The sequence below is a fragment of the Cebidichthys violaceus genome, unplaced genomic scaffold (genome assembly GCF_023349555.1).
Source record: "Cebidichthys violaceus isolate CVI_PGR_0920_01 unplaced genomic scaffold, fCebVio1.0.p SCAF_8, whole genome shotgun sequence".
NCBI lineage: Eukaryota > Metazoa > Chordata > Actinopteri > Perciformes > Stichaeidae > Cebidichthys > Cebidichthys violaceus.
This window is the reverse complement of record NW_027176964.1, coordinates 3,828,444-3,889,148: the sequence shown is the minus strand read 5'-3', so window position 1 is coordinate 3,889,148 and position 60,705 is coordinate 3,828,444. Positions and strand designations below refer to the sequence as shown.

Sequence of the window (60,705 nt, the reverse complement as noted above, 5' to 3'; positions counted from 1 at the left end):
TTATGCTTTTAAAATAAGTTTCAGGCTGGGAAGAGGCCAAAAGTGGATTCTTTGAAAGTAAACATAGTTTCAGAGATTTTCTTCAGAAAAGTGGCTCAGGACAGTTAATTTAACAGTTTCATGATGGTTTCATGAATATCTGCTGTTTTCAGCACTTTGATGCCTAGAGATGCATTTTCACTTTTTATGCTTTTAAAATAAGTTTCAGGCTGGGAAGAGGCCAAAAGTGGATTCTTTGAAAGTAAACATAGTTTCAGAGATTTTCTTCAGAAAAGTGGCTCAGGACAGTTAATTTAACAGTTTCATGATGTTTTCATGAATATCTGCTGTTTTCAGCACTTTACTGCCTAGAGATGCATTTTCACTTTTTATGCTCTTAAAAGAAGTTTCAGGCTGGGAAGAGGCCAAAAGTGGATTCTTTGAAAGTAAAAATAGTTTCAGAGATTTTCTTCAGAAAAGTGGCTCAGGACAGTTAATTTAACAGTTTCATGATGGTTTCATGAATATCTGCTGTTTTCAGCACTTTGATGCCTAGAGATGCATTTTCACTTTTTATGCTTTTAAAATAAGTTTCAGGCTGGGAAGAGGCCAAAAGTGGATTCTTTGAAAGTAAACATAGTTTCAGAGATTTTCTACAGAAAAGTGGCTCAGGACAGTTAAATTAACAGTTTCATGATGGTTTCATGAATATCTGCTGTTTTCAGCACTTTGATGCCTAGAGATGCATTTTCACTTTTTATGCTTTTAAAATAAGTTTCAGGCTGGGAAGAGGCCAAAAGTGGATTCTTTGAAAGTAAACATAGTTTCAGAGATTTTCTTCAGAAAAGTGGCTCAGGACAGTTAAATTAACAGTTTCATGTAATTTTCACGAATATCTGCCGATAGATACATTTTCACTTTTTATGCTCTTTAAAGAAGTTTTAGGCCGGGAAGAGGCCAAAAGTTAATTTCTTAATGTAAACGTAGATTCTCTTCAGAAAAGTGGCTCAGGACAGTTAATTTCAGTTTCATGATAGTTTCATGAATATCTGCTGTTTTCAGCACTTTACTGCCGAGAGATGAATTTTCACTTGTTATGCTCTTAAAAGAAGTTTCAGGCTGGGAAGAGGCCAAAAGTGGATTCTTGAAAGTAAACATAGTTTCAGAGATTTTCTTCAGAAAAGTGGCTCAGGACAGTTAATTTAACAGTTTCATGATGTTTTCATGAATATCTGCTGTTTTCAGCACTTTTCTGCCGAGAGATGCATTTTCACTTGTTATGCTCTTAAAATAAGTTTCAGGCTGGGAAGAGGCCAAAAGTGGATTCTTTGAAAGTAAACATAGTTTCAGAGATTTTCTTCAGAAAAGTGGCTCAGGACAGTTAATTTCAGTTTCATGATGGTTTCATGACTATCTGCTGTTTTCAGCACTTTACTGCCGAGAGATGCATTTTCACTTTTTATGCTCTTAAAAGAAGTTTCAGGCTGGGAAGAGGCCAAAAGTGGATTCTTTGAAAGTAAACATAGTTTCAGAGATTTTCTTCAGAAAAGTGGCTCAGGACAGTTAATTTAACAGTTTCATGATGGTTTCATGAATATCTGCTGTTTTCAGCACTTTGATGCCTAGAGATGCATTTTCACTTTTTATGCTTTTAAAATAAGTTTCAGGCTGGGAAGAGGCCAAAAGTGGATTCTTTGAAAGTAAACATAGTTTCAGAGATTTTCTACAGAAAAGTGGCTCAGGACAGTTAACTTAACAGTTTCATGATGGTTTCATGAATATCTGCTGTTTTCAGCACTTTGATGCCTAGAGATGCATTTTCACTTTTTATGCTTTTAAAATAAGTTTCAGGCTGGGAAGAGGCCAAAAGTGGATTCTTTGAAAGTAAACATAGTTTCAGAGATTTTCTACAGAAAAGTGGCTCAGGACAGTTAAATTAACAGTTTCATGATGGTTTCATGAATATCTGCTGTTTTCAGCACTTTGATGCCTAGAGATGCATTTTCACTTTTTATGCTTTTAAAATAAGTTTCAGGCTGGGAAGAGGCCAAAAGTGGATTCTTTGAAAGTAAACATAGTTTCAGAGATTTTCTTCAGAAAAGTGGCTCAGGACAGTTAAATTAACAGTTTCATGTAATTTTCACGAATATCTGCCGATAGATACATTTTCACTTTTTATGCTCTTTAAAGAAGTTTTAGGCCGGGAAGAGGCCAAAAGTTAATTTCTTAATGTAAACGTAGATTCTCTTCAGAAAAGTGGCTCAGGACAGTTAATTTCAGTTTCATGATAGTTTCATGAATATCTGCTGTTTTCAGCACTTTACTGCCTAGAGATGCATTTTCACTTGTTATGCTCTTAAAAGAAGTTTCAGGCTGGGAAGAGGCCAAAAGTGGATTCTTGAAAGTAAACATAGTTTCAGAGATTTTCTTCAGAAAAGTGGCTCAGGACAGTTAATTTAACAGTTTCATGATGTTTTCATGAATATCTGCTGTTTTCACCACTTTTCTGCCGAGAGATGCATTTTCACTTGTTATGCTCTTAAAATAAGTTTCAGGCTGGGAAGAGGCCAAAAGTGGATTCTTTGAAAGTAAACATAGTTTCAGAGATTTTCTTCAGAAAAGTGGCTCAGGACAGTTAATTTCAGTTTCATGATGGTTTCATGAATATCTGCTGTTTTCAGCACTTTACTGCCGAGAGATGCATTTTCACTTGTTATGCTCTTAAAAGAAGTTTCAGGCTGGGAAGAGGCCAAAAGTGGATTCTTTGAAAGTAAACATAGTTTCAGAGATTTTCTTCAGAAAAGTGGCTCAGGACAGTTAATTTAACAGTTTCATGATGGTTTCATGAATATCTGCTGTTTTCAGCACTTTGATGCCTAGAGATGCTTTTTCACTTTTTATGCTTTTAAAATAAGTTTCAGGCTGGGAAGAGGCCAAAAGTGGATTCTTTGAAAGTAAACATAGTTTCAGAGATTTTCTACAGAAAAGTGGCTCAGGACAGTTAAATTAACAGTTTCATGATGGTTTCATGAATATCTGCTGTTTTCAGCACTTTGATGCCTAGAGATGCATTTTCACTTTTTATGCTTTTAAAATAAGTTTCAGGCTGGGAAGAGGCCAAAAGTGGATTCTTTGAAAGTAAACATAGTTTCAGAGATTTTCTTCAGAAAAGTGGCTCAGGACAGTTAATTTAACAGTTTCATGATGTTTTCATGAATATCTGCTGTTTTCAGCACTTTACTGCCTAGAGATGCATTTTCACTTTTTATGCTCTTAAAAGAAGTTTCAGGCTGGGAAGAGGCCAAAAGTGGATTCTTTGAAAGTAAACATAGTTTCAGAGATTTTCTTCAGAAAAGTGGCTCAGGACAGTTAATTTAACAGTTTCATGATGGTTTCATGAATATCTGCTGTTTTCAGCACTTTGATGCCTAGAGATGCATTTTCAATTTTTATGCTTTTAAAATAAGTTTCAGGCTGGGAAGAGGCCAAAAGTGGATTCTTTGAAAGTAAACATAGTTTCAGAGATTTTCTTCAGAAAAGTGGCTCAGGACAGTTAATTTAACAGTTTCATGATGTTTTCATGAATATCTGCTGTTTTCAGCACTTTACTGCCTAGAGATGCATTTTCACTTTTTATGCTCTTAAAAGAAGTTTCAGGCTGGGAAGAGGCCAAAAGTGGATTCTTTGAAAGTAAACATAGTTTCAGAGATTTTCTTCAGAAAAGTGGCTCAGGACAGTTAATTTAACAGTTTCATGATGGTTTCATGAATATCTGCTGTTTTCAGCACTTTGATGCCTAGAGATGCATTTTCACTTTTTATGCTTTTAAAATAAGTTTCAGGCTGGGAAGAGGCCAAAAGTGGATTCTTTGAAAGTAAACATAGTTTCAGAGATTTTCTACAAAAAAGTGGCTCAGGACAGTTAAATTAACAGTTTCATGATGGTTTCATGAATATCTGCTGTTTTCAGCACTTTGATGCCTAGAGATGCATTTTCGCTTTTTATGCTTTTAAAATAAGTTTCAGGCTGGGAAGAGGCCAAAAGTGGATTCTTTGAAAGTAAACATAGTTTCAGAGATTTTCCTCAGAAAAGTGGCTCAGGACAGTTAAATTAACAGTTTCATGTAATTTTCACGAATATCTGCCGATAGATACATTTTCACTTTTTATGCTCTTTAAAGAAGTTTTAGGCCGGGAAGAGGCCAAAAGTTAATTTCTTAATGTAAACGTAGATTCTCTTCAGAAAAGTGGCTCAGGACAGTTAATTTCAGTTTCATGATAGTTTCATGAATATCTGCTGTTTTCAGCACTTTACTGCCGAGAGATGCATTTTCACTTGTTATGCTCTTAAAAGAAGTTTCAGGCTGGGAAGAGGCCAAAAGTGGATTCTTGAAAGTAAACATAGTTTCAGAGATTTTCTTCAGAAAAGTGGCTCAGGACAGTTAATTTAACAGTTTCATGATGTTTTCATGAATATCTGCTGTTTTCACCACTTTTCTGCCGAGAGATGCATTTTCACTTGTTATGCTCTTAAAATAAGTTTCAGGCTGGGAAGAGGCCAAAAGTGGATTCTTTGAAAGTAAACATAGTTTCAGAGATTTTCTTCAGAAAAGTGGCTCAGGACAGTTAATTTCAGTTTCATGATGGTTTCATGAATATCTGCTGTTTTCAGCACTTTACTGCCGAGAGATGCATTTTCACTTGTTATGCTCTTAAAAGAAGTTTCAGGCTGGGAAGAGGCCAAAAGTGGATTCTTTGAAAGTAAACATAGTTTCAGAGATTTTCTTCAGAAAAGTGGCTCAGGACAGTTAATTTAACAGTTTCATGATGGTTTCATGAATATCTGCTGTTTTCAGCACTTTGATGCCTAGAGATGCATTTTCACTTTTTATGCTTTTAAAATAAGTTTCAGGCTGGGAAGAGGCCAAAAGTGGATTCTTTGAAAGTAAACATAGTTTCAGAGATTTTCTACAGAAAAGTGGCTCAGGACAGTTAAATTAACAGTTTCATGATGGTTTCATGAATATCTGCTGTTTTCAGCACTTTGATGCCTAGAGATGCATTTTCACTTTTTATGCTTTTAAAATAAGTTTCAGGCTGGGAAGAGGCCAAAAGTGGATTCTTTGAAAGTAAACATAGTTTCAGAGATTTTCTTCAGAAAAGTGGCTCAGGACAGTTAATTTAACAGTTTCATGATGGTTTCATGAATATCTGCTGTTTTCAGCACTTTGATGCCTAGAGATGCATTTTCACTTTTTATGCTTTTAAAATAAGTTTCAGGCTGGGAAGAGGTCAAAAGTGGATTCTTTGAAAGTAAACATAGTTTCAGAGATTTTCTTCAGAAAAGTGGCTCAGGACAGTTAATTTAACAGTTTCATGATGTTTTCATGAATATCTGCTGTTTTTAGCACTTTACTGCCGAAAGATGCATTTTCACTTTTTATGCTCTTTAAAGAAGTTTCAGGCCGGGAAGAGGCCAAAAGTTAATTTCTTAATGTAAACGTAGATTCTCTTCAGAAAAGTGGCTCAGGACAGTTAATTTCAGTTTCATGATGTTTTCATGAATATCTGTTGTTTTCACCACTTTTCTGCCGAGAGATGCATTTTCACTTGTTATGCTCTTAAAATAAGTTTCAGGCTGGGAAGAGGCCAAAAGTGGATTCTTGAAAGTAAACATAGTTTCAGAGATTTTCTTCAGAAAAGTGGCTCAGGACAGTTAATTTAACAGTTTCATGATGGTTTCATGAATATCTGCTGTTTTCAGCACTTTGATGCCTAGAGATGCATTTTCACTTTTTATGCTTTTAAAATAAGTTTCAGGCTGGGAAGAGGCCAAAAGTGGATTCTTTGAAAGTAAACATAGTTTCAGAGATTTTCTACAGAAAAGTGGCTCAGGACAGTTAAATTAACAGTTTCATGATGGTTTCATGAATATCTGCTGTTTTCAGCACTTTGATGCCTAGAGATGCATTTTCACTTTTTATGCTTTTAAAATAAGTTTCAGGCTGGGAAGAGGCCAAAAGTGGATTCTTTGAAAGTAAACATAGTTTCAGAGATTTTCTTCAGAAAAGTGGCTCAGGACAGTTAAATTAACAGTTTCATGTAATTTTCACGAATATCTGCCGATAGATAAATTTTCACTTTTTATGCTCTTTAAAGAAGTTTTAGGCCGGGAAGAGGCCAAAAGTTAATTTCTTAATGTAAACGTAGATTCTCTTCAGAAAAGTGGCTCAGGACAGTTAATTTCAGTTTCATGATAGTTTCATGAATATCTGCTGTTTTCAGCACTTTACTGCCGAGAGATGCATTTTCACTTGTTATGCTCTTAAAAGAAGTTTCAGGCTGGGAAGAGGCCAAAAGTGGATTCTTGAAAGTAAACATAGTTTCAGAGATTTTCTTCAGAAAAGTGGCTCAGGACAGTTAATTTAACAGTTTCATGATGTTTTCATGAATATCTGCTGTTTTCACCACTTTTCTGCCGAGAGATGCATTTTCACTTGTTATGCTCTTAAAATAAGTTTCAGGCTGGGAAGAGGCCAAAAGTGGATTCTTTGAAAGTAAACAGTTTCAGAGATTTTCTTCAGAAAAGTGGCTCAGGACAGTTAATTTCAGTTTCATGATGGTTTCATGAATATCTGCTGTTTTCAGCACTTTACTGCCGAGAGATGCATTTTCACTTGTTATGCTCTTAAAGAAGTTTCAGGCTGGGAAGAGGCCAAAAGTGGATTCTTTGAAAGTAAACATAGTTTCAGAGATTTTCTTCAGAAAAGTGGCTCAGGACAGTTAATTTAACAGTTTCATGATGTTTTCATGAATATCTGCTGTTTTCAGCACTTTACTGCCTAGAGATGCATTTTCACTTTTTATGCTCTTAAAAGAAGTTTCAGGCTGGGAAGAGGCCAAAAGTGGATTCTTTGAAAGTAAACATAGTTTCAGAGATTTTCTTCAGAAAAGTGGCTCAGGACAGTTAATTTAACAGTTTCATGATGGTTTCATGAATATCTGCTGTTTTCAGCACTTTGATGCCTAGAGATGCATTTTCACTTTTTATGCTTTTAAAATAAGTTTCAGGCTGGGAAGAGGTCAAAAGTGGATTCTTTGAAAGTAAACATAGTTTCAGAGATTTTCTTCAGAAAAGTGGCTCAGGACAGTTAATTTAACAGTTTCATGATGTTTTCATGAATATCTGCTGTTTTTAGCACTTTACTGCCGAAAGATGCATTTTCACTTTTTATGCTCTTTAAAGAAGTTTCAGGCCGGGAAGAGGCCAAAAGTTAATTTCTTAATGTAAACGTAGATTCTCTTCAGAAAAGTGGCTCAGGACAGTTAATTTCAGTTTCATGATGTTTTCATGAATATCTGTTGTTTTCACCACTTTTCTGCCGAGAGATGCATTTTCACTTGTTATGCTCTTAAAATAAGTTTCAGGCTGGGAAGAGGCCAAAAGTGGATTCTTGAAAGTAAACATAGTTTCAGAGATTTTCTTCAGAAAAGTGGCTCAGGACAGTTAATTTAACAGTTTCATGATGGTTTCATGAATATCTGCTGTTTTCAGCACTTTGATGCCTAGAGATGCATTTTCACTTTTTATGCTTTTAAAATAAGTTTCAGGCTGGGAAGAGGCCAAAAGTGGATTCTTTGAAAGTAAACATAGTTTCAGAGATTTTCTACAGAAAAGTGGCTCAGGACAGTTAAATTAACAGTTTCATGATGGTTTCATGAATATCTGCTGTTTTCAGCACTTTGATGCCTAGAGATGCATTTTCACTTTTTATGCTTTTAAAATAAGTTTCAGGCTGGGAAGAGGCCAAAAGTGGATTCTTTGAAAGTAAACATAGTTTCAGAGATTTTCTTCAGAAAAGTGGCTCAGGACAGTTAAATTAACAGTTTCATGTAATTTTCACGAATATCTGCCGATAGATACATTTTCACTTTTTATGCTCTTTAAAGAAGTTTTAGGCCGGGAAGAGGCCAAAAGTTAATTTCTTAATGTAAACGTAGATTCTCTTCAGAAAAGTGGCTCAGGACAGTTAATTTCAGTTTCATGATAGTTTCATGAATATCTGCTGTTTTCAGCACTTTACTGCCGAGAGATGCATTTTCACTTGTTATGCTCTTAAAAGAAGTTTCAGGCTGGGAAGAGGCCAAAAGTGGATTCTTGAAAGTAAACATAGTTTCAGAGATTTTCTTCAGAAAAGTGGCTCAGGACAGTTAATTTAACAGTTTCATGATGTTTTCATGAATATCTGCTGTTTTCACCACTTTTCTGCCGAGAGATGCATTTTCACTTGTTATGCTCTTAAAATAAGTTTCAGGCTGGGAAGAGGCCAAAAGTGGATTCTTTGAAAGTAAACATAGTTTCAGAGATTTTCTTCAGAAAAGTGGCTCAGGACAGTTAATTTCAGTTTCATGATGGTTTCATGAATATCTGCTGTTTTCAGCACTTTACTGCCGAGAGATGCATTTTCACTTGTTATGCTCTTAAAAGAAGTTTCAGGCTGGGAAGAGGCCAAAAGTGGATTCTTTGAAAGTAAACATAGTTTCAGAGATTTTCTTCAGAAAAGTGGCTCAGGACAGTTAATTTAACAGTTTCATGATGTTTTCATGAATATCTGCTGTTTTCAGCACTTTACTGCCTAGAGATGCATTTTCACTTTTTATGCTCTTAAAAGAAGTTTCAGGCTGGGAAGAGGCCAAAAGTGGATTCTTTGAAAGTAAACATAGTTTCAGAGATTTTCTTCAGAAAAGTGGCTCAGGACAGTTAATTTAACAGTTTCATGATGGTTTCATGAATATCTGCTGTTTTCAGCACTTTGATGCCTAGAGATGCATTTTCACTTTTTATGCTTTTAAAAGAAGTTTCAGGCTGGGAAGAGGCCAAAAGTGGATTCTTTGAAAGTAAACATAGTTTCAGAGATTTTCTTCAGAAAAGTGGCTCAGGACAGTTAATTTAACAGTTTCATGATGGTTTCATGAATATCTGCTGTTTTCAGCACTTTGATGCCTAGAGATGCATTTTCACTTTTTATGCTTTTAAAATAAGTTTCAGGCTGGGAAGAGGCCAAAAGTGGATTCTTTGAAAGTAAACATAGTTTCAGAGATTTTCTACAGAAAAGTGGCTCAGGACAGTTAAATTAACAGTTTCATGATGGTTTCATGAATATCTGCTGTTTTCAGCACTTTGATGCCTAGAGATGCATTTTCACTTTTTATGCTTTTAAAATAAGTTTCAGGCTGGGAAGAGGCCAAAAGTGGATTCTTTGAAAGTAAACATAGTTTCAGAGATTTTCTTCAGAAAAGTGGCTCAGGACAGTTAAATTAACAGTTTCATGTAATTTTCACGAATATCTGCCGATAGATGCATTTTCACTTTTTATGCTCTTTAAAGAAGTTTTAGGCCGGGAAGAGGCCAAAAGTTAATTTCTTAATGTAAACGTAGATTCTCTTCAGAAAAGTGGCTCAGGACAGTTAATTTCAGTTTCATGATAGTTTCATGAATATCTGCTGTTTTCAGCACTTTACTGCCGAGAGATGCATTTTCACTTGTTATGCTCTTAAAAGAAGTTTCAGGCTGGGAAGAGGCCAAAAGTGGATTCTTTGAAAGTAAACATAGTTTCAGAGATTTTCTTCAGAAAAGTGGCTCAGGACAGTTAATTTAACAGTTTCATGATGTTTTCATGAATATCTGCTGTTTTCAGCACTTTACTGCCTAGAGATGCATTTTCACTTTTTATGCTCTTAAAAGAAGTTTCAGGCTGGGAAGAGGCCAAAAGTGGATTCTTTGAAAGTAAACATAGTTTCAGAGATTTTCTTCAGAAAAGTGGCTCAGGACAGTTAATTTAACAGTTTCATGATGTTTTCATGAATATCTGCTGTTTTCAGCACTTTACTGCCTAGAGATGCATTTTCACTTTTTATGCTCTTAAAAGAAGTTTCAGGCTGGGAAGAGGCCAAAAGTGGATTCTTTGAAAGTAAACATAGTTTCAGAGATTTTCTTCAGAAAAGTGGCTCAGGACAGTTAATTTAACAGTTTCATGATGGTTTCATGAATATCTGCTGTTTTCAGCACTTTGATGCCTAGAGATGCATTTTCACTTTTTATGCTTTTAAAATAAGTTTCAGGCTGGGAAGAGGCCAAAAGTGGATTCTTTGAAAGTAAACATAGTTTCAGAGATTTTCTTCAGAAAAGTGGCTCAGGACAGTTAATTTAACAGTTTCATGATGGTTTCATGAATATCTGCTGTTTTCAGCACTTTACTGCCTAGAGATGCATTTTCAATTTTTATGCTCTTAAAAGAAGTTTCAGGCTGGGAAGAGGCCAAAAGTGGATTCTTTGAAAGTAAACATAGTTTCAGAGATTTTCTACACAAAAGTGGCTCAGGACAGTTAATTTAACAGTTTCATGATGGTTTCATGAATATCTGCTGTTTTCAGCACTTTGATGCCTAGAGATGCATTTTCACTTTTTATGCTTTTAAAATAAGTTTCAGGCTGGGAAGAGGCCAAAAGTGGATTCTTTGAAAGTAAACATAGTTTCAGAGATTTTCTACAGAAAAGTGGCTCAGGACAGTTAATTTAACAGTTTCATGATGTTTTCATGAATATCTGCTGTTTTCAGCACTTTACTGCCTAGAGATGCATTTTCACTTTTTATGCTCTTAAAAGAAGTTTCAGGCTGGGAAGAGGCCAAAAGTGGATTCTTTGAAAGTAAACATAGTTTCAGAGATTGTCTTCAGAAAAGTGGCACAGGACAGTTAATTTAACAGTTTCACGATGTTTTCATGAATATCTGCTGTTTTCAGCACTTTACTGCCTAGAGATGCATTTTCACTTTTTATGCTCTTAAAAGAAGTTTCAGGCTGGGAAGAGGCCAAAAGTGGATTCTTTGAAAGTAAACATAGTTTCAGAGATTTTCTACACAAAAGTGGCTCAGGACAGTTAATTTAACAGTTTCATGATGGTTTCATGAATATCTGCTGTTTTCAGCACTTTGATGCCTAGAGATGCATTTTCACTTTTTATGCTTTTAAAATAAGTTTCAGGCTGGGAAGAGGCCAAAAGTGGATTCTTTGAAAGTAAACATAGTTTCAGAGATTTTCTACAGAAAAGTGGCTCAGGACAGTTAATTTAACAGTTTCATGATGTTTTCATGAATATCTGCTGTTTTCAGCACTTTACTGCCTAGAGATGCATTTTCACTTTTTATGCTCTTAAAAGAAGTTTCAGGCTGGGAAGAGGCCAAAAGTGGATTCTTTGAAAGTAAACATAGTTTCAGAGATTTTCTTCAGAAAAGTGGCTCAGGACAGTTAATTTAACAGTTTCATGATGTTTTCATGAATATCTGCTGTTTTCAGCACTTTACTGCCTAGAGATGCATTTTCACTTTTTATGCTCTTAAAAGAAGTTTCAGGCTGGGAAGAGGCCAAAAGTGGATTCTTTGAAAGTAAACATAGTTTCGGAGATTTTCTTCAGAAAAGTGGCTCAGGACAGTTAATTTAACAGTTTCATGATGGTTTCATGAATATCTGCTGTTTTCAGCACTTTGATGCCTAGAGATGCATTTTCACTTTTTATGCTTTTAAAATAAGTTTCAGGCTGGGAAGAGGCCAAAAGTGGATTCTTTGAAAGTAAACATAGTTTCAGAGATTTTCTTCAGAAAAGTGGCTCAGGACAGTTAATTTAACAGTTTCATGATGTTTTCATGAATATCTGCTGTTTTCAGCACTTTACTGCCTAGAGATGCATTTTCACTTTTTATGCTCTTAAAAGAAGTTTCAGGCTGGGAAGAGGCCAAAAGTGGATTCTTTGAAAGTAAACATAGTTTCAGAGATTTTCTTCAGAAAAGTGGCTCAGGACAGTTAATTTAACAGTTTCATGATGGTTTCATGAATATCTGCTGTTTTCAGCACTTTGATGCCTAGAGATGCATTTTCACTTTTTATGCTTTTAAAATAAGTTTCAGGCTGGGAAGAGGCCAAAAGTGGATTCTTTGAAAGTAAACATAGTTTCAGAGATTTTCTACAGAAAAGTGGCTCAGGACAGTTAAATTAACAGTTTCATGATGGTTTCATGAATATCTGCAGTTTTCAGCACTTTGATGGCTAGAGATGCATTTTCACTTTTTATGCTTTTAAAATAAGTTTCAGGCTGGGAAGAGGCCAAAAGTGGATTCTTTGAAAGTAAACATAGTTTCAGAGATTTTCTTCAGAAAAGTGGCTCAGGACAGTTAAATTAACAGTTTCATGTAATTTTCACGAATATCTGCCGATAGATGCATTTTCACTTTTTATGCTCTTTAAAGAAGTTTTACGCCGGGAAGAGGCCAAAAGTTAATTTCTTAATGTAAACGTAGATTCTCTTCAGAAAAGTGGCTCAGGACAGTTAATTTCAGTTTCATGATAGTTTCATGAATATCTGCTGTTTTCAGCACTTTACTGCCGAGAGATGCATTTTCACTTGTTATGCTCTTAAAAGAAGTTTCAGGCTGGGAAGAGGCCAAAAGTGGATTCTTGAAAGTAAACATAGTTTCAGAGATTTTCTTCAGAAAAGTGGCTCAGGACAGTTAATTTAACAGTTTCATGATGGTTTCATGAATATCTGCTGTTTTCAGCACTTTGATGCCTAGAGATGCATTTTCACTTTTTATGCTTTTAAAATAAGTTTCAGGCTGGGAAGAGGCCAAAAGTGGATTCTTTGAAAGTAAACATAGTTTCAGAGATTTTCTTCAGAAAAGTGGCTCAGGACAGTTAATTTAACAGTTTCATGATGTTTTCATGAATATCTGCTGTTTTCAGCACTTTACTGCCGAGAGATGCATTTTCACTTTTTATGCTCTTAAAAGAAGTTTCAGGCTGGGAAGAGGCCAAAAGTGGATTCTTTGAAAGTAAACATAGTTTCAGAGATTTTCTTCAGAAAAGTGGCTCAGGACAGTTAATTTAACAGTTTCATGATGGTTTCATGAATATCTGCTGTTTTCAGCACTTTGATGCCTAGAGATGCATTTTCACTTTTTATGCTTTTAAAATAAGTTTCAGGCTGGGAAGAGGCCAAAAGTGGATTCTTTGAAAGTAAACATAGTTTCAGAGATTTTCTTCAGAAAAGTGGCTCAGGACAGTTAATTTAACAGTTTCATGATGTTTTCATGAATATCTGCTGTTTTCAGCACTTTACTGCCTAGAGATGCATTTTCACTTTTTATGCTCTTAAAAGAAGTTTCAGGCTGGGAAGAGGCCAAAAGTGGATTCTTTGAAAGTAAACATAGTTTCAGAGATTTTCTTCAGAAAAGTGGCTCAGGACAGTTAATTTAACAGTTTCATGATGGTTTCATGAATATCTGCTGTTTTCAGCACTTTGATGCCTAGAGATGCATTTTCACTTTTTATGCTTTTAAAATAAGTTTCAGGCTGGGAAGAGGCCAAAAGTGGATTCTTTGAAAGTAAACATAGTTTCAGAGATTTTCTTCAGAAAAGTGGCTCAGGACAGTTAATTTAACAGTTTCATGATGTTTTCATGAATATCTGCTGTTTTCAGCACTTTACTGCCTAGAGATGCATTTTCACTTTTTATGCTCTTAAAAGAAGTTTCAGGCTGGGAAGAGGCCAAAAGTGGATTCTTTGAAAGTAAACATAGTTTCAGAGATTTTCTTCAGAAAAGTGGCTCAGGACAGTTAATTTAACAGTTTCATGATGGTTTCATGAATATCTGCTGTTTTCAGCACTTTGATGCCTAGAGATGCATTTTCACTTTTTATGCTTTTAAAATAAGTTTCAGGCTGGGAAGAGGCCAAAAGTGGATTCTTTGAAAGTAAACATAGTTTCAGAGATTTTCTACAGAAAAGTGGCTCAGGACAGTTAAATTAACAGTTTCATGATGGTTTCATGAATATCTGCTGTTTTCAGCACTTTGATGCCTAGAGATGCATTTTCACTTTTTATGCTTTTAAAATAAGTTTCAGGCTGGGAAGAGGCCAAAAGTGGATTCTTTGAAAGTAAACATAGTTTCAGAGATTTTCTTCAGAAAAGTGGCTCAGGACAGTTAAATTAACAGTTTCATGTAATTTTCACGAATATCTGCCGATAGATGCATTTTCACTTTTTATGCTCTTTAAAGAAGTTTTACGCCGGGAAGAGGCCAAAAGTTAATTTCTTAATGTAAACGTAGATTCTCTTCAGAAAAGTGGCTCAGGACAGTTAATTTCAGTTTCATGATAGTTTCATGAATATCTGCTGTTTTCAGCACTTTGATGCCTAGAGATGCATTTTCACTTTTTATGCTCTTAAAAGAAGTTTCAGGCTGGGAAGAGGCCAAAAGTGGATTCTTTGAAAGTAAACATAGTTTCAGAGATTTTCTTCAGAAAAGTGGCTCAGGACAGTTAATTTAACAGTTTCATGATGGTTTCATGAATATCTGCTGTTTTCAGCACTTTGATGCCTAGAGATGCATTTTCACTTTTTATGCTTTTAAAATAAGTTTCAGGCTGGGAAGAGGCCAAAAGTGGATTCTTTGAAAGTAAACATAGTTTCAGAGATTTTCTTCAGAAAAGTGGCTCAGGACAGTTAATTTAACAGTTTCACGATGTTTTCATGAATATCTGCTGTTTTCAGCACTTTACTGCCTAGAGATGCATTTTCACTTTTTATGCTCTTAAAAGAAGTTTCAGGCTGGGAAGAGGCCAAAAGTGGATTCTTTGAAAGTAAACATAGTTTCAGAGATTTTCTACACAAAAGTGGCTCAGGACAGTTAATTTAACAGTTTCATGATGGTTTCATGAATATCTGCTGTTTTCAGCACTTTGATGCCTAGAGATGCATTTTCACTTTTTATGCTTTTAAAATAAGTTTCAGGCTGGGAAGAGGCCAAAAGTGGATTCTTTGAAAGTAAACATAGTTTCAGAGATTTTCTACAGAAAAGTGGCTCAGGACAGTTAATTTAACAGTTTCATGATGTTTTCATGAATATCTGCTGTTTTCAGCACTTTACTGCCTAGAGATGCATTTTCACTTTTTATGCTCTTAAAAAGAAGTTTCAGGCTGGAAGAGGCCAAAAGTGGATTCTTTGAAAGTAAACATAGTTTCAGAGATTTTCTTCAGAAAAGTGGCTCAGGACAGTTAATTTAACAGTTTCATGATGGTTTCATGAATATCTGCTGTTTTCAGCACTTTGATGCCTAGAGATGCATTTTCACTTTTTATGCTTTTAAAATAAGTTTCAGGCTGGGAAGAGGCCAAAAAGTGGATTCTTTGAAAGTAAACATAGTTTCAGAGATTATCTACAGAAAAGTGGCTCAGGACAGTTAAATTAACAGTTTCATGATGGTTTCATGAATATCTGCTGTTTTCAGCACTTTGATGCCTAGAGATGCATTTTCACTTTTTATGCTTTTAAAATAAGTTTCAGGCTGGGAAGAGGCCAAAAGTGGATTCTTTGAAAGTAAACATAGTTTCAGAGATTTTCTTCAGGAAAAGTGGCTCAGGACAGTTAAATTAACAGTTTCATGTAATTTTCACGAATATCTGCCGATAGATGCATTTTCACTTTTTATGCTCTTTAAAGAAGTTTTAGGCCGGGAAGAGGCCAAAAGTTAATTTCTTAATGTAAACGTAGATCTCTTCAGAAAAGTGGCTCAGGACAGTTAATTTCAGTTTCATGATAGTTTCATGAATATCTGCTGTTTTTCAGCACTTTACTGCCTAGAGATGCATTTTCACTTGTTATGCTCTTAAAAGAAGTTTCAGGCTGGGAAGAGGCCAAAAGTGGATTCTTTGAAAGTAAACATAGTTTCAGAGATTTTCTTCAGAAAAGTGGCTCAGGACAGTTAATTTAACAGTTTCATGATGTTTTCATGAATATCTGGCTGTTTTCAGCACTTTACTGCCTAGAGATGCATTTTCACTTTTTATGCTCTTAAAAGAAGTTTCAGGCTGGAAGAGGCCAAAAGTGGATTCTTTGAAAGTAAACATAGTTTCAGAGATTTTCTTCAGAAAAGTGGCTCAGGACAGTTAATTTAACAGTTTCATGATGGTTTCATGAATATCTGCTGTTTTCAGCACTTTGATGCCTAGAGATGCATTTTCACTTTTTATGCTTTTAAAATAAGTTTCAGGCTGGGAAGAGGCCAAAAGTGGATTCTTTGAAAGTAAACATAGTTTCAGAGATTTTCTTCAGAAAAGTGGCTCAGGACAGTTAATTTAACAGTTTCATGATGTTTTCATGAATATCTGCTGTTTTCAGCACTTTACTGCCTAGAGATGCATTTTCACTTTTTATGCTCTTAAAAGAAGTTTCAGGCTGGGAAGAGGCCAACAGTGGATTCTTTGAAAGTAAACATAGTTTCAGAGATTTTCTTCAGAAAAGTGGCTCAGGACAGTTAATTTAACAGTTTCATGATGGTTTCATGAATATCTGCTGTTTTCAGCACTTTGATGCCTAGAGATGCATTTTCACTTTTTATGCTTTTAAAATAAGTTTCAGGCTGGGAAAGGCCAAAAGTGGATTCTTTGAAAGTAAACATAGTTTCAGAGATTTTCTACAGAAAAGTGGCTCAGGACAGTTAATGTACCAGTTTCATGATGTCTTCATGAATATCTGCTGTTTTCAGCACTTTACTGCCTAGAGATGCATTTTCACTTTTTATGCTTTTAAAATAAGTTTCAGGCTGGGAAGAGGCCAAAAGTGGATTTTTTGAAAGTAAACATAGTTTCAGAGATTTTCTACAGAAAAGTGGCTCAGGACAGTTAATTTAACAGTTTCACGATGGTTTCATGAATATCTGCTGTTTTCAGCACTTTGATGCCTAGAGATGCATTTTCACTTTTTATGCTTTTAAAATAAGTTTCAGGCTGGGAAGAGGCCAAAAGTGGATTCTTTGAAAGTAAACATAGTTTCAGATTTTTTCTTCAGAAAAGTGGCTCAGGACAGTTAATTTAACAGTTTCACGATGTTTTCATGAATATCTGCTGTTTTCAGCACTTTACTGCCTAGAGATGCATTTTCACTTTTTATGCTCTTAAAAGAAGTTTCAGGCTGGGAAGAGGCCAAAAGTGGATTCTTTGAAAGTAAACATAGTTTCAGAGATTTTCTACACAAAAGTGGCTCAGGACAGTTAATTTAACAGTTTCATGATGGTTTCATGAATATCTGCTGTTTTCAGCACTTTGATGCCTAGAGATGCATTTTCACTTTTTATGCTTTTAAAATAAGTTTCAGGCTGGGAAGAGGCCAAAAGTGGATTCTTTGAAAGTAAACATAGTTTCAGAGATTTTCTACAGAAAAGTGGCTCAGGACAGTTAACTTAACAGTTTCATGATGTTTTCATGAATATCTGCTGTTTTCAGCACTTAACTGCCTAGAGATGCATTTTCACTTTTTATGCTCTTAAAAGAAGTTTCAGGCTGGGAAGAGGCCAAAAGTGGATTCTTTGAAAGTAAACATAGTTTCAGAGATTTTCTACAGAAAAGTGGCTCAGGACAGTTAATTTAACAGTTTCATGATGTTTTCATGAATATCTGCTGTTTTCAGCACTTTACTGCCTAGAGATGCATTTTCACTTTTTATGCTCTTAAAAGAAGTTTCAGGCTGGGAAGAGGCCAAAAGTGGATTCTTTGAAAGTAAACATAGTTTCAGAGATTTTCTTCAGAAAAGTGGCTCAGGACAGTTAATTTAACAGTTTCACGATGTTTTCATGAATATCTGCTGTTTTCAGCACTTTACTGCCTAGAGATGCATTTTCAATTTTTATGCTCTTAAAAGAAGTTTCAGGCTGGGAAGAGGCCAAAAGTGGATTCTTTGAAAGTAAACATAGTTTCAGAGATTTTCTACACAAAAGTGGCTCAGGACAGTTAATTTAACAGTTTCATGATGGTTTCATGAATATCTGCTGTTTTCAGCACTTTGATGCCTAGAGATGCATTTTCACTTTTTATGCTTTTAAAATAAGTTTCAGGCTGGGAAGAGGCCAAAAGTGGATTCTTTGAAAGTAAACATAGTTTCAGAGATTTTCTTCAGAAAAGTGGCTCAGGACAGTTAAATTAACAGTTTCATGTAATTTTCACGAATATCTGCCGAAAGATGCATTTTCACTTTTTATGCTCTTAAAAGAAGTTTCAGGCCGGGAAGAGGCCAAAAGTAAATTTTTGAAAGTAAACGTATATTCAAAGATTTTCTTCAGAAAAGTGGCTCAGGACAGTTGATTTCACAGTTTCATTTAATTTTCAAGAATATCTGCCGAAAGATGCATTTTCACTTTTTATGCTCTTAAAAGAAGTTTCATGCCGGGAAGAAGCCAAAAGTTAATTTTTTAATGTAAACGTAGATTCAAAGATTTTCTTCAGAAAAGTGGCTCAGGACAGTTAATTTAACAGTTTCATGATGTTTTCATGAATATCTGCTGTTTTCAGCACTTTACTGCCGAGAGATGCATTTTCACTTGTTATGCTCTTAAAAGAAGTTTCAGGCTGGGAAGAGGCCAAAAGTGGATTCTTTGAAAGTAAACATAGTTTCAGAGATTTTCTTCAGAAAAGTGGCTCAGGACAGTTAATTTAACAGTTTCATGATGGTTTCATGAATATCTGCTGTTTTCAGCACTTTGATGCCTAGAGATGCATTTTCACTTTTTATGCTTTTAAAATAAGTTTCAGGCTGGGAAGAGGCCAAAAGTGGATTCTTTGAAAGTAAACATAGTTTCAGAGATTTTCTTCAGAAAAGTGGCTCAGGACAGTTAATTTAACAGTTTCATGATGTTTTCATGAATATCTGCTGTTTTCAGCACTTTACTGCCTAGAGATGCATTTTCACTTTTTATGCTCTTAAAAGAAGTTTCAGGCTGGGAAGAGGCCAAAAGTGGATTCTTTGAAAGTAAACATAGCTTCAGAGATTTTCTTCAAAAAAGTGGCTCAGGACAGTTAAATTAACAGTTTCATGATGGTTTCATGAATATCTGCTGTTTTCAGCACTTTGATGCCTAGAGATGCATTTTCACTTTTTATGCTTTTAAAATAAGTTTCAGGCTGGGAAGAGGCCAAAAGTGGATTCTTTGAAAGTAAACATAGTTTCAGAGATTTTCTTCAGAAAAGTGTCTCAGGACAGTTAATTTAACAGTTTCATGATGTTTTCATGAATATCTGCTGTTTTCAGCACTTTAATGCCTAGAGATGCATTTTCACTTTTTATGCTCTTAAAATAAGTTTCAGGCTGGGAAGAGGCCAAAAGTGGATTCTTTGAAAGTAAACATAGTTTCAGAGATTTTATTTAGAAAAGTGGCTCAGGACAGTTAATTTAACAGTTTCATGATGTTTTCATGAATATCTGCTGTTTTCAGCACTTTACTGCCTAGAGATGCATTTTCACTTCTTATGCTTTTAAAATAAGTTTCAGGCTGGGAAGAGGCCAAAAGTGGATTCTTTGAAAGTAAACATAGTTTCAGAGATTTTCTTCAGAAAAGAGGCTCATGACAGTTAATTTCAGTTTCATGATGGTTTCATGAATATCTGCTGTTTTCAGCACTTTAATGCCCAGAGATGCATTTTCACTTTTTATGCTCTTAAAAGAAGTTTTAGGCCGGGAAAAGGCCAAAAGTAAATTTTTGAAAGTAAACGGAGATTCAAAGATTTTCTTCAGAAAAGTGGCTCAGGACAGTTAATTTAACAGTTTCATGATGTTTTCATGAATATCTGCTGTTTTCAGCACTTTACTGCCGAGAGATGCATTTTCACTTTTTATGCTCTTAACAGAAGTTTCAGGTTGGGAAGAGGCCAAAAGTGGATTCTTTGAAAGTAAACGTATATTCAAAGATTTTCTTCAGAAAAGTGGCTCAGGACAGTTGATTTCACAGTTTCATTTAATTTTCACGAATATCTGCCGAAAGATGCATTTTCACTTTTTATGCTCTTAAAAGAAGTTTCATGCCGGGAAGAAGCCAAAAGTTAATTTTTTAATGTAAACGTAGATTCAAAGATTTTCTTCAGAAAAGTGGCTCAGGACAGTTAATTTAACAGTTTCATGATGTTTTCATGAATATCTGCTGTTTTCAGCACTTTACTGCCGAGAGATGCATTTTCACTTGTTATGCTCTTAAAAGAAGTTTCAGGCTGGGAAGAGGCCAAAAGTGGATTCTTTGAAAGTAAACATAGTTTCAGAGATTTTCTTCAGAAAAGTGGCTCAGGACAGTTAATTTAACAGTTTCATGATGGTTTCAATAATATCTGCTGCTTTCAGCACTTTACTGCCGAGAGATGCATTTTCACTTTTTATGCTCTTAAAAGAAGTTTCAGGCTGGGAAGAGGCCAAAAGTGGATTCTTTGAAAGTAAACATAGTTTCAGAGATTTTCTTCAGAAAACTGCCTCGGGACAGTTGATTTCACAGTTTCATGTAATTGTCAAGAATATCTGCCGAAAGATGCATTTTCACTTTTTATGCTCAAAAAAACAGTTTCAGGCTGGAAAGAGGCCAAAAGTGGATTCTTTGAAAGTAAACATAGTTTCAGAGATTTTCTTCAGAAAAGTGCCTCGGGACAGTTGATTTCACAGTTTCATGTAATTTTCAAGAATATCTGCCGAAAGATGCATTTTCACTTTTTATGCTCTTAAAAGAAGTTTCAGGCTGGGAAGAGGCCAAAAGTGGATTCTTTGAAAGTAAACATAGTTTCAGAGATTTTCTTCAGAAAAGTGCCTCGGGACAGTTGATTTCACAGTTTCATGTAATTTTCAAGAATATCTGCCGAAAGATGCATTTTCACTTTTTATGCTCAAAAAAACAGTTTCAGGCTGGAAAGAGGCCAAAAGTGGATTCTTTGAAAGTAAACATAGTTTCAGAGATTTTCTTCAGAAAAGTGTCTCAGGACAGTTAAATTAACAGTTTCATGAAGTTTTCATGAATATCTGCCTAAAGATGCATTTCTTTTTTTTATGTTCTTAAAATAAGTTTCAGGCCGGGAAGAGGCCAAAAGTTAATTGTTGAAAGTAAACGTAGATTCAAAGATTTTCTTCAGAAAAGTGGCTCAGTACAGTTAATTTAACAGTTTCATGATGTTTTCATGAATATCTGCTGTTTTCAGCACTTTACTGCCTAGAGATGCATTTTCACTTTTTATGCTCTTTAGAGCATAAAAATTCAAAATGCATCTTTTGGCAGAAATTCATGAAAATTACATGAAACTGTGAAATCAACTGTCCTGAGGCACTTTGATGAAGAAAATCTTTGAATCCACGTTTACTTTCACAAAATCCACTTTTGGCCTCTTCCCAGCCTGAAATTTCTTTTAATGTAAATACAAACTTAAGCCATCAGTATAATTTGAAAGATGCTATATAATATCAACCACTAAAAATCACAGAAACTCTGTTTGGGTAGATTAATTATTTACCAAGAAATCCAATTTGATTTTAGACCATGGTGGTGCTATCCCATCAAAAATCACTTGTTCCGTTATTCATGGCCAAATTTCCAACAAACATCATTGAAGTTTGTTATGTTGTTTTTGAAATATCCTGGTAACAAACAGGACTAAATAGCCTCCATGTACTTTACATGTGTTAACTACAGTCTCCATAAATGTGTGTATCTTTATTGCATGTCAAACAAAACAACTTTTATTCAGATCATTTAAGTAACTTGTACTCAAGTAGCATATCCAATGCTACAATTACTTGTAACAGAGTTTTTCCAGTGTGATATTAGTGCTTTTTCTTACATGATCTGAATATGAAAAGTCAAGTTTGTTCATTGTTCATTAAAAGTTGTGTAATGAAATTCAGAAGCTGTATATTAACTGCAGTGTATTGACCATTTTAAATGACTATATACCATGAAACTTGTGCTTTGACAAGCTTTGACACATGCATTTGAGGACAAATACTGAGGCCATAACCAGCAGTTATAATTTTTCTCTCATAAAGTTATTGCATACCTTAATTTTGCTTTTCATGTGTGCAGTGTCTCTGCGTTGCCTACACTGAATCAATCAAATGTCATTTATCAAGGAAGCTGCAATAATCATGATTAGTACTACTTGATAATAGACAAGAGTCTGAAATAAAGTTTTTAGATGGGAAGGAGCTGATTGGCTTGCCTGAAATCCATGTTACCAATGACAATGGGCAGCAGACACAGGTAAAAACTATGTAATTTGTTAAAAGTTAAGCATTAAAATAGGTTATATATGTTATTACTATTGTTATTAAGTATTGTAATACAGACCTTTGTTGTGAGCAGAAATGTGCACCTTGTTGCAGACTGCAGTATTTGATTTAAGTGTGGGTTGGCACTAGAACTGGGCATGTGTGATAGTGACTTTGATGCGGTGGAAAGTCATGATGTTGAAGCACTCTATACATAGTCGAGAGGATAATCCTGCAAAATTATTTATATTTATTTATTGATTTTATTTCATGTAGAATAGTTAAAAGCGTAGACAGTAAATAAACTTGAAGGATTTTACATTGAATAGCTTAGTGACGTTATTGTCATGAAAACAGACCCAGCTATAAAGTCAAAGTTCAAGGTAAATCAATTCTTTCTACAGTCAGTCTCATCACAAGTCTCAACACTTTAGCCTGAAACATTCACCCAAATAGGTTAAAAAGCCTTTATTTAAATAAATAAATTGATAATATAACAAATCATTACATACATATAATTCAGTGTTTGTGTGGCAGTTTGTTCACGCTCAATTGTGGGAAAGTGGCAGAAATATGACTTTATCACAGAACATTGTGTTCATTATTTAGAATATTTGTTTATTTATATAATTTAGCTCTCCTCAAATTGATCGCTGGAGCAAACGTTTAAAAACGCGCTACTTTTACTTTAAAGGGGAGCTGTCTCTGTTTCCGACTCTCGACTTTCTTTACTCAATTTTCATTATTAAAGTTGGATAATGGAACAAGCTGATGTCTTGGTGCACATGTTCATTCAATGCGACAATAACACAGACAAAGCGTTAACCGCGTTTAAGCAGCATCGGCTATCGAACAACACACTCACAGGTAGCAGAATACATTTACATGAACAAAAGTAGACCAATAAGATGAGGTAATACCCCTAAATTGACATTGTTCATTATACAACGTGAACAATGGAACATGAATTATACTTTGTGCACGGACCGTTGTGTCATGTTATATATAGTGTTGTATATAGCAGTGGCGGGCCGTGCATTTTATAGCTGGGCCTTCTGTGCTGTCCTTCTACAGTTGAACCACCTCCTAATAACATCATTATGACGCCACAGCTACGGTTATTTGTTTCTAGGGGTGTAACAATACACGTATTCGTATTAAACCGTTCGGTACTAGGCGTATGAACCGAACAATACGTTTGAATAATACTAGTGCATTTGGAAAATGCAGATGCTTAAATTGTGGGAAATATAATGTTTTCGGTGGACTTTGCTCAAACTGGCAACATGCTGTCTGACACGCCCACCCCGGGAACAAAACATTGTACCCTGGTGAGGCGCGCTAAACTAGCTTAGCAGGAAAACCACCACGCTACAAACTCTCCCCGCAGCTGTTCCCAACTGATTCAAACAGGGCTAAAGCAATCGCCACACAATCCCCATTTCTCCAGACCATACTTCTTGCTTTGTAAAAGAAAACAAAACCCCAACAGAGAATCCAATGTCCGACCCTAACCCCGCGCATGAGGGGATGCTTCGTCATTAACGGACAATGCATATAGTCAAAATCAATGTAATTAACACAATGACAAGAACAAACTCACAAGAACCAGTCACATATATGACAACAAAGCATGACAAATCAATCCAGCAACACTGCGGCGCTAAAACACATATTCCACCACACACTAAAGAGCAGGAGCCATTCAAAAATTATTCACATCAGAGGGAACAATATTAACCATATCATAAAAACGACACGATAGAAAATCTAACAGTAGTAACGCAACTGCAGATGTAAAAACACAAAAGCAGTTCACTTACCATAGATGCTGTTCTCTTAAAGACAAAGTCCATCCTCCTTTCTTTGATTAGAAAGAGTTTATTACAGCGGTTGTACAGTACATCGGTTCAGTTCAGTTCCTGCCAGAGGTCCTCCTGTGAACGTGTTCGTTGAGTTTTAGATCCACTCAGGTCTCAGCAAAAGTTTTCAAAAGCACCGTAGCTTGTACGTGTCCTGTCGTGCTATGGTGTGGTTTTGCTGCCTTGGTTAGCCACCTCAGGTTAGCGTAGCGTAGCTCCAAACAGCTCCAAACACCAAGACGCTCAGTTGCAAATGAAACGCATTCCCAGCCATAACATGGGCAATGCTTCTCCGACGCTGTCAGCCAGAAATACCGTTCGTACAAATCCTTTTCCATGCTGGATCAGGGCTGCTAGCTGTGGGGTTGGCCGACCCTTTGAGATGTCCATTTTACGACTAATACTAAGCTAGCTAGCTAGCGTTCAGCTTCACAACAGTAGCCCACTGACCAATCACCCCGCACATTAATGCTGATGTAGTTTTAAGCTACCTAGAAGGCTCTGACATGTCAAAGAATACGCCCAACATATCAAACTAAAAATCAGATTGGTTGAACACTATGACAATCAACAATATCGTCTCCATTTACTTTAATCTGCAAAGGCTATCCAGCAGGCCTGGGGCCTCTCTGCTTACATAGGGGCTAAATCTGATTGGATAAAAGCTCTGGTAGCAGTGCTGCTGGCTGGAAGCAGAACAATAGAGGCAGAAGACAGTAGCTGTGCAATGAGAAAATAAGCTAATGGGAAAAAATGTATCATGCATGCAGTGTATTTATGAAAAATGATTAAATCATAAAATAGCTATAACTTTGTGATTCTGTTTAGGCCAGCAGAGAAGGCTTTGCTGGCCCTGATGGCCCACCACTGATATATAGTGTTGTATAAAGTTATTTTTTGTGTTATGTATAGTTTTGTTTTGTGTCATCTTATAGATAGTGTTATGTTATATTATAGTGTTATGCTATTTATAGTATTGTTATGTTGTATAGTATGTTGTGTCCTGTAGTGTGCTGTGTGTTATATACAGTGTTGCTTTCTGTTATATTATTTAGAGTGTTGTGTTATGTCATATATAGTGTTATGTTATTATAGCACTCACTCAGTACTTTGAGGATGACAGGTCTCTTATCTGTTCAATATTCACCACTACCTCCACTTCTACAATAGTGCCCCCGAGCAGGGCACTAAACCTTCATCTGCGTCCAGCGGAGTTGCTCAGGGTTTCTACAGTGAACCTGGATACATGAAGGTGAAACGTCTTCTCCTGATTTCTGCTTCGTCTGAAACAATGCATTTTTCTCAAAACCTCCTTATTCCAAAACTGTAATGAGATAGCCCAGCCTTGTAATTGGTTAAATTACTAGTCATTAGTTCCATCATATGCTAATTAGCTCATATGTAAATTCCGGGGCCAGATGAATCCCAGTGCCCGTCTCTGTGTAATTAGTCTGTAATTCCTCTGCATCCTGTGGAACACAGGGAAGTTGGCAGGCCAAAAGTGTCTGATGCAACAGAGGGAGGGACTGGGGACTAATTAGAAATATCTCACATGAAGCATTTCTACATTAATTACAACCTTTTCTGTGTCCCAATACTTTTGTCATTCCTTCTCCCCACAACTGGGCTGCGTCAGAGGAGGACATCACAAACCAACAAGGAGCCTGACTGCAGCTTAATCAAAGATGTGGCTCCTTATTTGCATTTCTAATTGGAATTAATTAGGATCACACAAATAGTGTGTGTGTGTGTGTGTGTGTGTGTGTGTGTGTGTGTGTGTGTGTGTGTGTGTGTGTGTGTGTGTGTGTGTGTTCTCTGTACTCAGAGATGTTCTTGCTTATGTGGATTTCTTCATTCAGCTGATGTTGTCATCAACGGTGGACGGGCAGCAGGACATCTGGAGTGAATCAGCTGCTTTTAACAGCAACAATATGTTAAACTCTGTTATGCATAACAATAGCTCCCTGTCTGAACATCTCAGGCTGCAGCATCATTTAAACCATTTGTTGGTTATTGTCTTTCTTTCATTGTTAAACTCTTTGAAACTGTTAAGAAAGGTGTTGTTTAAAGTAGTTATTATCTTTATTACTCTCTGGGCCTGGTGCGCCTTACAAAATGTTATGGTAACCACTTTCTAACTAATTATAGAAAGGTTTGTAAGCTATCACAAACACTTCACTAATGGACATAAAATAAAATAAATAATTAGCCTATGCGTCACTAATGGTTAATACATGATTTACTAATGCTTAATAAATCACTTACTAGCACTGTATGGGTGAGCCATAAGCTGTTCATTAAAGCAGCTTTTGGGGTGCCAGATTGTGAAAAATATTTGTATTCACTACTACTACTACTACTAGTACTACTACTACTATTGACATGTAGAGGTGGGTGATAAATAATAAGAATGTGCAGTGTTCCATCACAAACATCTAGAACAGCTTCAAATTGTGTGGAGCTTTACTGGAGGGATCAACAGCCCTCTCACAAAAAGATATCCCCTCATTGGTGGTTTGATGATGGAGAGTGAAGGCCATAACAATAATTCAACATGTTCAGCCTCATTTAGTGAGCCCTGCAACCTGTATGGAAGACTCCAAGACAAACATTTGGTCAGACAGGAGGGGGGATTGAACCACCGACCCTCTCATTGAAAGGCGGCCCTGCTCTCCACTTAGCCACGGTCACCCCTTGCCATCTACTCATTACAGAAAGAGATGTTAATGTGGCTGGTATACTATATTTCTCACAATCATGTAATATTCATCTAAAACACTCACTGCATGTTTGCATTATTGTACAGCTGCACTGTTTGAAAAGTTCCTGTTTACGCTGCCAACATGCTTTAAAGCTTTTTAGATTTAGATATTCAGATATTTAATGTTTTTAGAATATAGACCATCCTCACAGTTCTGTCTGTTTAGAGCAAAACATTTTAGAAGACATCCTGTGGAACCAGACCGGGTTGTTCTGCAAAATGCTGTTATTTAACTATTTGTACTATTTTATATAGCAAATGTATTTTACTAGTCATGTTTAGTGCAGAAGGCATAACCCTGATGGTGTCATAGTGATGTCATCAGAGTCATCTCAAACCTATAAGACATCCTACATTACAAACAATGTGGCAGGGTCGGTCCAATGAAAAGATTGGAGTCAAGTTGCATTATGGGAAGATTACGATCCAGTATTGTTTTATTCTAAAAGCTCAGCTTCTGCTGCTTATATTCTGAGTCTCCCCTGGGAGTTTCCCCGGCTTTTATGAACATGCGTCACTGAATGACTGGAGCAGCCCTTTGAAGACCTGTTCACCGAACACAGGATCCCGTTGCTCTCTCTAAAGACTGAGGGAGAATATGTTTAGCTCCAGTAATGAATCCAACTAGATGTCAATGAGACACTCAGGTCCAACTGTGCAATGGAGGACGGTGGCTTTTAGGTTTAGACAATTAAATGGTGTCACTTTTCAGTTAGTGAAAAATAAATAAATGTTCACTGCACTATGAAAGGATTCCTGGAAGGGTTTGTCAAAAGAACTAATCACTCAAAAGCCTCAAACAGTGTGTCAACCTTACTGAAAAGTTGCAGAGCTTTGGTTCGGCTTTGACACCCACGGAATGAATCTCATGTTCGAGTAAATACTCGTTCGAGGAGCGCTGGCAGCTCCACATCGAATATGTAGCACATGACCTTGGCTCAGGCTGTGTCTAATTCAGTCTGCTATAGTTTTGAGGGCAGCACTGCAGGCGACGCTGCAAACCCCCCCCTCCCACCCTGCACCAACCACACATGACCCCAGGCTATCTGTCTGACAGCCAGCAATTAGAACTTCACCAGTAACTACCCCAGACCCTCATTACCAGTTAATTAAATCAAATCTATTAGGAATTATCTGCTTAAACCTGGGAGGAATACCTTCAAGAAAGCTTTCAAACCCTCAAAAGTAGGAACAAGCAGAGACAGCGCTTTTGTTCTGAAACGTGACCTTTTCTTTAAGCTTGAATCTGGGAGATGATTGTTTGACCTACGAGCATCGATTGATCTGTTCATGGTCAATTCTTGAGGTTTCTTACTTGAGGCGTATTTCACAGGTGGAAGACACAGACTAAAAAACCTAAAAATAACATTTTGGAGACATTATTTTTTTTGCTCACAAACAAAACCAAAGACATTTTTCACAAACAATGTACAGTTTTTATTCCAAAAAAGCAGTGTGTACGAGCTGAAGCCTTTACACATTCTATTTCAACAACAGTAAAAGGGTTAAAATCCTCCATAATTTAAACATTCATTTCAGAAAAATAACATCCATTTATTTATTCTCAAACAGGCAATAAAAAGCTACAAAATGACCGGAGATCTATGCACAGAAATAAAAACATAGAAAAGTCAGTGTGGCTGGACTGTACACAGATGGCTTCCTGATGGGCTCCTCCTCCTCCTCTTCATGTCATCATTGCTTCACCATCAAGTGAATTTATACGTGTGACTGTCAAGGAAACTCACTTTTATATAGGTCCCAGCACATATCACTGCTGGCACAGTACCAATACAACTAAAGGGCCTAAAGGGCATGTTTAATCAACACGTTGGGATGTCCGATATTCAGTCTACCCTCATTCATTTAAATGAGGTGAATTAAATATTAGCACCTGTCTGTACAACATATTAGAAGTCAACAGCAACCTCCAGAATGAGCATAAAGTTGAATCATCACTTCTCTAAACCTCTCAGACATGGAACCTTCAGGAAGGAAGGAGCAGAGCTGTTGGATGGGAATGTTTCGAACATTACTGACTGTTTTCAGATTGTTCCTGCCACACGGTTATGCATGTTTGTTTAAGTGATCATCACAGTGGGCATTATGTGGTTTTTATTGTTGCGGTCTAGAGTCTGCACTACATTATCACTCACATATTAACAAGACTGTCAGAATAAAAATAAAGACTGTGTTGAAGGTTTACAGTTGATTTTAGTCCCATAGTGAAATGAAAACACGTTCATCAGTGTAACTAGCATGCTCCCACGGACAGCAGTAATGTAAAGTAAAGTGGCTACATCCACACTACTATTTGAAAACGCATATGTTTTGCTACGTTTACACTGGGCGTCCACACTACGCCGGCGTTTTCGAGCACCAAAAACGGAGGACTTTAGAAACGCTCCCGAAGACGGATACGTTTGGAAACTCCGGGTAGCGTATTCGTCTGGACGGACGTAAACGCATAAGTTTGGAAACGATGACGTACACACCGCGATCGACTACCAGGTTAATTTAACATGGACAACTGATTACAGACGTTGCTGACCTTGTTGTCTTTACTAGCAGCTGTTGTCCAGTTAAAGTCTGCATGTCTGCAGAGGAAACAGCTGTTATTGAAGCGATCAGTGAGCGGCGTGAGAGAGGGAGAGAGAGAGAGAGACCCGCAGTGCTGTAACTAACGTTAAGTCTGAAAAATAAAACTTATAAAACTTTCCACGGACTGTATCTGTTTGAGTTCATAGGAAGGAAGATTTTAGAGAAGATCTTAAGCATCAAACACGTACTTAAGATCATTAAAGACTACTTTATTACTCTGGTTGCTTAGTTACAAAATATGACAATCTACGTCCTATTTACATTGGTGCATGCCCAGTGTACATGAAGAGTCACGTGATATTCGTTTTCAGGCGTGTAGTCTGGACGGAGATCATTTTGAAAACAATGGCTGAAACACTGTGTGGACGGAGATCGTTTTCGTTTGAAAACTCGGTTTCTAAACGAAAACGGAGTAGTATGGATGTAGCCTAACTCTCTGCCTTTCCATTCTGACTCACATTGGAGGAGGGGGCACGCAATGTTGCTCTTTTTAAAAGGAACCTAAGTCAGTTTTACATTCGCTGGACGATTAGAGACTGTTTGTTTTGTTTCGCATCCTGGAAGAGGAAGCGGACAATTTGCCTGCAGAATTGAAGAAAACGGATTCTTCAGAGAAAGAGGACACTTCTCTTTCCAACCAAGTCGACTTTGTGCCAGCCGTAAGGAAGAAACATTCGCTTACTGAGCCGAAGAAATTAGTTTCATTGAGTTTCATTGAGCCTGAGAACTGAGGAGCTCAGAAGGACCACACCGTCGACCACGAAGTCATCTCACCGTAAGGCTCGTCTGGGCTTAGTTAGGTCATTGTGTTTATTATCTTGTTTGTGTTTTGTTTAAGTTACATTTTATAACGTGGTGTTGTGTATGCATCATAATCGCAGAGATTAACGGCCGAGATCGTTACTGTTGTTAATTTTGTGTAGAAATGACTGTGTATACTGTGTTCGGTAGCTTGTTGTTTCATCTGTTCAAAGGTCAGAACCACGGTTGGGCGAGTCAAAGATCGTCAGCCGCGTTTCTGTGATGAGATAGCAATCTCCGTATATTACGGCGGTGGTCAGGATCTGTTTTCTAGGATTTATTTTGTTTTGCTTTCTCTCTTCTTTTACTAACCCACACACATATAGCATTAAGCTACATGTAGCTCCGGGTTGAGCTAACTGCTTCAGACACGTGTAGATAACGAGACCTCTATATTCGCCATTTTGTGGTCTCGGGAGGTCACGTGCAAACTCCTTTTTGATAGTTCGTTCTAATGTGTAGTCCCACGTGACGTAGCCACGTTTTAGATTACATCATACGTTGTCTGAACTGTTCTCTTGCCTCTACCCCCACCCCCATCCACTCTTTCTCTCTCATTACAGATTGTTGATTTTAGATAGCGTGCTCATAGATGTATATTATTTGTTGTTAGTCTTAGATATTAGTTGACTATATCATTATTATTGGAACTTAATAAACTCTGTTATACTTTAAAGAGCAGCTGTCTGTGATTACTTTGTGCATGTGTATTGTGATAATAGCTGGATATGTGGTCTGTTGCTCGTACTCAACACCTTCACTTTTCACTCTGAATGTAGAATAGTACCTTGACTATTGACATTGTGAGTGAATACTAATTATGAGACTTAGTTTATAGTTTGGTTATTGGTCCCTGTTCTCAGGTGGTGCCCCGTTATTATTCATAATTGTTAATAATCTTACTGACATTAATAATTCTATTAATGTCAATGATTTAGTTTTTCATATTTGCTGATAACTCAAACACGCTCTTTTGCTTCCCAACATATTACACACACACACACACACACACACACACACACACACACACACACACACACACACACACATATATATGTATATATATGTATATATATGTACATATATGTATATATGTCGTATCCTTATATTATTATTTAGTGTGTAAAAAACAACAGCATACATACAACTCTGTACTACTGTTTGATCAGTAGGTACTACAGTCGGTAGTGGAAGCTGTGTAAAATGAAGGCTAGAAGAACTATGGCTCCACTAACTGTATCTCTATCTGCTATCACGCCAAAGGAGCAGTTATTGTCCTGAAAGAAGCCTTTTGTCCTGACCTGTCATTGCTGTAAAGGATATGAGTCATAGTCGAGTTTCTGGGTGAGAACTCCTGTCAGGATGAACTCAGCGTTGTGGACATCTGGACAACAGAGACAGAATGAGAAACACATCAGTACATATTCTAATAGAACATCAGGTTTACAGACACAGTTCTCTACACTGCTCTTTGTAAAAATGTCCCAATGTGTACAAACACATTTTCACACATTAACAACTGAAATGCTGCACTGTAGGCTTTTGTAAAGAAGCACTTATGCAACACTGACTTGCATACTGTAAAGAAACACAGTAGAGTACAGTGACGAAACACAGTAGAGTACACATTAGAGTACAGTAAAGAAACAGTAGTGTACAAAGTAGAGTACAGTAAAGAAACAGTGTACACAGTAGAGTACAGTAAAGAAACAGTTGAGTACAGTCAAGAAATGCAGTAGAGTACGCATTAGAGTACAGTAAAGAAACACAGTAGAGTACAGTAGAAGATGTTGATAGACTCCAGTGCTGATTCTTAGTATAGGACACATCTAATATCAAGTGATTTGTGTGTGTGTGTCTTACCAATGTTTTTCAAGAAGTATTCTCTACAAAGGTGGAGGTCGTTGTCACAGGAAATTAAGATGATCTCTGGAAGATTCTGCAACAGAAATCCAACATGTAGTTAATACATTTATTTACAAAGTACTAAGTATTTAATAAAATAAGTTTTAGGCTTTTAAATTTCTTTATTAGTACTAATGCTTAGTACTGTATTAGTTCTATTGCAAAACCTGACATAAAAATAAATGATCATCATTGCTTAAAAGGTGCATCGTGTATGAGGCCAGAATTTAGTTTAAAACGGAAAAAAATGAACTGCATGTGAAGAAGTTACAGTGCAGAAGTTTGCTTTGATTAAACATTTTTGGGGGGGCATTAGTCATTTCAATGATGTATTATTGCTTAGCTAATGCCAGTGTTAGGAAGTCAAAAGAGTCATAATTCCATCTCTAATATCTATTTATATAGATATCTATTGAACACAGCATATTGTAACTGAATGGAACCTCCATACATTCACTGTTAGCTGCTTTATAAGCAGGACTGTTCTAGGGAGAGACTTCGTGATGTCGGCAGAAGATCACGTCACTGTGATTAATCTGAGCAGCATTCATTACAATGAATTTACCTGTCTGAATAAGTTAGCTGTTCTAAATGTTGCTATGCTGTCAGCTATTTGGCCAAGAAGGACTGTTAACGTTAACTAGCTCTCCTTTTGCCAATTTCAACAGACTTAATGTTCACAATGTAGCATCATCGTGATCAATTTTTTTAAGAGTTTACTTGCCCCAGGCCAGTGCCCTGCTATGTTTTGTGTTGCAGAGATATCTACTGAATTGAGCATGCTAACCAGCTAGCCCTGGCCCATCCTGTCTTGTAATACCACTTGTTCCACGAGAGGTGATGGTGAGTCACTGTAATGTCCAGTCTGCTCTCAGTCCAACATGAGAGGAAAAAGAAGCAGAGCTGTCCAGAGAGCTTGTCAAACACATTGAAGGGTTTGTTTATTTGATTAAATCCAAACGTAAGTCTCCCGTTGCCAGGAGACTAACATACTTCACAGGGAGGAGGGTGGGCTGTGGCTCCAAGAAACAGACTTCCGGTTAGCTGTAACAATTAGCATTCAGTCAGCCCAACCCCAGTGTTGGGAGTCACAGCAGGCTGCTGGAGCGCTGGGTCTAACCTGTGTAACGGAAGCAACAGAAAGTCTGCTGACCCCTGGGATCAGACCCCCGGTGCTGGGGTTTGCTCTGGCTAAAATTGTGTTGTTACAGCTGCTAACTGAAGGTCTGTCTCCCTGAACAACCCGTTGTTCTCCCTGCAAAGTAGTCTCCCGGTGACAGGGAGGGAAAAAAAGAAAATACGAGTCGTTTTCTCGTTTTTGCCACTTTGGCTTTAACCCAATAACAAACTATCAGACGGACCCGGTTGGTGGCACAAACACATAGATATCTAATGTAAACTACAGGCAGTTTGGCTGATTTCACGTATTCTTGCCCTGCTGTTAGTTAGTAGTTGGCTTTTTATTTTATAACTGATGACTGTAAATTTAGATTGTATTGACACCTCTAGAGGTGAAATACAATCTAGGGACTTTGGATAAATTTGGTATTTTAGGGGCCGTTAAAACCGTTTCACTGTAATTTTACCAACCTAAATGTGTTGCATATTAAAACCCTTTCAAAGAAGAATGAGTTTTTTTGAGGACATAAAAGGACAGACTGTGGACGGGTGCATTTTAAAGTATTGCAGGTATTTTGAAGGACCTTGTTCTGTGTATGCTCCATGATCTTTCTGTAGGAGGGCTGTTTGGCCAGCAGTTTCCCTCCAGCACTCTCCAGGATGGGCTTCATGGTGCTGAGGCTGGGGCAGATCCCCGGGGTTAGATAGAAGTACTTCCCCTACATCATCCATCACATGAAACAGACATAATACATTCATCAGAACCAATCCAAGTTCACATATTTTCACCACTGTGTTAGGTCTTTCCAGTACTTCAACCAGCGAGAACAATCTCAATGAAAAACACATTTTGCCCAAATCATTCTGTCCATCAGGTAAAAGCTCCAGTCCAACTGGTTTCAGAGGGAACTTGTGTGGGTGTGAAGCTTGTCGTCTAACCTTGAAGAGCGGTGCACTGTGTGCTCTCTTTAGTGACTCCTCCAAACTGAAGCCAAACAACACCTCTGCCTCTGCATCCCTCAGAGTGGAGCTCTGCTCATCTGCAACACACAAAAACACACGCACACAAAAACACACACACACACATTAGGCTAGGTCACTGCTGTGTGGGACACATTTTTACTCTTTCTATTAGGAAAAAGGGACACACACACACACACACACACACACACACACACACACACACAAACCAACACGTACCCACAAACTTCTGGCTCCTCCAGCTCTCCTCCAGCCACTCTGGGCTGACGATGTGTTTGACCACAGACATGGCAGTAAGGAACTTGATGGTGCGAGTCACCTTACTAGCCACCAGGTGAGTGACTTTCTGACTGTTGTCTGCTACTTCTCCACCTAAAGCGTGTAACCTCTGCAGGGGAGGAGATGAGGACAGACATCAAACACTGAGAACATGGAGCAGCAGGAGACAGTGGAGAAGCTTATGTTAAGAAGAAACAGATTGTTTACTCATGTTTAGAAACAGAAAGCTAGTGACCTCATTAAAGTACTTGATGGTGACAGAGTGAGTGTAACAATAGAATCCTGTCTGATGGTTGATCACTGTCCTGTTAACATTGCTTTGAGAAGTTTAATACTGATCTGGATAAAAGTGACAAAAAGACATATAAAGAAACATGTGGTGTTTGAGTGAGTGATGAGCTGACTTTACCTTTGTGTACTGCTGTACTTGTGTGGGCTCAAAGCCTGTAAACATGACACGGGGAGTGGACTCCGGAGGAAGCTTCTTATTGGGGGACTGGATCTCCTCCAGTCTGCACACACAATTGTACTTTTACCCACAAAATCACCATAAGACGGCGATGTGGATCTAACTCTGTTGGTTAATAGTGACAAACAGCCTGTACACAGATCTGCTGTACTGACCTGGCCTTCTTGTTTGCAGGCTGGTTGGTGGAGTCAGTTATCTTCTGCTTCTGGAGCAGCTGGAGGCTCTAAACACCACACAATAATAACAGGTGAGCCAACACAGCACAAACACAAGCAGTGCAGCAACTATCATTCACTGTTTGGGTCTGTACTGACAGAACTAGTGGTGTATCATATATCAAATATCATATATCTATCATAACTGGTCCGCCACACCACAGAGCTCCGGGATGAAGTGACGATGTAAACTGGCCTTTTTGTGAGACATAACGAAGCATCTCACTGCGCTAAACCTCCAGCTTCAGGGACGGGGACGTGTGAACACAGACGTGTATGATGCAGTAAGAGCTTTCCAAGCCAAGCTGCGCTTGTGGGAGACTCAGATGCAGCAAGGAAACTTGGATCACTTTCCGTGTTGACAAACCACGTCTCCACCACTGTGTTCCCGACTGCGCATTTTTCTGAAAAACTGTGCGCACTTGGCACGAAGTTCACTCTGCGATTTGCCTCAGAAATTTAAATTTAAACTGCTCAGCAATCCGTTTGCAGTTGACGTCGAAAGAGCACCTGCACACATCCAAATGGAGCTGATAGACACACTGAAGGCAAAGTAGGCCTACACGCTGCTCAAATGCTCTGCATGTTTGAGCATACCTGTGTGAGCAGCTTTTCTCTGTGATGAAGATGAACAAAAACCCACACAGGAGTCGTCTCACTGATGCACATCATCACTCCACAGTGTTTCCACAGCACAGAACCTAACCCCAGATATTAATGAACTGGCAGCCAAAAAAAGCCAAACATCTGGCTCTGGTCCATATGCATAAAAGAATGTAGCCTATTTATTTTTGCACTTTCACCAATATCCCTTCTATCCTGTTTATTAAATGATGACCCTATTTGACCCTCAACGTAGTCCCAATTTTTAATTTTGACCTCCGATAACTTCGGTAGAGAATATCCGTACGGATCGCCCCTCACGGTTCGGCACACATGTGAACCGCAGATTAATTACACAGTTTAACATTAACCACCGACAGTGTGAAATCATCGTCCGGATATTCAGTAAAATATGCAATCAGGACATCATTTATGGTTTTCTAGTCGCTGACCTCTGATAATGTTACAATATAAACAACCAATCCGTGTTTAAATTGACAGGAGGAGAACAAAGGTTCCATTCGCCATTAATAACAACAAAGGGATCTGTATCTGCTGATATGGATCATCAATGATCGGCAATTAGTATCTGTTGCAAAAAAACGTGTTTAGGGATCTCTAAAAGCTATGTTTGTTCCCTTTATATTTTGTGCTGATCCGATCCGAACAGTGAGTTTTAGGAGCCGTTGCACCACTAGACAGAACTCAAGTAGAAGCTACATGTGAAACCCTAAAAAGCATTCCATGAAATCTTTATATATATACAGATGCTGTCTGGAATGGGGTGCTAGACTGTCTTCAGTGAAACACAGAGAAGAGGAGAGGAAAACGCAGCAAAAACTCTTAAAACGAGTGCCATAAATTAGGTAAATAATATCTTAATCATCTATCAGGAGGCCAGGAGGGCCGTTAGTAACAGTACGGGACACACTGTCTTTACGTTGGTACAGGAACTACTTTAACAACTTAAACAGAATGAGCTGAATGGCATTAATCTCCTGAAACAGTGAGTTAACAAACTCACCGCCAAAGCTTCAGAAGATACTTTGATCGGCGTTCTCCAAGCAGCTACAGAGAAAAATATAAGTCAATACAGGACAGTTTCATACCAAACACACCTAGACACACACCTAGACACACACACACACACACGGCATAAAACATTTGGCAATTACTAAGACTAATCTTCAAATGTTCTTCAGATACAATATCAAGCTTGAGGCCTTTTCATTACTCAATATTCAACATAAAATAACAGTTTTGATTACGGCAAATTAAACTGTACATACGCAGCAGGTTCTGGACCAGCTGTGGGTTAGGCACCAGAGGTTCAGGGTGTGTGTAGATGGAGTATCTGCTGTGCTGAATCTGTCGCAGTGCTTCGAAGTTCCCCAGCAGTATATCACACAGCCACTGGGCATTCACACATGGGATCTTCCACTCCTTGGCCTTCTCATATTTAAGCCCACTGGGTCTGAAGAGAGATCAAGAGGACCATATCAGCACTCGAGCTGGTCCTGCACAGGCCAACATGGCTGGGTGGCAGAAAACACTCAGAGCTGATGGTACAAATACTAATATTTATCACTCATCAATGTGAGGCCTCGCTGAATAAGACTTCCTATTCTCCAGCACTCGTGTTAGTCAGTACATCACATTGCATGGAGTATCCCAGAGAACTGAATTTGATCACACCCAGGTGTCGATCTTCTGCTACAAGAGCTACAAATATGATCATCCACCCCCCCCAAATCTTACTCTTTACAGATGAGGACAGTGTTGCTGCGACACAGATATCCGGTGTATCTGGCACCAGCCAGGTAGGCCATTAACTTCAGGTCATCCCTGTCAGCATCCACAAAGCCTGTCACCGATATGATCTATGAGCGACAGAGAAAGGGTTCGAGTTCAGAGATGACAGGCACACGTCAGAAACAAGATTAAGACACCGAACATTGTGATTGAGTGCTGGGCTTCTCTGAGGCTGTGCCTTGTCACTGATCTTGTTGGACAGTAGGGGTGGGAATCTATAGGGACCTCACCATTCAATTCTGATAGATATTTTTTCATAATTTACTACAATTATCAATTATCTAATATTAAATTATACTTTAATATTAACAACAAATAGAAGAGATGTGTCAATTGGATGGTTACATTTCCATGCACTACAAAGAGAACCAACAAGAAAATAAATAAAATGGGGCCTGTGGCAGCATCCTCGTAGTAAAAACACAGAATTCAGCATGTTCTGAGACATTTGGCATAACATGCTGCTCTTATTCACTAATAAATAATATAGAATTATCTTCAAACAAATCCCCTTTTAAAGGCAATGAGCAGTCAGCGCTTTTACAAAAATAACACTTTCTGAAACATGTGGTAAAACTATACATACAGTGATAAAGTGCGCAGTTACAATCACATAAGATTCTGTAGTGCGTTACTGCCATCAAACCAGATTTCCTCATTGACTCCATGACTAGCTTTGGTTCAGTTGTAGAGTCTCTCTGTGTCCGTAAAAATGTCGAAATGAATGTTGTATCTTGGTTCCAACGTGTGCAACATAGCGTGAAAGCTCTGCTTCGTAGTAAGGGGACGCAAATCTACTTTGTGATTCACTTCTGTTTGGCGGAAGAAGAAGAAGCAAAATGCTTCCATACGTTCAGATCGTCAGATTGTATCCACATTAGGCTGCTCAAGCTCACCAAAACACCACTAGTATTTAGCTTAGAACGTAAACAAGATGCACATGTATTAAAGCTGTTGTGTTCAGGGGCAGCGGTAAGGAACCCCGGAGTCACAGAATTGTTACAGGCGACCATAACGTTGAGAATTGAGTTTTAAATTTCTGATTATTGAGTTTTCTGCATCGAGTCATAATCGTTCAAGAGATGCAATGCATCTAAGAATAAAAAATGTTCCCCTCCACTATTGGACAGAATCTCAAAGTGTGAGACTGGAGTGTGTCCAGTTTGGAGACGTCTGCTCTTTGCTAGTGATGTAGTTTTGCTGGCTCTATCAGCCTGGGAGATCCAGCCTACACTGAGGTAGGGCTCCATCACTGGCTAAAAACATGGAGTTTAAGTATCCTGGATTCTTTCTCAGGAGAAAATCTTATTAAGAATTATGTTCCTTTCCGATATCACAGTAAAATTGAAGTGGTTCAGGTTTCTGGTTAGTTACCTCCCTGTGAAGGCATTCCTGGAAATTTTACCAGGTTAAATAAGATGAGAAGTGGGAGATCTCCTTTGTATCGAATGAAAAGTAGATTTTCACAGTCAGTGCCTTTATCGAGTTGACCAACAGAGTTCAGGCTGGTAACAAAGATGACTGAGTGAACCAAAGTAGATCTTTGTTGGAGTTGGACTTACGTGTTGAGAGCAGGGTTTGGCTCCAGGAGGAAAGGCGAAAGGTAGATGTAATGTCCGATGAGGAGGAACCATCCTCCTCCTCTTCAGTATAGTGTTGAGCCAGTGGGCTGTTACACAGCGCTTCCCCTCTCTGAGTGCCTGGCAGAGAAAACACCACAAACACCAACAACAATGACAAAGATGGGATTGTTTTTGGCAAAATTATTCAAACATTCACGCTCCTGCAGATTCCTGCTCTACAACATCAGGAGGTTTCATCCCTTCCTCACTGACGAGACAGCGCAGGTTCTCATCCAGGCTCTTGTCATCTCCCGCCTGGACTACTGCAACTCTCTACTCGCCGGAGCCCCGGCGTCGGCCATCAGACCTCTGGAGCTTGTCCAGAAAGCCGCAGCTCGCCTGGTGTTCAATTGCCCCAAGTTCTCCCACACAACTTCCTTTCTCCGTTCTCTATACTGGCTCCCTGTAAGAGCTCACATCCAGTTTAAGACTCTGGTGCTAGCCTACAGGGCAGTGAAAGGAACAGCTCCTTCCTATCTCCAGGCCATGGTCAAGCTCTACACCCCCGCCCGACCACTTCGCTCTGCTGCTTCGGGGCGATTGGTTGCCCCGTCACTCAGAGGTCCTGGCGGCCGATCGACCCGGTCACGGCTGTTTTCTGTCCTGGCCCCACAGTGGTGGAATGAACTTCCCACTGATGTCAGGACAGCAGAGTCGCTGCCCATCTTTCGGCGCAGGCTGAAAACCCACCTCTTCAGGAAGTGCTACCCTGAGCCTTCCACTTAGCACTTATTGTATTAATACTAGCTTGTTGCACTTATTGTATTGGTATTACTTTTTTGAACTGTTTTTCTTTGTTTCTGCACTGTACTTTGGCTCTGAGTTATGCTCTGCTTCATGCTCTTAGATGCTTGTTTGGAAAAGGAAATGTACTTATGACTTCTGGTGACTAGTAGTTCTTTTGATTACCAATGTTGAATGCACTTATTGTAAGTCGCTTTGGATAAAAGTGTCTGCTAAATGACTGTAATGTAACATTCCAGCTGCGAGTAGAGAATCATCCATTCCCTTAAGATATAATTCAACTTTCAGATACTCAGTCCCTTCTCCTGTCAGCATGTTTAGTTTGTCACCTCTTTATCTTCTATATTGTCTCCTTCTCTTATGATGCCTGACACACTGGTTCCATGTGAAGCTGCACCCTATCCCTTCTACTCTCGTCTCTGTACATAAACAGCTGTACCTCCAGTCATCAATCTATCAAGCTTCCAACACCACCCTCATTGGACTCATCTCTTGGGGGGTGAGTCCGTCTACAGGTGGGAGATTAACCATCTTGTGACCTGCAGCCGATTTAGATCTCAACGCTCTAAAGACAGTGGAGATGGTTGTGGATTATATTATATACAATTTTAATTGAAGATTTATTTTTTATATTTATGATTCTTCACTTTTTGCAGTACTGTTTTTCTTTTTTAAACTTGGTGCTAACCTTGTTTCTAATTCTGATTTCTGAGAGTTTGCAGTGTTAAAATGTTTTGTAGTGGTGACTACTTGGAAAATTGTGTATGTTCTGAAAGCACACATTCTTACCTGTACATACATGTTGCTGACTTGACTCTCACACAGCAGGTGTGTGCAGCGGCTGGTCAGGGTTGGGTCAACAGCACCTCCACACGCCTGGATGACCTGAGGGAGGGGTTTAGGAAACATAACCTAATTCACAACATCTTCTACCGTTTCTTCTCCACCTTTGCTGCGCTGCATTATTTCTGTGTCTTTTTCTAACACGTGTTTATCTACGTCCCAATGACTGACATGTGTTTCATCATTAATGGAACCACTCATAACATAAGCTACTGGTCATTTCTCCCAAACAGTTCTACAGGGAGACAACTTCTTTGTTTGACTGAGTGATTGTCTCACCCTCTTCCATGTGGCCAGGAGTTGTTTGTCAGCCATCTGCTCTGGGTAGTCAGCAATAGCAAACACACAGCCGAGCAGGAAGCCGTCCTGTGGAACTGAGAATTAGAAGAGAAAGAAGATACACAAGTGAATCTGCAGGTTCAATTAAACCCTCACAACACCTTTTTTTATGGATTTGCACTTGGAGCTGAATTTTTAACCAGTTTTAGTACCCAACATAGAGAGAATTGTAACACAATCTTCTCAAGTTCATATTATCAAATGGAGGTCTATGACAGAGGAGAGACTCCACACTTAAAGATTTATCTTGCACTCTTAATTTTGGCCCCATGTGAAATGCGGTCTGTAAACAAAATTGAAGAGCCTTTCCAAAGATTTTTATATATATATATATATATATATATATATATATATATATATATATATATATATATATAGATATATATATATATATATATATATATATATATATATATATATATAGATATATATATATATATATATATATAGAGAGAGCGAGAGAGAGAGAGAGAGAGAGAGAGAGAGAGAGAGAGAGAGAGAGAGAGAGAGAGAGAGAGACACACACACACACAGATAGAGTAGTGGTGTAACGGATCACGGATCAATCCGTGATCGGTTCGGATCACCCCTTACGGTTCGGCACACATGTGAACCGCAGATTAATTGATTAAATATTTTTTATTTTTAACAGTTTAATCATCATAGTGTGTAATAGAGTTTTACTGCTGCTGTTCCCTTTCAAGTAACAAGTCCCCAAATATCAATGCAAAGTTGCAGTGAACAGATAAAGCAGTAGTGTGTTCACGTGAACGGAGCAGGTTAAAAGCATTTAACAGTGAAAGTCATGGCGAGTGGAGGAACTTGATAAGCCCCCGGCGTCATTTAAGTCGCAAGTTTGGAAGCATTTTGGCTTCCCCGTAACTTATAATGACGGGATAAGGGTGGTGGACAAAACCACAATCTTCATTGCAGTTTAAATAAACTTTAAACATCTTTATAATCAAATTTCCATTCATGACAGAAACATCAGTTCACCAATGCCGGGCAGCATCCGACGCATGGGTCCGTTAATACAGCCGACGTCATGATTACATCATGGTGTTAGCTGGCGGCAAATACCAATCAACTCAAGTTACACATTGAAAATGTCATCTCACTGACTTGTTGATCATCACATACATTTTGTGTGACAGTAACTGAAAGCACAACTGTGATTCTAGGCTCTAGCGAGCTACAATATCGCCAAAGCGTTTCGAGATGGGATAGAAAATGTTGCTAATAGTTCTGCTAACCGCAGAAGTCACTGCAGAGGGCACCACAGAAGGCTAAACTATTGTAGAAATGAAGAGATGGCCTGCTTTGGGCTTCTTTTCTTTAACCATTGTAGCATCAAAGCATGGTGGAATAAATAGTGAATGGCAGGCTACCTAGCTAGCTTGCTAATTCGGCCATGCTTTCTTTCACTGGTTACAGAAAATATATTAAAGCTGTCATTGTGCTTTCCTGCATTGTGTCAGGAGTGTGTGGATGAAGCACTAAGTTGGGGTAAATTTTACTCATGTAGGGGCTGACTACTTAGCTAGCTACCTTGCTAATTCCCATGCTAATGTTACACTGGTTACTGAAAACAGCAGGCTGGTGTCCAGCAGCAGCGCTGGGTCCCTCTGCTCACTAACGTCTTCAGAGAATTATTCCGCATCCACCTATGCTCTGCCCGCAAAAATCTGTCAACATGTTTGCCAACAGAAAATGGGAGAGTGTGTCAGTCTCAAATCTTGACACTTGAGTTCCACATCTAGACAGGCAAGTCCTAAATCCAAAACATTGAGTCTGGAATTCTACAGAGCTTTTGTGTTTTTCCACAAATCTAATGCCAAATCCAAATGTAAATACCAATGGAGTAATAGTGTGTGTGTGTGTGTGTGTGTGTGTGTGTGTGTGTGTGTGTGTGTGTGTGTATACACACACACACACACACACACACACACTATTACTCCATTGGTATTTACGGTCTGGACCATAATCACCCTCCACTCCAACTGTGGGCGTACTCACTTTCTTGTCCTGGCTCGTGTCCAAACAGCTGTGAGACATGAGGAGGCTGCTGGAGCTGAGGCTGCAGTGTTGTCTGCTGCTGCTGATGCTGCTGCTGCTGCTGCAGGGCCTGCTGGTTCTGATGCTGCAAAACCTGCTGCTGCTGATTCTGCAGGTGCTGCTGCTGCTGCATCTGCTGCATGTGTTGCTGCTGCTGTAGGAAATGCTGCTGCTGCTGCTGTTGTAGATGCTGTTGGTGCAACTGCTGTTGATTCTGCTGTTGCTGCTGTTGCTGTAACATCTGCATGCGTTGCTGCTGTTGGAACTGCTGGAGCTGTTGTTGCAGTGCCTGTTGCTGCTGCAGCTGCTGTAAACCAGGTCGCAAAAGCTGCTGGGGCCGTAGCTGCTGCTGCTGCTGGGGGAAGGCATGTTGTTGTTGCTGCTGCTGCTGCTGCTGCTGCTGCGAAAACATCTGCTGTTGGTGCATTTGCTGCTGTTGCTGCAGAAACTGTTGTTGCTGTTGGGGCAACTGTGCAAACCCTTGTTGTTGTGCGACCTGCGACTGTTGTTGTTGTTGTTGTTGGTGATGTAGCTGCATCATCTGATGCTGCTGCTGCTGGAGGTGCATCATGGGATGCTGCGGTTGCTGTGGTAACTGTTGATGTTGTTGCTGTGCAGCCTGGTGTGACTGTTGCTGTTGCAATAACTGTTGCTGCTGCTCTGCTGTGAGGGGCTGGCCAGCCAGTTTGGACTGATTGAACAGAAGAGGGTTGGTACTGTTCGGGGTTGGAGCATGGCTCTGATTGGTCTGCTGCTCCAATGGCTTTGTCTGATTTGCTGTCAGATTCTGGATGATCTGCAACAGAGGAGGACAAAGATAAAGAAGTGAACACGTAGAGCAGGCACTGATGTACATGATATCAGTGTTTCAACTTGGTGTCATCACTAGTCCATATTCAGTAATACTTGAATAATATTAGTCAAGAAATGTGGCCCTGCTCTTCCTCAGGTCGTATCCTCGGTGACAGCAGGTAGGGAGAACTCAGTCAGAGCACTAGGGATGCCCCCCGATACCCGGTTCTAAACGGGAACCGATAAGACAGTAGTAAATATCCAGAGTATTGATAAGGTCCGGAGTTAATGCTTCTGCTATAGGTACTTTCTAAGTTACAAAGTGAGAGCTATGCGGAAAAAAGCAGCGTTGCAAACCTCCTCTCTCTGTCTCTTTGTGCTTTACTCTGACACACACACCGACTCCGGTCCAATACAGCATGAGACTCACAGAGAGAAGGATAAAATGCAAGGTGTGGCTACATTTTACTCAAGTACATGCTGAGAACTCTCGTCACAAATGCAATTAAACACTCACAAGTAAGGGAGGTAACACCAGCAGTTTATCACAACATCTGGCCAACAAGCAGAACATAAATGTGAAGAAAAGCTCAGTTTTCTACTGTTTGTGAAGCAGCCGTCCACCCTCGACCACTGGTAACGTTAGTGATGCCATACAGAGTTTGATTATAAGAACATGCTAATAAATGAAAGCTAATTGCTTCTAAAATTGTTTAGCTGTGATTGGATTTTAAGGATTTGGGAACTTCTTGTAGATTGTCGGGCTGAGGCCGCAGCCATGATCCAGCCATCCCATCCCCACCACTGCCGGTCCCAGCCCAAGTCCCTTCACACTAGCAGCTACAGGGAAGATGACACATTAGAGGGTGAATGAGTGTCATAGGACTGTTACCCAGTTTATTGTTAAAGGCCTGCACCCCTTCTCAACAGTGGAGTCAAAGGGATTTAGGTAACAACTAATAGGTCAGTGTATATGGAGTTGTTTAATACATAGTTATTAATAGGGGGAGCAGCTGTGTTGTAATAAGTTAGTGTTATAACTTATAACACTTAGTTAAGACAGACTAGCAGCTTCAAAATAACATAAGTTATTTTGAATAATAGTTTGACAATAACAATAGTGAGTGATTTAAATATGTCTACAGTTGCCGTTGAAGAAAAACAATTTGTTTACATATGAATAATAAAGCAATGTTGATTATTTTTTAATTGTCTTTTTTTCCCTCACAAAATAATCAAAAGGAAGACTATCGATAAGGAACCGAATCGATATCGATAAGAGTATTAGTATCTGTAATCAGAGCACTGCTGTTCTAAATTTGTAGGGAGAACCATTGGGTTTCTTACATGTGCTACGTTGGCAGGTCGATTGGTTGGCGGCATGTCAGAGTTGTTGGTGATGTTGCGGAGGGTTCGAGCAGCCGGGCTCCACCCAGGGATGCCCTCTGGAACGGATGCACCTAAAAATCAGAAGAAGGTGAAACCTTCATTAACAGGAGGGGGCAGACGCCGACACAAACACTTAAAGGAATCATGGTGTTCATGTGTTTCTTTTAATGACAGCAGTCAATATGTGCATCCGGAAAGTATTCACAGCGCTTCACTTTTTCCACATTTTGTTTTGTTACAGCCTTATTCCAAAATGGATTAAATTCATTTTTTCCCTCAAAATTTTACACACAATACCCCACAATGATAAAGTGAAAAAAGTTTGTTTGAAATTTTTGCAAATTTATTAAAAATAAAAAACGAAAAAAATCACATGTACAAAAAAAAATACCGTGATATACGTGAAACCGGTATAATCTTACAAAATACCGTGATATACTCTTTTGGTCATACCGCCCAGCCTTAGTGGACATGTCCGATGTTTTGCCGTTGTCGGATGTCTCTCTTTAAACAACGCCTACATACCGTAACGGTTTTGTCCACCACCCTTATCCTGTCATTATAAGTTACAGTGAAGACAAAATGCTCCCAAACTTGCGACTTAAATGATGTCGGGGGCTTCTCAAGTTCCTCCGCTCGCCATGACTTTCACCGTTAAATGCTTTTAACCTGCTCCGTTCACATGAACACACTACTCTTTATATCTGTTCACTGACACTCTGCATTGATATTCGGTGACTTTTTACTTGAAAAGCAACAGCAGCAGTAAAATTGTATTACACACTTGGATGATTAAACTTAAAAAAAATAAATAAAAAAAACCTACTATCAATCACAAGTGATCCGAACCAGGAGGGTTCCGTTACACCACTACGTGACATATTTTCCGACATGTGCCCTCTGTCTGCTGGTGGGAGTGTGCTCACCTGTGTCTGCACGCACGTGTCTGTGTGTGTGTGTGTGTGTGTGTGTGCGCATCGGGGCGAAACTCTGCCGTGCGTGATACAGAGAGCAGAGGAGAATTGTAAACGCGCGACCAAATAGAGAAAGAAATGACATGCTGTTGTGTAAATAAGATAGATAACATAAGGCTATTTAGTTTGTTTAATAAAATAACAATGTATAGACCTGTTCTATAGGAAAGGTAACCTTAAATGACTTCTGTTGTTATCTGGCGCTATATAGAAAATAAAATTAAACAAAATTAACTTGACCATCAAGGGGGGGCTGTTGGAGGGGCGGGGCGGGGCGCTCCCCCTAATATAATGGTAGGGGAAACACTGATGTTGCAGATCACTTTTTGCAAGTAGAATATTTTTTTGCTGCAATGTGCTTGAGCAGTGGCATCAGAGCTGAGGACCAAAACAGATTGAACAAACCGATCAGAAGGACCAGCTCTGTTCTAGTGGAGAAGAGGACGCTGCACAAACTGTTGTGCATCATGGCAAACACATCATATCCTTTTAACCACCTCCTGGTGAAACAGCAGAGGACTTTCATTAAGAGACCTATCCCAGTACAACCAGTTTCATCTGTGTCGGGACAGGGGCTCGGGGGGTGAAGCCTCACGCTTCCCCAAGGAACTGAAGACTGATGCAAACACTCTCACCAAGTACTCATCTTCTTTAAATGATTTGAGCTATAACTGATCTATACTTTTACAGTATATTTTCTGTTTAGTTGTTCACCTCACAACATTACACATGTGTACAGTAGGGGTGAGTAGGGGAAACAGTTGCCTTATGTTGTTGTTATTAAGCTTTTCTGATTCTGTTCCGATGGTCCTGCAAATATGAATAGTGCAACTTAGTCTACGTGGGGATATTTTTCACGCACACTAAGGAGACTGATTGAAAGAACATCAGTTATTGTCGATATTCATTAAAGCCTCTGAACACCCACACTGGTGTTTTCAGTTCTTCTGACTGATTAGACCTCTGCTTTGGTGGAAATTTATTAGGTCATACATTTTCATCTACCAATATGAATGATAAAGGTGTAATATGTTCCACCCTAACAGGTTCAACAAAGCTAACAAGAGACTCAAGATGTCACTCAACTATCCTATACAGGCCCACACAGTCTCTTCTCTTATATCTATTTATGTTGCTGTAAAAACATCTCCTTCAAAACAACTGTATATATTCAAATTTCCCATCAAAACAAGATTACATGTGAACACATCATGATAACGTTATAATTTACTTTCGCCCAATAGTCATTTTTACTGAACAGAACCTGAACACATCGTAATGTAAGTGGACATAACCTTTGTTCGTTGACCATTAGCGGTGCTGCTAACGTTCCTCCTGTCAATTTAAACACGGACTGGTTGTTTATATTGTAACGTTATCAGAGATCAACGACTAGAAAAGCAAAAATTATGTCCTGATTGCATATTTTACTGAATAACCGGACGATGATTTCACACTGCCGGGGGTTAACGTTAAACTGTGCAATTAATCTGCGGTTCACATGTGTGCCAAACCGTGAGGGGCGATCCATACGGATATTCTCTACCGGAGTTAGCTGTACATTGTATGATTTGGGGATAGCCCCAACATTACTCAATCTTGAAAAAAAACTTGGAAATACTTGCCGTCAACCCAAATGGTGATCCTACATGCCACTGTGAGACACGTCCACTTAGATGTCCACTGACGGCCCACAAAGAGTTTGGGAGACCAAAGACAGACTGGGTCAAAATCTAGCCCCAAATTGTCACTGCTACAAACTAGCTAATCAGGATAGGACGTGGACTGGCTCAGACCACACTGGCTGACACTTTTGAATCATGTATATTTAAAAAAAACTGGGCCAGCAAATGGCCAAAGCTCGTTTTTTGCTGTATTTCAAAACATGAGTGGTTCAGATGAATGACATTTCCACTAAAGCGCAACGACTCACTTTGCAACAACTCACTACTGTATATTCATCACACAATCTGACACACAAATGTGCTGAGAGCATAGTCTGACTCAGACTGAGACCAAGACTTGAACCTGTCAGGTGGTAGCTCCCACACTTTACCGTAGGCCTCATGGTGGTATAGAAGTGTATCTAGGCGGACTCGTTTCTGAACGTTCCTGACATACTGACCTTGCTGTGTTGTGTGACTGATGGCAGCAGCAGCAGTGCGAGCCTCTGCAGGCATGGCTCCTCCACTGCCAGGAACAGGAGGCACCGTGGCACACAGGTTAATCAGCCCACTGCCTGCAGATGAAACCGGGTCTTTGCTGCCGGGCGGCCCAACTCGCCGTCTGGCTGTGCCGGTCGGAATAGGGGGTGCCGGAGTGACGACTTCAGCCGGCGTCCAGTTGAGGTTGGTGCCCTCCTTCTCTGTGGAGGAGTCGTCGTCGGAATCGTCAAACATGCGCTCGCTGCGGCGCTCAGGCTTGCGAGGAGAGGAAGGGGAGACAGAGTTCAGTTTTTTGGGTCCTGGCCTTCTGCGGGGGCTGGACTCCTCCCCAGACGAGCCGCCGCTGGACAGCCGGGATCGCCGGGGGCTGTAGCTTCCATCTGAACGGGAGTGCTGGTCATATGACTCTGCTTCGCTCTCCTCCTCTTCCTCAGGCTCCACATACGTGAGTCTGGGGTGATAGAGCACTTCATCTTTCCTGCTTTTGTCTGTAAAAGGTGGAAAGACAGAATAAGTCACAGTTGTTTATATCGGATCATAGAGAGCGCCATTCACGTCGGCCACCATGGTTCTATGGTTTATGTGATTTCTTTGATAGTTAACCATATATTTGCAACCGGATATCACTTAAACAGTGTTCCATCAGGCTTTTTTTTTTTTTAAAAAAAACAGCGCTCCTCCCGGTGCCCCAATAACAGTTCAGGCAGAGAGTGGTACTGCAGCTAGGGAGATGACGAGAGTCTTTCAAAACAACAACCCACAAAATTAAAATAAATTCAGTTCTATGAGAAGTTGATGAGCGAAAAGCTGTTGACATCAGGAAGACACCACAGTAACTGTAGAAAGCGCCGAGTTGTACGGAAGTGGTGTTTGTTTAGAGAATGTCACTCTCACGACTGTCTCCTACTACGACTGACTGAAGACTGTCCATTTAACAGTAAAATAATACTTTGACACATGCTTTTTTTGGGTCAATTATGTTTTGACCAAACAGCTTGGACGGACTCAGAAAAGATGGTAAATCTGATTCAACTGATTCATTTTTTTCATCATCTTTCAAACAAAAGTGGCAAATATTCTCTGGTTGCAGCTTTTTGTGATTCAGAAGATTCCTTTTTTTACATGTATGAAGAAACTGATTATATTTGAGGTTTGGACTTTTGGTCCAATAAAACAAGTTATCTGAACACATGGCCATGGGCGGTTGGAGATTATAACAGGCATTTTTCGCTATTCTCTGATTTATAACCAAACAATACATCAATTAATGGAGACAATAATCTGCAGATTGGTCGTTACTCAGCCCAACTATAGAAACACATCCTAAAAATTCAGTCAGCACATCAGAAAATAAACCAAAAGTAAAATGAATGCATAAATTCTTCAGCTACAGCAGCACTAACATTACCTTTAACAGAATCTGTTATCCAGTCCGGGGTGACAATCTTGATGCCCAGGTGTTTCAGGGCACACTCAAACTTGGCCTGGAGGTAAAAAAAATAAATATAAGTTTAATTAAAAGTGCACATAATGATGAAGATTCTGAGCAATAACATGTGCAGTTGAACTTATAAAATGGTAAAGATCACACACGGAGCATGCACTTACCCCCTTTGGTTCCTTCGCTACTAAGTGGGTGACCTTCTTGTTGAGGTTAAGTTGACATTCTCCTCCATAAAATGTTATGTACGCCCACAAAGTGTTGAGATCGTCTGGAAGCTAGGTACATACACACACACACACACACACACACACACACACACACACACACAATGAGCTGAAAATGCTGGACTAGTTTTTGTCTCACAAGTAAACAACACCAGCCCAGCTCAAAGACATACTTTCCAAAGTTAAGTAGAGGAGTAAAACAACATGATTGTTCTTTGTCTGTTTAGAAACAATCCATGTCTTGATTGCAGAATAATTAAACTAATCCCTCCTGTCTGCATATCTCTCAAATGCCATGATAAGTTCATGGAGAGAACAACTCATACATATATATATACACACACACACACACACACACACACACACACACACACACACACACACACACAATGAGCTGAAGATGCTGGACTAGTTTTTGTCTCACAAGTAAACAACACCAGCCCAGCTCAAAGACATACTTTCCAAAGTTAAGTAGAGGAGTAAAACAACATGATTGTTCTTTGTCTGTTTAGAAACAATCCATGTCTTGATTGCAGAATAATTAAACTAATCCCTCCTGTCTGCATATCTCTCAAATGCCATGATAAGTTCATGGAGAGAACAACTCATACATATATACATACACACACACACACACACACACACACACACACACACACACACACACACACACACACACACACACACACACACACACACACACACACACACACACTTACCCTGGGAAGACAAGCTGTCACACCAAAGAATATCTGTCCTGATTCTGGGGAGAATCCTGTAACTCTGTTGAGTTCATGGTTATGGAAAAACGGAGGAAAATCATGCTCTTATTGTGACGTTTTGATTAATTCCACAAATTCGATAAGCTTTTTGGGCCAATGAATCCCTAAGAAAATATATATATTTTGTACTTTTGGAATTCGAAACATTAATATTCAGCTGTATTTTCCACTCTTATTTTTTTTTCAAAACGTCTTTAAATTACACCCATTTGAGGCATTGTGGACTTGATGGTGGAAGGATACGGTAACAGGTCTCCACATCTGACTGAGAGGATCACCCAGGACGGCTGGAAAACATGAGGAGAAAAATAAGTTAATGCGTGATTTATACTTCTTTCTCTTAGTTACACTAGTTCAAAGTGGCTTTAACTCACTGTTACTATTTGACAGAGGTTAAACATCAACAATAAAGAAACTAACCAAATGATCGCCTCCCACATGCTCTATCTTTATGCATAAAGGAATACTTTGACGAGTTGGAAAATATGCTCATCCGCTATCCCTCTGTTTACGGTCTTTATGCTGGGATAAGCTGACCGGCTGCAGAACCACTTTTAGCCCAAAATAAAAAAGGAAGAAATGGTACAACCCTTACCTTGACAACAGGCAGGTCAAAAACCTCTCTTGACTCGCCCACCTCGGGGTTGTCCCCGTCCTCTGCGATGATGTGAGTGGCCAAAGCATTGTAGGACACCTCCTTCCCTTTTCCTGCCTTCAGCAGCTGCACAACCTGAAACATCAGCCGAAGGTTCAGTCAAATTCTACTTCAGTCCAGACTAGCTGAGACAATGACGCCGACGCTCTTCACAGTGTCAACTCTGGCCAAAGATCATACCATTCAAAATTAAGAGGAAGAACGGAACTTCTCAAAAATACGTGAATCACCTCTGGGAGTTACTCTGATAGCAATGCAACACCACTAACATAGGAGTTGTCTGAGATGAAGCGACTGTTAACAGTTCAGTTCATATGAATATTTGAAAATTAAGCCATTCGACAAGTTTTGGAGCATGATACTTATTATATTCAAAATGAGATTACAGTTAGAAATTCTGGATGTTTTCAAGTGCTGCTTCATACAAAAAGACAGAGCTGTGGCCCTGTGTTGTCTTCAATCTCCACAGCATTACGACATGCTGCTGGGACTGATAACCATGAAGCAAAGAAATCAATCACTGTCACAGAATCCCAACGGCATCTCTCTTTTGTTATAATTTAGTTGGTAATGACTACATGTCTATCAAATGCGTTATCGCGATATCCACAGAATTCAAGAAAACTTTAATAGATTTCAATGGCTGCAGCGTTTCAATGAACCATTTATCAAAAATCAGCACTGAGTAAAATCCTGTTTAAACCCTGATACTTCTATCAGATACATCTGCACTTTGTCCCTCGTCTAACAGCTACTTGGTCACAGACCCAGTGCTGCAAGTTTCACACATTTTTATATTCTTTCAGTACAGCTTTCTCAAACCCTGAATTTGTTAGCATGGGTCTCATTTTAACAAGGCATCCATCGAAACCCATGCATGAGGCCTGAGCAAAAAGACATGAAAGAAGAGACATGCAGTGCCATCTAAGATCTAAAACAGTCAGTGTTAGGACTGAAATGTAAACAGGAAATGAAATGTAAGTCATGAATTGTGCTTACATTGCACAACCGGACAATTATATGATTCATTAACATTTGAACCATAGTTCCTGAAGAACTCAAAATAAGATGTTGAGCAGACTGTTCAATAAGTTTACATTTTAGGTGAAAAGTCTCTATGAACAACTACTATAATGTTATGATATCATGTCTTTATTTCACTTGAGCAATAAGCTCACAGGGTGTTGTATCACTAACATCAGCCCATGCATCACTTTCGCTGTATATAAACACGGTGAGAAAGAGGTGCGACTGGGGTTCACTATTTGGCAGGAAGTACAGCGCCGTGCCACAGGTCCCCAGCACCAACGAGTGAAACAGCATTGACACATGCGCAGTAAGGGGCGCCCAATTGAGCAAGATGTTGATAGTCACAGGTTGATGCAGAATAACACCGTGCATAATCCTGTGCACATAGGTCTTTCACTCCCCGTCAGAACAGCGCAGTATCAGTACTGAGGTTGTTCAGCTGTTATGATTTAGGAAAAAGCAAGCTAACACACGCCATCTTTATTACCAGTTTAGCAAACCCCGTGACATAAAACGTTAAACCGCAAGCAATAAGCTAGCAGCTTACCATCTGTGCAACTACAAAACTCATAGCTAATGCTAAGGGGGTGCATGAAAAGTGTAACCTTAGTGCTAAGTTAGCTTCTGCACATATTACTCACAGTGAAGTAGACTATCATGGACACAGCTTCAAATGTTTGCAAGACATTATGTAGGGTTCGTCACAATACTTTAATGTTAGCCAAAGATCAAGCTCACTGTTTTCCATGTAGCATGTTAGCCAGTTAGCTAGATAGTTAGCTTCTCCTGCAGCACTTCATTTAGATTGAATGGTGCTAGCAACTTAGCCTGCTATCAACTTAGCTACAAGAAGCTAACGTCCAGAGCCTCACCTTTTGGTCAATGTCCCCTACCACGTAGAATTTGACATCTTTGAAAAGTTCGTCGGAAACCTTATTTTCCTCTTCAGACATGATTGTCCATTAACGTCATAGGGTTACGTATTCAGAACCTAGGCAAAAACTGAAAGAGTAAAGTGTCTATGTCAGAGCAGCTGGTTGAGAGCGTACAGTAAACCGGAGACACTCTAGCGCCAAATCGCTGAGCGCGCCTTGGACTGCAACATTCCGAATACTGAGGGGGGTTTGTATTATGTTATCAGTCGTATATTCCTTTATTTTGTCTTTTATAACCCTACCATGCATTGTATTGCCTTGTGTGTCTCTGCATAAAGTGAATTTGATCAGAAATATAATACAACCGATTTACAGGGGCGGAAATTAATACATATATTTTTCTAATGGACATGTAATCCCCCTGTCATATGAGAGTTGATGTTTTATCCAAACGTGTAACTTAGATTACTATGCCAATGAGACAGTAAAGTGAGGAGGACATTTCATTATTTCGCGTCGTTTGTAATAAACAAAACCAAAAAGCGACATTCATGAAAAGATCAACTCCGTTGTTGTATGTCAGTGTTTTGGAGCATGTCGTCGTAGCACGTTCATCTACCCATCTTTAATAATTTAGCAGAAAACGAAATAGACCCATAACATATTTTTAGAGTACTGTAAAACATGGTAAAGTGATAAGAAATAGTCTGAGGTAATAAGACAAATTCTAATTGTTAGAAATAAATTGCTGAAATATTAATATATTAAGCAAATAGTACATTGTTAAAATAATATGGGGGCCCTGGGAGCTCAACACTGCAAGATAACAAAATAGGCAGGCCTACGCAAATAGACAAAACACAAGCAAATTAAGAAAACATAATCACTAATATGACAACACGGGCGCAGAATTAGAAGCTGCAAGTAGAGAAAACACAACCAAAAGTGCTGCAAGTAGCACAACACAACAAAAACTGTTATTAGAAGACACTAACAATTTATGCATGGGTGTTTTCATGGGAAACTAACTATGATGCAAGGATTCTCATCTTTCTGTCTGTCTGTGTGTTCTTCGTATGTGGAGAACCACTCATGTGCTTCACACTTGGTGGGTTTATTCCTGGGGACCCAAGGAAGTGCGGTTTTGGTGCAATTTGGACATGCAACGCATTCGGTATTAATGAATTTTGAATAAACAAGTACACAGCACTCTGTGCAACCGCAAGGGCGCAGATTCGAGGCTCTGCAGTCCACCATTTCGTCTGCACCGAGCACACAGCAGCTCATTGACTGCAGTTCACTGCTGCTGGATGCTGGATTTAGTCTGCTAATGCTACATGGATGCTGGATAGCAGCCACACTTATCTTCGCTTCCTGGAAGACAAGAACAAGCAGGTATCCTTCATGGAACAGTGTTACTCTGCTGTTGCACCTCAAATTATGTTAGCTTTTAACATACAAATGTATTTATCAGTAACTGGCACCAGCAAAATTACTCCGTTAAACCGGGACTTGCTGCCTTTGCTTTTGAGTCCATCTGCTTTATTGTGAAATCGCATACTGGGCCTACTGCATGAAGATTCTTCCCGTTCAGGGTTTTTGACAATTCCTCTCCTGGTAGAGCAGAGAGAGAGGAGTCTTTTTGATTACCTCTTGTTCAGCACCCCTTGTCTCCAGTGGTATGGGAGATCCTCCTGGTCTTCTGCCCAGCCTGTCCCCCCCCCAGCCTGTCCGCTGCTACTGCTTAGAAGCTGAGGGAACATATGTCTGCTCTGACCACCTGATGGGCAGCAGGTGTAACCAATGTCATGTGCCTAGTGGCTGCAGCACCTGAACCGGAGAGAACACTCCCTCTATCACCTCCCTCAACCTGAGCTCGGGGATACGCTCTATGTGCTGGATCTGCTTGGCTTTTTCCCCTGGTTTGCCTCATACACACACAATACTTTTTAATAGCTACATTGGTTGTTGTTTTGGCTCTGCACATGTGATTTGGAGACTACAAGGACAAGAGAGAATCCTCAGACTTATCCATTAAAGAATGAATTTATCGGGTATCATTAGTCTAGTTTGTTATTTGTTCGGTTTCATACTATGTGATTTGTTGTTGTTTGTCAGTTTTGTAATTGTGTGTTAAGTACAAGCAAGTTAACCTCATGAACATGCACAATGTAGAACTATCACTATTGTTTTTATACACAACGTGATCATTCTCTGTTTTCCATAAACATCACCACCAGCAGCACATATCTGTCACAACCAGTCTGACAGCTTTTGCTTTTCTACTGAAGGATGTGTAATTCTGATTTCTAAGATGTCATTTCTTCTACAATTTGTTCCTGAGGTAGTTAATTACTTCATTCATTAGTAGGTGTCAAGCCATTTGTGAAGCGCATACTAACAGGTAAGTCTGCGTACAGGCACACACACACACACACACACACACACACACACACACACACACACACACACACACACACACACACACACACACACACTGCACGGTGAATCGTAGATGCATCAGTGCTAAAGAACCTTGACAAGCTGCAGCCAATTGAGAGCAGTAATTGGAGGAGCTTTCTGACAGCTACATTAATGATGTAGATGGTGGCCTCTTGACCTTGTTGGTATGAAATGCAGACATTACATTAGACACACCACCTGTCATTATGCACCATGTTGGTCTTGGTCCTTATTTCAGTCGCCTCCCAGTCTGATCAAACTGAGACACAGCCGTGGGAGCAGTCATTGGAAAAGCCATTTGACAGCTACATTATTGCTAAAGCTGGTCACCTGGTGACCGTATACCTATTAGATCTAGACATATCTCTTTAGGCACAGATCTGACATGATGTAGCAGACTGATTAAGGAGCGCTTACCCATGTGGTGTTTTCTTTCACAGGTACAGGAGTTATATCTTTATAAGTGGATTGGAATAATTTTTTTAATCTGATCACTTTATCTCTGTTCATGTGAATGAGGCGCGCTGACTTTAAGAAGAAATAAATCAGCATGTATGTATGAATATCATCTTTTTAACCTCATCAAAGACTCTAACATAATCACAGACCATGAGCTTTTGCAACTTATTAAAAGGCTACGAGTGTATCTTTTAACTTGTCACATGTATGGTGAAATTAACTGAACATGAAATTGAATGATGGAATCCTAATTACAATGTAACTCTTTGATAAGGTAATGTATACTGACCTAATATGAAAAAAATTATAAAAAAATATCACAAAACAAGAGGTTATACAGAGGTTATTATGGATATGTACAGTTTAACTTATAATAACAAGACAAAGCATGTTTAAACAAGTGGAAAGATGATATGGATGGATTAGTTATAAACTAATCTTAGACATAAAAATGCAATATTAGTATTATACAAAATATAAATACACACACACACATGCATGTGGGTCAATAAAACCATGGAAACAGAATGGCAACGCACGGCCAAGGTCATATCTAAGATCTGCAGACCTTTGCACTTTTCCATTTTGACACAAGTTGACCGTATGCAAAACCCAATTGCCGGAAAGCTGAATCCTTTGGAGAGCTGATATTCTGGAAAGCATCTGTAAAAATGGGCCTTGTTGAAGAACTAAACCAACCAACTGATAACTATAACTGATGTAAACCTCTGAGGAAATGGCTGTTAACAGAGTACCAATCAAAGAGGAACACCTGCTGATCGGAGGCCAGCGTGACCATCACAGGTAAGACAATTAAATTCATTTTTATTTTTTAATTAACCTCACTGAAACTATGAAAGCTTCCTCAGTACTTACTTAGTACTTACATTATATTGTCTTCCTCACCCATCTCACCTTCAGCCCATTCTCTCATTAGTCCCTCAGTATTCATATCAGTCCACTTGTACCTGATCCCTGCCAGATAGTCTTGTGTGTTTCTGCCAAGCTCTTCAGCATATTTTTAGTTCCAGTATCTGACCAGCCTGTTCTGACCCTGCTTACCTGTTTGGACCTTGGATTTTCTGTCTGCCCCTTTTTGATTTGTTTGCCTGAGTGACTGATCTCCTTTTGACCTTGCTTTAACTGTTAAGTAAACTGAACAGTCCTTGACTCTCTGACTGTCTCTTTGTCGTGCTTTTAGGTTCAAGTTTGTGATCGTGACAGAATGTATGAGTAATCCAACTATGAACAGTTCGAGTTTTATATCCCTGACAAAAAGTAGCAAAAATGACGAATACTGTGGAGAAGGCACTAGATGTGCATGATTATGCTAGGGAAGCTAGTTCAAGCATGGAGGCTATTACTAGCATCTCGGGCAACAAACGGACCTCTAGACAAAAACCCCAGAGCCCAACAGAAGGACAAAACAAGACGACAATGCTCTTCTCTTTGACCCCAATACAGGGGAAGATGCATCCAATGGTCAATGGCCACCGTCTGCCCTCATATTTGATATTTGAATTCCAATCACAGATGGGCAGTATCTTTGTTACTTGTATTTGTAATACGATTCTTTTAAAGTATGCTGTAATTGGTTTGATAGGTTATTGTAGAATGAGACCAGATCTGGGTAGAATAAAACATGGGTCTTGTACCACGAAGCAGGATTTGGGGTTATCAAGGTTACTTCAGGGTTAACTCTGGATTTTTAGTTCCACGATGAAGGTTCACTTCTTATTGGGATAAATCACCATGGTTACTTATGCTCAACACCTAAACTGCTCCGGAGCAGGTTATGTTGGAGATAAGAGATCAACTCGTATATTAGTACCGCCTACTGACTAAGCAAAGCTGGGTAAACAGACACATGTACAAAAGACAACTGGCATAAATCCCAGACTGTGTGAATGTGTGTGAACAGATTTATAATCAAGATAGAATAGAACCAGATCTGGGTAGAATAAGACTAGACCAATTATGTGATCATAATACATTCTCATTTCTGATATACTGTACGTCTAGGCCTTTCTTTTTTGCACTCTTGAAAAAATACAGCAAAGTCAAATCTAGCATGCACTACGATGTAGGCTTGCACCAAAATATTAAAAATTAACCCAACCAATAGAATGCTTGTGGGTGTGTTTGCTTTACTGGTGTCCCTGGTGGTTGTGCTTTAAACTGGTTCATCATTAAGTTTGTGACAGTTTTCCTAAACGTTTATTTTGTTTGTATAATTGTCTTAACCTAACTGTATTAAGTTATTTTAAGCCCAAACATGACGTTTTTCCTAAACCTAACTAAGAGGTTCTGTTGCCTAAACATTACATTTGTTTTGCAACTCAATTTTAGAAAGAAGTCGTCCTGAGCGACACAAAAGCCCTGGAAATTTTGTGTCCCTGTGCACAAAACCAATAGATTGCACTTGGTGACTATTTCACTAACTGCCATGAGACTGTGTTGGCATGTACTGTATATACACACAATAATAATGATAACATGCTGAGTGTCCAAAACTCATCTGCTGATTCTGAATGAAAGCTGATGAACAGGAAGAAATGTGTCAATAACAGTCAATGAATATTGAGACAGTAAGACAAAGTTGGTCTTTTATTTGTTACCATTGTGATATATTTGTGTTGCAGGGCTGGCCTTAAATCTTTATGGGACCCAGGGTGATATTTAATTTTGGGAACCCACTTAACTGCCCTATCATTTTTCCAGGATGTTACACATAAAGCTACGATCGAAAGTAAACTGATATTACCTTTTTTGTTCGGCTGTGGCTCAGAGGGTAGAGCAGCATTAGATCTCTGACTTTTCAAATCGGCACTTTGTGTCTTAGTATCTTTAGGCTCGACATTGAACACCAATTTTCTCTTTGGCTCTAGCTTTGAGTGGTTGGAAGACTAGAAATGCGTTAAAAATTTTCTGCATTTTATCTATTTTAAGCATATTAAAATACCTACTCTGTCTGTGTCTCTCAGCTCAAAACCCACTGGTTCCTACTTAAGATGTAAGTCATTATAAACGCTTCATACTAGTTTTGGTCTGGCGGATTGCTGCTCTAGTGAGTATTTGGGGCAGCAGGACGGTGTGGGATTGAGTCAAAATAAACTACACTGTGTGTGCTCATAGTGTGTGCTCATGTCACCTAGTGCAACAGTGTGGCTAATTGATGGGATTTAATAGTTACATTACATTACATTACAGTAATTTTATACAAAGCGACTTACAATAAGTGCATTCAAAATTGGTAATCAAAAGAACTACTAGTCACCAGAAGTCATAATTTCCTTTTCCAAACAAGCATCTAAACAGGGGCGGGCAATTATTTTTGCCAAGGGGCCACATGAGAAACAGGGACTGTTGTGGAGGGCCGGACCAACAGACTGAACTGGATCCTGCTCTATATTATTCCACCTCTTTATAAAAAGTAAATTGTATAGTTTTGATAAGCTGTGAGTGGTAAGAGTAAATATTATGATCAGTGGTGGAATGTAGCTAAGTCTATTTTACTGTACTTAGGTACAAATTCAAGGTACTTTACTTGAGTATTTCCATTTTATTCAACTTTGTACTTCCACTCCACTACAAACCTTTCCTAACTACCCAAACTGAGCAACACAGTATAACAGAGTTAAAATAAGCTCCACCTGAAACATCTGCAGCAGGAATAATGATCCAAACAAATATACATTTGTAATATCCATATACAATAGTAAAACACTGACAGGGATCATGTTTTGGATAAATTAGTACTTTTATTACAATTGTTTGTCCTCATTTTCTGTTTTGTCAGTTCAGAGAACCAACATCTTCTGATCATGTTGCTTTTGCAGCTAAGCTGGCAAAGCCTCAGTTGTCCGTGTCCGCTCTGCATCACCAACACATCCCAGGTAGACAAAATGCCCCGGCCCAGCTCCGGCGTAAGCTCGGCATGCCGGAAGAAACATGGCGGGCGGAGTCCGGTTGCCGACTCAGCTGAGACTCGGGATGAATTACGCACGAGAATCGGGCCAAATACACCAGCCTCATTCCGGCGGCCGACACTGCCATTGTTGGGATTGCAGTGATGCTGCTGCTTGCACACATCCACGAATGTACTAACATACGGAAATTGAGATAAAAAACAGCAGCAGTCGTCTTCAAAATAAAAGCAATGCAGCTGTACTCCGTGCATGATGTGCAGTTATTTAAGTTTTCCCATTGACGTCTCGCGGGCCAGTCGGCGACAGCCAACGGGCCGGATATGGCCCGCGGGCCGTACAATGCCCAGGTCTGATCTAAGAGCATGAGCCAACTGAGAGCCAAACTACAGTGCAGAAACAAAAAAAAACGGTTAGTGCAAAAAA

At 39.1% G+C, this 60,705-nt stretch overlaps 1 protein-coding gene across 2 annotated transcripts; it reads right to left on the bottom strand.

Annotated features, from left to right (window-relative positions):
• Positions 1 to 28,136: 28,136 nt before the first annotated feature.
• On the bottom strand, positions 28,137 to 53,609 carry paxip1 (PAX interacting (with transcription-activation domain) protein 1). Of its 2 annotated transcripts, XM_068738089.1 has the most exons (23): positions 53,429 to 53,609; positions 51,468 to 51,602; positions 51,116 to 51,159; positions 50,810 to 50,873; positions 50,031 to 50,141; positions 49,831 to 49,906; positions 48,383 to 48,910; positions 45,242 to 45,354; positions 43,064 to 43,898; positions 40,988 to 41,082; positions 40,655 to 40,750; positions 39,062 to 39,199; positions 37,446 to 37,567; positions 36,977 to 37,161; positions 36,712 to 36,755; positions 35,025 to 35,092; positions 34,810 to 34,912; positions 34,341 to 34,509; positions 34,080 to 34,180; positions 33,725 to 33,859; positions 31,980 to 32,055; positions 31,441 to 31,500; positions 28,137 to 28,440 (listed from the first exon to the last, which is right to left on the bottom strand). In XM_068738089.1, the coding sequence occupies exons 1-23, from the start codon at positions 53,507 to 53,509 to the stop codon at positions 28,424 to 28,426; spliced, it is 3,396 nt and encodes a 1,131-aa protein (XP_068594190.1). In that variant the 5' UTR covers positions 53,510 to 53,609; the 3' UTR covers positions 28,137 to 28,423. The 2 variants fall into 2 exon arrangements, with proteins under 2 accessions (XP_068594190.1, XP_068594189.1); XM_068738088.1 differs by lacking the exon at positions 28,137 to 28,440 and having other exon boundaries at positions 31,107 to 31,500.
• Positions 53,610 to 60,705: the final 7,096 nt, after the last annotated feature.

Bases quoted from the DNA above. Each gene is read 5' to 3' on its own strand.
- paxip1 (XM_068738088.1), bottom strand. From the start codon at position 53,509: ATGTCTGAAGAGGAAAATAAGGTTTCCGACGAACTTTTCAAAGATGTC. The intron at 45,355-48,382 runs GTCAGTATGTCA...TCTGATTTTTAG, and splicing joins CAGTCACACAACACAGCAAG to GTGCATCCGTTCCAGAGGGC. The intron at 32,056-33,724 runs GTCCTTCAAAAT...TTTCTGTTGCAG, and splicing joins TGGAGCATACACAGAACAAG to AATCTTCCAGAGATCATCTT.